Source organism: Melospiza georgiana, chromosome 1, assembly GCF_028018845.1.
Source record: "Melospiza georgiana isolate bMelGeo1 chromosome 1, bMelGeo1.pri, whole genome shotgun sequence".
Classification (NCBI taxonomy): domain Eukaryota; kingdom Metazoa; phylum Chordata; class Aves; order Passeriformes; family Passerellidae; genus Melospiza; species Melospiza georgiana.
The window spans coordinates 5,240,997-5,312,674 of record NC_080430.1 but is presented as its reverse complement, the minus strand read 5'-3'; the positions used below and the strand labels follow the sequence as shown (position 1 = coordinate 5,312,674).

At 47.2% G+C, this 71,678-nt stretch overlaps 1 protein-coding gene across 1 annotated transcript; it reads left to right on the top strand.

The window, feature by feature from the left end:
• The first annotated feature begins 34,934 nt into the window (after nt 1-34,934).
• XIRP1 (xin actin binding repeat containing 1) lies at nt 34,935-70,260 on the top strand. The gene is made up of 7 exons (XM_058034277.1): nt 34,935-35,065; nt 36,312-36,366; nt 37,657-38,070; nt 38,811-38,892; nt 59,140-59,294; nt 60,926-60,979; nt 62,572-70,260. The coding sequence occupies exons 1-7, from the start codon at nt 34,935-34,937 to the stop codon at nt 70,258-70,260; spliced, it is 8,580 nt and encodes a 2,859-aa protein (XP_057890260.1).
• The last annotated feature ends 1,418 nt before the right edge of the window (nt 70,261-71,678 follow it).

Here is a 71,678-nt window from a genome sequence, read left to right as displayed (position 1 = left end):
TTTAAACCAGCACCAGAATCTGACCCACTGCATCTATATGCAAATACACTCTCAAAAGTGCTGTGCAGAAAGTGACCTGCTTCCACTAATGCCCAGATAATGAGGAAATGAGGATTTATGCCACCAGAGACACACCCCCCCTTGGAGCACATCTTCTGAGACACTCAGTCAAGGAATCGCTGCAGCACGGCCTCCAGAGGGAAGCCTGATCATTAAAAAATGACATTTCTGCACCGTGTGATGAATGACAATTGGGCTGGCAGCTCAGCTTTCATCCAGGCTGAGGATTCATCCCACCAGAGCACTGATGTCAAGAGAAACAATCCCTTCCATTTAGAGTTTGGGCCAGGCTTCAAATGCAGGGACTGAGGGCAAGAACGTGGCTTCCTGGGAGTCCCAGGCTCTGCTGCAGCACATCCTCAAAACCCTTCCACAAACACATCCCACAGTTTAACTCCTTTTAAATCCAAATTCCAAACTACAAACCACTGTCTCTTTTCACCTGAACCAAGACTCTTGAAGGAGGACACTGGGGGTCAGGGTGCCTTGCTCAAAATATGTGTGTCCCTCACACCAGGTGTGACATATCCAGAAGGGCAGTGGTTTGATGTCACAGACATATTTTTTGAACATCTTTTTGCTAAGATTTTTCTCCTGAGAAGCCTCAGAAAAGAAATTTAAACAATAACTATCTGATGGCTGTGGAATGTGGTCTGGAGATGGTTTACCTACAGGTGCATCTTTGATTGGTCTCATGCAGTTTGTTTCTACTTGGTCACAAGATTTTATTATTCATTCTTTGCTAGCCTTCTGATGAAATCCTTTCTTCTATTCTTTTAGTATAGTTTTAGTATATCATTTTCTTTTAATATAATATATATCATAAAATAATAAATCAGCCTTCTGAAACATGGAGTCAAATTCTCATCTCTTCCCTCATCCTGGGCACTCACAAACACCACCACAGTTTGATATAGATCCCAGCTAGGAAACACAGCCATTCCCCAAACCCAGATTGCTTGGGAGATGAGGACAAGTTTATCCTTCACAAGGGAAGAATTTGGGGCACTGTTGTGTTGGTGTTTCCCCTCACTGGCAAGGCTGGAATTCCTGCAACTGATAAGCCGGGAACCAGGGTGGGACAGGTGTCACGCAGTGAAAGACATCTGGGCTGATGTTGTCTCTCTGAACACCTCACACAGGACTCCCACTGGAGACAATGGGGAAAAACAGATCCCTGCAAAGATTCCCCCACTTTCTTCTGCCTTGGTGCCCTTTTTGGATGAGAAGAGTCACACTCTGGGATGGAGTTTCACATGAAAAGGGCTGAGGGCACCAAATCCAATGCAGACCTTGTGCCTACCCCAGGGGTGACCTGCACATCCCACCTCAGGCTCTGAGCTCTAGAGGTCCTTGTCCCATTTTGGAGGCCAGTTTAAATTCCCCACCAAAACCAAGAATCAGCTCATTCTCTTCTTGTGTTTCACCACAGCTGGGGCCCACCAAACTTGCTTTTCATCCCAGCAATTCCTCTTCATGGTCCTGCACACAGAGCTGCCCCCAGACACTCCAAATGCTGAGATGTCATGACCAGCCTGGTGTCACATCCTAGGCAGGACCATTCCATCTCTCTAAAGAGAAAGACACATTAAAGTGTGAGGAAAGGGGAAAATCCAGCTGTGGTAATTCTGGAATGCCTGAAAAAAAAAAAAAAAAAAAAAAAAAAAAAAAAAAAAAAAGAAAAAACTGACACCAATGTAATTGGATTATTTAAGACATTCTTAAGCAGTATTTTCTGCTTTCCTGCCATTGCATCTGGAGGTGACAGATCCTATCACATTTGACAGTGTGCAGAGCAAGTTCTGCACTATCCCAAGAAATTTCTTTATTGTCAGTACATTGCAGGCCCCCTTGGAGATTCCTGGCATGCTTAATTCAGCCATAGAGTGATATATTGAAGAGTTCTACAGTTTTTAATTGCTGGCCAGCTGGAAAAAAAAATGCCTGTAGCCACCAAAGCTCTCAGTCACTTTGAAATGGAGAGATTTCCCCTTTGCACAATCTTCCAAGTATGGCATGTGGCCTAATTCTATAATCATAAAATAGATCTGAATTGCTTCAAAGGAGCTGTTGTGTTCCAGCAGGTACATAACAAGTTTATAGTGTCAGCTAACTGCACTGTTATGTAAGGGTTCAGAATGACTTCTGAAACCAGCAGACAGACCTTCTAGGTATCAAACATATCTTGTGTTGTTTGGGGAATTTTTTATTAATACCTCATTATGAAGGTAACCTGTGCCTTCTCCATCCATTCCAGAGAGGATCTAAATGTTAATACTGTGCAGAAAGTGATGGGCTTGATACTGAGCTGGTGCACATCATCTCTACTGACCTCAGTGGTTAATTTTAGACACCAGCAAAATCCAAATAAAGCTTGCACTCAATGGCTCAGAGTCCACATTCACCAGAGCTGTGGTGGCACCATCAAATGGGAATTACAGTGGTTTAAGCAGCTGCTGCCAGCTGTTGTCCATCTTGAGTCAGGCTGGTTTGAGCTCATGTGTTCAGCCTCTCTGGTGGGAATGATGTGGGAGCAGCCAGCTGAAGGGGACATCTGGTCTGTCACAGCAGCTCAGTCACACCCAGCTGTGACCTTACAGCCCTCACCCAAAGAGGACATGGGAATAAAGGTGGGGTTTTCCACAAAGAAGCTCTTGCTGCTCACGTCTCTCATGGGTGAGACTCTTGGGAGCTCTGGGTCTCACAGTTATGAAAGAAACTGTTTTTTATAAAGACCATCAGGGTCAGGGTCACTCAAAACATGGGCACCACTCCATCATGCAGCCTCAAGGATAAGAGGCCAGAGTGGATCAAAGCCATGCAGAAGATCCTGGGAGGAGTCACAGTACTTACTAGATGGGATGAGGGACAGCCTCCCAAATTTCTGCCTGGCTATCCACGCATAGAAAGTTCCCTATCCAGCAGGTGCCTGGGCATTACCTTCAAAGGAACTCAAATTCCTTCTTAAACCTGAATTTCTTTCCTCCCCTGTGGTCTGGTCCACCCAATGCACATCCAACCCCATCTCCTAATACCCCACAGTGTACTTCCCTGCTAGAGCTGCTGCCTGTCTTGGCAGTAAAGGAATGTGAAATCAGGAATCCCCCCATCCACCTCCTCAAAGCTGCTGTGATGTGAAGCCAGCACAAAAGGGGACACTTTTGCACTTTGTTATCAGCTATTCACCCTTCAGAGAGCAGCTGGGACTCCCCAGCTGCAATGGGATATCAGTGGAGTTACAACTTTGTAAACTCAGTTCAGCCTTTCAGGAAGAAGTTTCTAATTTTATCCAGGCCATTCATCTGCCCTTGATTTGAAGCAACCAAAAAAAAAAAAAAAAAAAGCTGTTGCAGGGTTATTATTAACTATTGGCCAAGGCAGAATGAACTCCAGGCTTGGCTGACTCCCTCTTTGGTAGAGAGCAATTGCACAGACAGCAGACATATTGCTGGTTTGCTTCCCAAGCATTTCTGCTCCTGAGTGAGGATGTCTGAAAGCCAAAGCAGAAGGAGAACCTTCATTGCACAGGTGTAGCTGTGTTGTCCAGGCTCTATTTCAGCCAACTGGGTTTGGAAACTTTGGCCAGCCTGGAAAGTTTGGCTCAGCTTTGCTCCCCTTCCACATGTTTGTAACACCTTTGCCCTGCAAAAATGAGTGGGAGAAGTCCCCACTGACCTCACTCATGCTCTGAGATCAGATCTCAGGCACAGGGAGGAGTGGATTTTTACCATCAGCTTGTGAGGATGATGTGTCCCCTCTCCCCTCTGAACACTCACTGAGAGCTAAGTACAGAAGGACAAATTCAAACTACTCCATCAAGCACACAGGATAATCCTGGCCCTTGGTATGAGGCCAAGGAAGCAATGTTTTAGTCTTCCCCAGCACTGCTTGCCAGGGCAGAGATGTGAAATTCCCAAACCTGGATAGCCAGAGCTACCCAGGAGAGGATCTCCAGCCATACCCTCAAATCCAGCCATGCCATTAGTCAGCGTGCCTGTGACAGGCTGGCAAGAGGTGATTAATGACAAGTGTTCAGCTCTGAGAAGTCTTTTTAATAAAACAGCCAAAGTAACAAATAATAGCAGAAAGAAAAGTCAAGGAAGCCACATCCTTATTAGCTGAGGTGGTAGCCCAAGGATTCAAGAAAACCTCAACAATCTTAACTAGAAATATTGCAAGGGTTGTTGCTTTTTCCCTGAAGTCTTCCCAAAAAAACTCTAGCTATTCTTATGCCCATTTTTGTGGGATTTGCCACTCGCTTCATACTTTTGACTTTGATGAGATGGAGGTTTCATCTAGATTGAGCTTTTAGAATATAATAAATACTCTGAGAGAGAGCCTTCAATATAATATTCAAAATGCATTGATGAATGGGCACAACAATTTAAAATAAAGATATTAAAGATATCTTTATTTCTTCATATATAAATAATAATAAATAATTTATAAATTATCTTCATTATGAAGAAATTCATGTAGACCTCCCTTGATTTTATGTATTTTTGTAATTCAGGGTGCTCTCAGCTGATTATCACACTTCAGGTAATTTATATCAATTTATTGTAAACATAAAACACAATATAATTATAAGTTATTCTTTCCATAAAGCTGCAAGAGTTTGTGATGAAATTTTTTTGATAGTGCTACTTTTCCCCAAATTCACCCCAGAAAAATATTCTTGGTAATCCCATTGCTCCACCTGCTCTTTTTTGCATCAAGAGGAGTATAATATTTAAAATGCACTGATACATGGGCATAACAATTTATCTTGAAGAAATTAATGTAGACCTTCCTTGATTTTATGTATTTTTGTAATTCAGCTGATCATCACGCTTTAGGTAATGTATATCTATTTATTGTAAACATAAAACCCAATACAATTATAAGTTATTCTTTCCATACAGCTGCAAGAGTTTTTGATGAATTTTTTTGGTAGTGCTATTTTTCCCCAAATTCACCCTAGAAAAATGTTCTTCTTATTATTATTATCCCATTGCTCCACCTGCTCTTGCTTGCATCAAAAGATCAACACAGCACCCAGGGAATCCTTCACCACAGACATAAATAAATCAGTTCACATCCCACATCCCATCCCAGAACTTCCAACCAAATGCTGGCCAAGTGAGAGGGGACACAAATCAGGTCCTGGAAAAAAAACATCCTGGAGATGTGAGTGTGCAAAGCTGTGGGGCCTGGGGCCTTCCATGGTAACCCTGTGTATAAACAGCACCAAACAGCTTGAAGTAGCTGCTCTCCTTGCAAGGCTGATGAACAAAGTATCTCTGTAGCTTGGCCAACACAGCAAGCCCCAGCCAAATGTAAATAGCCCGCGGGGCTTTTTGGCACTTTGCACTCTATTTTGCATACAGCTGGTAATGTTTTAAAGGCCAGGCCCAGCCAAGGGTAATGCTTCCAAGAACAGAGCAGGAAACACTTTGTGTACAGAAAAGAGTCCCAGGAGAAATCAGTGAAATCTTAAGGCCTTTTGTGTTTCTTTCTCCCTCCCTAAATCAATCAAATCATTTTTTTATGTTAAAAATTTCCAGAGTTCCAGGTAGATGCAGCCGCCTGGCTCCGCGCTCTGGGAGCTCGGTGGGAAAGGGAATATTTTGGCTTCTAAACACATAAGCACTTGCTGTGTGTAGGCAAGTCCTGCTGGGCACATCCATGACTTCTTTCAGAGCAGAATTTCTGGAGCTGGCTGGCAGGAGTGCAAATATGAGAGACAGCATCAAGGGAGGAGCAAGGTTGTGATAAACATCTGCTGACACTCCTTGAGTCTTCCACACTGACAACACCAAGGAAATGTCACAGGATTTCCAATTATCTGGATATATCACTCAGCATTTTGGTAAAAAGTAGCAAGACCTAAGACTTAGGACTTAAGACCCTCCCCAAATCAATCAAATCAATTTTTTAATGTTAAAAATTTCCAGAGCTCCAGGTAGATGCGGACGCCTGGCTCCGCGCTCTGGGAGCTCGGTGGGAAAGGGAATATTTTGGCTCCTAAACACATAAGCACTTGCTGTGTGTAGGCAAGTCCTGCTGGGCACATCCATGACTTCTTTCAGAGCAGAATTTCTGGAGCTGGCTGGCAGAAGTGCAAATATGAGAGACAGCATCAAGGGAGGAGCAAGGTTGTGATAAACATCTGGTGACACTCCTTGAGACTTCCACAGTGACAACACCAAGGAAATGTCACAGGATTTCCAATTATCTGGATATATCACTCAGCATTTTGGTAAAAAGTAGCAGGACCTAAGACTTAGGATGGGTTGGTGTGATGGAGTGAGTGAGGCAGTCACTACTAAAATGCTACTAAATCCCTGCTCTCCAAGGGCTTATCCTTGCAGGTGGGATGGGATTTTCCTCTTGACAGAACACTGAGGAACTGGGACTGCACTATTTTGTTTGTCCAGAACCACTGTATAAGGCATGGAAAGGACAAATCTTGCATGGCAAGGACAAATCTGGCATGGAAAGGATAAATCTGGCTCTCCTGTGGCTGGGAAGGGGATGCAGATGAGCTGGACAGAGCAGAACCACACTGAGCATGCAGGGCTGAAACAGGCAGTCATGAGGATTAATATTGCAGCAGAAATTTTGTTATCGTACAAAATACACATTTTGCTCACCTGGTCCTCTCCTTTTCAAGCTCTTTGTGCATGAGCACATTTGAACATCAGGACCATCATGTCCTAGAGGGAGACTGTCCTTCTGTTAGCTGTCCCAGTCACTTGATTATTCAGGGTTGAGAGATGAGTGTTGGCTGAGTTAGCAGCAGCCATCAAAGCTGGCAGCAAAAGGAAATACATGTCAATAACTCAGAAAAGGGAAGCAGAGACAACTTGGAGAAGAGTCATTGCTACACCCACATGAAGTGAAACCAAAAGCTTTGTTTATCAGAATTTAGTGTGTTTACTCTGCATCTTACAGATGTCTGTCCTTCCACAGGTAATCCATCAGTGCAAAGCCAGCCCACTGCCCTGCAGACAGGGCTGGAGCACAATGGCAGGGTCACACTGCACAGGGACCCCAGGGGACAGATGGGGGCTGTGTGCTGCTGTCAGATGGCACAAAGGGCTGAGCTTTCATGTCTTTGTGCTGCTGCTGCACATGGAGGGCCAGCCAGGCAACAGAGAATTGGGGGGGAAACAGAGCTGGGATCTATAATGAAAACCATGCATTTGACCCCTCTGGCTGGGGACATGGCCAAAATCTCATTGTTGGCTTTAAAGATGACAGAATTGTGCCCTCTTCCCTCAGTGCTTTTCCCTCTGAGCAGATTTGACACATGGGTGTTGGACCTTCCACAGGAGGCAAAAACTCTGGTACTGCCAGATCTCAAGGAACCAAACTGTCCTTGGCCATGGGGACACAATAAGGCACAAATATTCAATTAATCCCTTCCTTCCACAGCAGGGACCCTGGGCTGCACTAGTTGTGGCTCAAGATCTCATCAGGCTGCTGAGCAGGTCCTGTCCCAAACTGCTGGGAGAGGCTGGGCTCAGCCCCAGCAAGGGCCTGCAGAGCCACTTGGCTTTTTTCTAGTTCCATTTCTCTCTCAACAATATCTGTCCTATTCCCTAACATTTCTAAATCAGCATTTCTTGTCTCAAAGTTTACATATGGATGCATACTGTGCAGGCCTTCTGTCAGACCCTAAGAACTCTCTAAAAATCCATATCCCACATTGAACCTATAGGGAGCCAGCATAAAACTCAGTTGTCCCTTACTGATGCCACAAGAATTTTTGCCTGGGAGCTCCAGTGCTGCCTTGCACAAGCTGCAATATCAGAATTCATCCCTTTGCTGGTCTCGGGGAATGGAGGTGGGGTGGCCTTGCAAGACAAGCAAGCACAAACAGCTAAAAAAGCAAGATAAATATGGGACATAAATATGTGATGGTACAGGAGGCGGTGCCATAAACTTATTTTATTGCCACTTGTCTGCAAAGGCCAACATAACTCACTCCCTTTGCCTCACTCTGTCATTCCTGAATAATGAGATGGCCCAAACACCAGCCAAGAAATTCTTCCTCACACTCTGCACCTGGGTAAAGAAACAAAGGAATGGGGATTTTTAGTAATGATCAATGCCCTGCTCTCCATATCCTGCATACCTGATGTGGTTTGTGCTGATTACCAATACAACCTGGTCATTCCTGTTAGCTCCTCTCCAGCTGCCCCCTGCCTTGGCCCCTCTCTCAGGAGTCCTTCAGGGCTGATCCAAGTGCAGCAGAGCCCAGATTCTGCAGGCAGAGGGTCACAGTGCCTCATGAACAGCTCTCAGCCAGGTCTGGGCAAACAGACAGCCAGCACAGTGGCAATACCTGTCCTGGGGCTGAATTAACCCATCCTGGGGCTGAATTAATCCATCCTGGGGCTGAATTAACCTCTCCTGCCTCTCTGTGGGGCTTTTGGCTCACCACAAGCCATACAGGAGTACTCACAGAGCCAGGCTGTGCCCAGAGGTGCTAACAAGGGCTTGTTCTGCACCTCCAGCAGGAGCAGACAATCTGCCTTGTGGTTTTAGAGAATTGCAAACACTGTGCTGTGACGGTGTTCACAGGGGTTCTTGGATTGGGGAAGAGATAACAATGTTGACTCCATGTTTCAGAACGCTGATTTATTATTTTATGATATATATTGCATTAAAACTATACTAAAAGAATAGAAGAAAAGGTTTCATCAGAAGGCTAGCTAAGAATAGCAAGGAAAGAATGATAACAAAGGTTTGTGGCTCAGGCTCTGTGTCCAAGCCAGCTGGGCTGTGACTGGCCATTAATTAGAAACAACCACATGAGACCAATCACAGATGCACCTGTTGCATTCCACAGCAGCAGATAATCAATGTTTACATTTTGTTCCTGAGGCCTCTCAGCTTCTCTGGAGGGAAAATCCTAAGGAAAGGATTTTTTATAAAAATTGTCTGTGACACTGTGCTAATCACTGGCCAATGAAAAATTAATATTTACCACACTTTGGCTGAAAATCACCACCTGCCCCAGAGGACTGTGAATACAAGGGGTGTTCTCCTCCCTGCCTGCCCTGGCCAGCCACATCCCCACAGCCTTGTTATGAGTAGAAAAGCTGCCCATTTTGTTTAAAAGGTTGCAGAGTTCACAGGTCGGGCCAGTTGCTGCCAGGATGGAGTTCTGACTGTTATTGTAATCACCGTTTTCATTAACTACCTGTCGTTGATGGTTAAGAACTCCCCCTTTTGTCGAGTGACACCCTGCTGCTTCCTGAAGGGTGGCACCTGAGACGATGAAGGGGAAGGGACATTGAGTCGACATGCAAATGACATCGGATCCAGCATGCAGCATGAGGGACCCCTCACCAAACCTAGCTAAAAACCCCTAAAAACACCTAGCCAACACAAAAGTGATGAATCAAAGCAATGTCTAGACGTGAGGAACAGAATCCAGTAGCCACCAAGACCCTTTTTACCCCTCACACTAACCTAAGATGTCAGCTCGACACAGAACCTCAAATGTTACAGCAGAAAACAAGGGAATCTCCTGATGCTCTTGTGAGGTGTGAGGGTGGAACACCGGGCTCTGCCCACACACCAGTGGTCAAAGCTGCATTCTTCATCCTCCTCCTCCTCCAAGTCCCTCCTGGGAGCAGTGGCTGCATGAGTGTGGACCTGTGGGTTCTCTCCACCCGAGCTGATCGCTTTTAATAAAGGCATCAAAAAGGAGAAAGGTCTCTTGCCCGTGTTTATTTCAGCCTGCTCCAGCCCCTGCATAAACCAGCACACACCAGGAGATGTCACAGGCATGTGTGGGATCAGCTGTGCCAGAGGGGACAGAGATGGATGCAGTTTGCAGATATGCAAAGGCACAGGGAGGCTCTTGGTGCCTGCGGTGGGGCTGCCCTCCCCAGCCCATTGCTGTGCACAGGGATGTGTGGGGATGCCAGAGCCCACATCCATCCCCGGGGAATGCAGAGAGGGAGCAGCTCTGCCCTGTGCCTGCAGCCTCAAGGCAGGAGGAGGAGTCAGACGCAGAGCCAGTCACCCTCTGCCAAGGGGCGCAGCAGGAACTGGACAGGGAACAGGGTCAGCAAAGGGAGCAGGGCCTTTCTCCAGAGCCCACAGGGGAAAATGCTGTAATGCCATGCACAGGGTCGATGTGCAGGAGTCTCAGGATCTCTGCTGGTCACAGTGACTCTCACATATGTACAAGCCTCTTTTTCCCAGCCTGGCACTCAAAGAAGGAGTCGGGATTCTTCTGTTCTCATTCTCAAGGTTATTTGCTATTATCTATAACATTCTTTCTCCTAGCCTGCCAAGGTCTGTCTGGCAGGTTGGGTTGAGGCACACTGGCCACCCTCAGGGCAGTGTTATTTTTTATACTAAAAACTATGTGTACATTATTTACAATAACTTCCCAATACCTATCACCTATGTTACACAGTGAGTTTCTACCTTAAACCAATCCAAAAGTGCCAGCATCACCCAGAACATGGAGTCTAGGAAGAAGGAGAAAGGCATGCCCAAATCCCTCCATCTTGGCACCCCAAGCCTTCATTCTAAAACCCCAAAATTTTACTTTTCACCCCTGTGACAGACTAGCTATTATTCTACTTAAACTTTTGTGGCTTGTAAATCCTCATGTAAGGTTGGTAATTTTTTTGATGGGTCAAAATCAAAGGCACAGGGGGGTCTTGGGCTGTGTGCCAAGGCGTCTGAGCCCCCTGGCAGGGGCTGGAGCCATCCAGGACAGCCAGAGGAATTTCCTGGGTTCCCACACAGGAGGTGCCTGCTGGATGAGGCACAGGCAGAGAGCTGGTCCCCAGCTCCAATCCTCTCTCCTCCTGTTACAGCCCAGCCCTTCTGAGCCACAATGGTCCCAGGCACAAAGGAAAGCAGGCAATCCTTGCTGCCTTCCCAGGAGTGGGTGACAGCAGCATTTCCCCAGCTTTCTCAGGCTGCATCCCCTCCTCCGTCTGGGCTGAGAGCTGGAAGCTGTAAATCAAGGTGTCCACCGGAGGTTGTAAGGGGATAAAGCATCCTCAGTAAAATTTCTCTGACAAGTAGTCACAGCTGAGATATCACTTGATGGATGGCAGCAGAACTCCCCGTGCAAGGTGATGGATTCTCCGTGAGCAGACTGAGCCCTGGTGGGGCTGGCAGGGCTTTGGGACATCTGTCACTCCAGCAGGTGCATGTGGGGGTGTACCCAGCCATACACACCCCTGGGATGTCCCCACACCCCTCAGCAGGGGCAGCACAGCCACATTTTCTGTCCCAGTCACCCCCAGATAGGGAGAGCTGATTTTGTCATTAAGCCATCAAACACAGAATCATTAGCTTTGCTCCTATCTGGAGTACTTTTCTCTGCTCCACTTCATGGTCCATGTAGATTTAAAAAAAAAGAAATAGGTAATTGCCTCATCTGTCAAGGGTGGTTTCTCCAGAGCAGAGCCAACAAGCAGTGACAATCACAATGGGCACTTCAAAATGGTTTGATCTCTTTAGATTGGTTTATAACAGATTGAAACTGTGAAAAAGTGGAGATACATGGACCATGACATCCACACGAGGTGCCAGGACATGGGGCTCACACTTTATCAGATTATGTGCCTAGAAATGGGCCCAACACCACATCTGAACTCTGCTGTGATGGGAAGGTTCCCAGGGGTGAGTTCAAGAGATAGAGGAGAAAGTTCATGTCCTGACTAAAACCAAGAACCCCAAGGGTTATTTTCAGGATGGTGGGTCCTTGGTCTCATGGAACCAGCTCCAGCCAAATCAGGATGTGCAGCCACCCTGCAATAAATCCTCACCATTTATGACATGATTATAAATATTATAGCAGGAACTGTAACAGAGAAAATAGTCCCAGATATGGCTTGGAAAAAAATAATCAGAGCAGGGCTTTCCATTTATTTTTGCTTTCCTGGAGATAGCAGGAATTTCAATAGATGTGCTACATCTCTGAGATATTCTGATACTCTGCCTGCTGAGCAAGAGCCCTAAGAATTATTTAGGCTGTAAAGAAGGGAGATTGTCATAAGCATCTTCTCAGAACTAAAGAATCACATTTCAACTTCAAAACCACTTACAGTAGCTCAAAAATAAAATACAACTGCCTAAATTCACCCAGCTGGAGCACATTTTGGGTGGGGTTTACTTTGTCTGTCTTCTACCTTCACATTTTTTCTCTGCCAGCTTCATGTGCCTCAATGTCCTTTTTATCTTCCCTCTGGGGACATGTACCTGGCACTGCCTGCACAGAGAGGTCCCACTAAGAGCCAGCTCTCCCTAAAGAGCAATATCATCGCCCTGATCCATTCATGACACCAATATGTCCATGTTGCTCTTATCAGACCCAACAAAGAATTGCCTCATACATTGGGAAAGAAGATTTCTGAGAGGTGAGTCCCATTTTTCAGCTCGGGAGTTGTGCTTGATGGAGCAGGAGTTTAGGCAAAAACACTTACTTCTCACTAAAAGGTAAGTATTTTATTCTTGGGAAAGGTCCAATGTCATTTTGTGCCTGGCTGTGGGTGATGCATAACTCAAGCACACTGAAAAACCAGTCTGGTTTGCACCAAGGGACAAAAATGTGCATTACAGCTGAGCACTTTGCAGCCATAGTTCCTTTCTGCCAGGCCTAGCCACAGAAGCTTGTTCAGCTGAGAAGGAGAATGATAGAGCAGCTTTGATGAGTGTCTGGCATCCAGTCAGGGTCAACACAATCTAACATGCTACAGCCATGCTGCAGATACAGCCTGCACTCAGCAAAAGTCTGTAATAAACACCACTGCAAGGCAATCCCTCTAATTTCAGTGAGAGTCTTCTCAAAGACGGCAAAAAAAATTGAAATCCAGAGATGCATTAAGATGCATAAGATGCATTCACCTTAGTCCACAGACTAAGGCGAGCTTGGATCAGGTCCTGTTTTAGGTTCTATTGGATGGAGCAGAGACCAGGCTGTGTTGTGGGATGTCCAGATGTCCCAGGTGAGGCACTTCTGAAAGTCACTGAGTGCCATGAGCCGCTAAGCAGCATCTGGGAGCTACAAAAAGTTACCAAGCCTCCCAAACTCTCTTCTTTCTTCCTTCCCTGGATGATGAGAAACTTTTTGGAGGACTGTGTCGGAACTCAGTACATCCTTCTGGGTGTCCAAAGTTGCTGAGGACCCCACTGGGGGGCTCAGAGACCCTGCATGCTGCCCAGAACACCTGGGGACTTGATTTGGACCCCTGGAGCAAGTTGCCAACTTTGTATGAGGACGTGAAAGTCACAGAAGTTTGAATAGTGTAATAACAAAATGATCACAGGGTGAAAATGTAGATTTTAGGATTTTTGGTATGGGGGTTATGGGGACAAGATGGAGGAATCTGGGTGTGTCTAGCCTTTCTTCTTCTTGTTCTCCATTTTCTGCAGTGATGTTGGCACTTTGGGATTGGTCTAGAGTAGAAGTGCACTGTCTAACATAGGTGATAGGTATTGGGAATTAAGTGTAAATGTGTTATACGTAGTTTGTAGCACAAAAGGATAAAACCACCTCAGGGGAGGTCAGAGTGCCTGTGGCTGCCCTGCTGCGCAGACCTCAGCTGGGCAGAAAGAGAATTTTATAGATAAGAATTAATAAACAACCTCAAGACCAAAAAGTGAAGGGTCCAGACTCGTTCTTTAGTTGCGCGGGCCGAAGCAGAGACACCCTGCACATCTCGGGGCAGCAATTATCAACAGCAACCCAAGAGACTGAACCAACCTTGTACTTCCCTCCCTTCCACTCCCAGTGTGCCCTTCCCTGGGTTTGGTACCAATCCACAGTGACAGCACATGATTTAAGTGAGGGGAAGGGTGACATTTCCTAAGCACTGGGACTTTCTGAGGTTTGATAGAGATGACAAACTTCATCAGGATGAAGATCTGGGCTTTCTCGTGCATGACCCTAAAACAGGCAGCACAAGACACTCACATCTTTTGCAGAGGGGACACCAAGGTGATATTGTTAGTCCCCCAAATAATCCCCACAGGTGTGACCACCACCTCCTTGGTGAGCACCAGGGTCTGCTGAGGGGGCTGGGATGTGTGAACATCTCAAACAGGGGTCACACTCAGGAGGATCTCAGCTGTGCTTGCTGTCAGATGATGCTCAAGAATTACCTTCTCCTGACAGACACTGAGTTGGAGCTGTAATCCAAAATCTGTCACTGCTAAAGAAACACACAAAAAACCTCTCATGTGGCTCTCACCCTTTAGCACTTTGGCTTTATCTTCACAGTAACTTGCCTTGCTGCTAAAACGGATTAGATTAACACTGACAAGGAACATGATGGAGTGCAACCATGCCCTGCAGCTGGAGAGCTGCTCTGGTGATATTTAAACCAACCAGCACATTTTGGAGGGGATGTTGGTTTTCTTTAGTGTGGAGGACAGGGCCAACCCAAGGCAATGGGAATAAGCAGAACCTGACAATTTCCAGGCATCTTTGCCTATATCTGTATTTTTCCCAAGCATTTACGTGCCCTTAAAATCTGCAGCCAAAGTGGGAAATTCCTAGAAATGCCTCTTCTCTTTTAAGATACCCTCTGTCTCCAGGGTCACATCATCAACTGGAGCACATGGAGCCACACTGAGAAATTCTACAATGAGGGTGGGGAGACTTTGGGACAGGGTGCCCAGGGAAGCTGTGGCTGCCCCTGGATCCCTGGAAGTGCCCAAGGCCAGGCTGGATGGGGCTGGAGCACCCTGGGGTAGTGGAAGGTGTTCCTGCCCATAGCCTGATATTGGAATTCGATGATCTTTGAAGACCCTTCCCACCCAAACCATTCCATGATTCTGTGATTTCATTGCAGATGCAGCTTGGAGTCTTTGTGATGGCAGAGATTGGTGTGGAGCATTTCAGTTGTGCAGACTGGATACCAAAGAGGGAGAGCAATTATTCCTGTAGGGCATTGAAAATGTCCTGGGCTCTCTGATGGGATCTGTCTGTCCTACATCAGGTCAAAGCACCTGATGAATTTGAGCAGTTGCTGTTTTCAGAAGGGGTGACTGCAGTAACTAACCAGCCTTGCAGGCTCAGCTGCCACTTCCCAGCTGGTGGAAGAGCTTGTCAGAGATGGTCCAGAGACTTTAAGAGTCTGGGGATTTGTCTGAAGCAACATCTGAAAATCCTTCAGTGCTTTCCTTGGACTTTGGCCACCACAGGCAAGGTCCAGGCTGGCACTGCTGCACTGAATTTTGCATTGTTCTGATGTCTGACTACAGTCTGCTTTGAATGAGTGTCCATGAAAGATGCAGCCCCGGTCATATGTTGGAGTCGTTTAGGTGTTGGACAGGGGACAGAGGATTAGGATTGGCCTTGGCAGTGCCACTTTTTTATCCCTCTTACTCTCCCTGTGCCAGGTGGCCTTGCTAAACTCACTCAACACTTCTTTTGCAGCATCTCATTCACAAGAGGAGCACTGCCCTACTCCATCTTTCCAAAATTTATCCTCTTTCAGTGTTAGGCTTTATTAGTGATGATATTTTTCCTGTGTTCAGGTAAAATACTAAATTCTAAAAGGTGTGAGGAGCCTCTTCTCCTCACATTTATAACTTCTTGCATACTCAGGGATTGGTGTAATTTAAATTAAAAAGGGGGTTGGAGGAGAATTCCAGCCTAATTACACATTACAATGGTGTTGTGCTGCTTCTGGGAGAGCAGCCAGGCATTTGGAAAGAGGTCCAGCTCCCAGCAGGGGTGAACTGACAGCACAAAGGAGAGAAGGCTGGAGAGTAATCAGACATAAAATACAACCAGGGGAGGGTGGCCCAGCTTCAGCATGAGCTGGCAATGTTGCCCACACCAGGCAGCATGGACACAGCAGGCACGTGGCCAGCCTCAGGGGTAAATCTGGGTCACAGGGGTTTGAATTGAGGTGCCCTGGGCTGAGCCTTCACCTCGCTGAAATCCCAGCACCAGGAGCACCCTGGAGTCACAGCTGAGCCTCTCACCTGCCATGGGCCACCCCAGAAGTTGTTTCAGTCATCCCAACACAGTTCCTCAGAGCTCTGCTCCCCTTGGGACACCCCAGAGGTTGTTTCAAACAGTCCTAGCACAGTTTCTAAGAGTTTTGCTCCCTTCGTAGCACCCCTGAGGCTGTTTCAGTCACCCCAACACAGTTCCTAAGAGCTCTGCTCCCCTTGGGACACCTCAGAGGTTGTTTCAGTCATCCCAAGAGTTCCTAAGAGCTCTGCTCCCTTTGGAACACCTCAAATTTTGTTTCAGTCATTCCAACACAGTTCCACACAGTTCCTCAGAGCTCTGCTCCCCTTGGGACACCCCAGAGGTTGTTTCAGTCATCCCAACACAGTTCCTCAGAGCTCTGCTCCCTTTGAAACAACCCAGAGGTGGTTTCAGTCATCCAGCCTTGTTTCAGTCACCCCAACACAGTTCCTCAGAGCTCTGCTCCCCTTGGGACACCCCAGAGGTGGTTTCAGTCATCCAACACAATTTCTAAGAGCTCTGCTCCTTTTGAAACACCCTAGAGGTTGTTTCAGTCATCCCAACACAGTTCCTCAGAGCTCTGCTTCCTTTGAGACACCTCAAAGGTTGTTTCAGTCACCCCAACTGTTCCTAAGAGCTCTGCTCCCCTTGGGACACCTCAGAGGTTGTTTCAGTCATCCCAAGAGTTCCTAAGAGCTCTGCTCCCTTTGGAACACCTCAAATTTTGTTTCAGTCATTCCAACACAGTTCCACACAGTTCCTCAGAGCTCTGCTCCCTTTGGAACAACCCAGAGGTGGTTTCAGTCATCCAGCCTAGTTTCAGTCACCCCAACACAGTTCCTCAGAGCTCTGCTTCTTTTGAGACACCTCAAAGGTTGTTTCAGTCACCCCAACTGTTCCTCAGAGTTTTGCTCCCTTTGGGACACCTCAGAGGTTGTTTCACTCATCCCAAGAGTTCCTAAGAGCTCTGCTCCCTTTGGAACACCTTAAATTTTGTTTCAGTCATCCCAACACAGTTCCTCAGAGCTCTGCTGCCTTTGGAACACCCCAGAGGTTGTTTCAGTCATTCCAACACAGTGCCAAAGAGTTTTGCTCCCTCTGGAACACCTTGGAGAACCTTTCCAAATACCATCCTAACACAGTGTCCAAGACCTCTGGTTCATCTCTCATTGATGCAGCAGCTCTGCATGTTCTGGCAGAATCTCACTCACTTCCCAGATGCTGTTAAAATAATTTCCCAGATTATCCCTTATGGTGGTGTTTGCAGGGGTTTCAGGACGAGGGAAGAGATGAGAATCTTGACTCCATGTTTTAGAAGGTTGATTTATTATTTTATGATATATATTATATTAAAAGAAAATTATATACTAAAACTATACTAAAGAGTAGAAGAAAATTACTCTCTCAGAAGGCTTGATAGGAATAGAAAGGAAAGGAATGATAACAAAATTTTGTGACTGCTCACAGCTTCGATACAGGTAGCTGTCATTGGTCATCAAGTAAAAATTTCACATGCTGGGTAAACAATTCTCTAAATCACATTCTAAAGCAGCAAAACATGGAGAAGCTGAAGCTTCTCAGCTTCTCAAGAGGAAAGATCTTAGCAAAAAAGGCTTTTCATAAAATGTGTCTGTGACAATCCCTCCTGCACTAATTCCCAGGGCAGAGATAGGACTGCAGGACCACCTTCCCCACATTTTCCCCACATCCACGAGGTTTCCCTGGCTGGGACAGCTGCTGAGGATGGTTTGTAGGCACTGAACTCGTGTCCCTTGCAGGTCTAGACTTTCTGGGCATACAAAGCACAGAGGAGAGGTGTCCTGGCAGCTGTGTGCGAAATCTCTGCTTAAGTGACTGTGAAGGGCCAGAGGGATCCAGCCCTGAAGAGTTGAGTGCCCTTTTTAGTGGGGCTGCAGTGAGATCTTGTCTGCAGGCTGTCTCAGTACTCTCCAGCCCTGGTTTGGAGCACTCCATCCAGGCTGGATCTCCAGATCCATTCAGCCCAGCCAACTGCAGGAACAAGTCTGGAGAGCTGAGCAGTGAGGAGCCAGCCCATTTCACCAACCCATCAGATGGTAACAATCCTTTCCAGCCCACAAGCTCGTGAGCAGAAATGGAGAAAAACTCCAGATTTCATCCTTAATTCTCAAAGTTATTCACACTACCCTTGTTACCCAGCATTAGGAGGGACAACGTTCCCTTATATGGTGAAGAAGAATTGGGGAATATCTGCAGTGCATTGTCACATCTGTGCTCAGCTAAGCCTGGCAGCCCATCCTTGGGAGTGCAGAGGTTGGAAGAGCCAAGAGCTGAGGAGCAAAATGCCTCCACCCTGCTGTGAAAGGGGGGTGAGCAGATATGGGTGGAAACACTGCAAAATGGGTCACGGTGAGCCATGCTGCTCCCTGGCTCTGTGGTCTCTGATCTGGGATGTTTTCCTGTGCAAGTCTGGAGCCCAGTGGGAAAAGGCAACTCAATGTTCACTCACAAATGTGAAAAAAACAATAAGAAAACACTGCAGGGCCAACTCCTGGAGAAGTCACTAAAATGGGGCAAGTAGATCCTCAAAGAACCCAGAAGGAAACCAGTCCTTACTAAAACAAATAGGTGCAGGTTCCTCTAATGAAATCCTTCAACATCCTCTTGTCTGATATGAAGGTCAAGGTTTGAAATTGTGAAGGCTGAGGAGGAAGAAGGAGGGTTCAGACAACTTCTCCAGGGAAAAATGGACAGAGATCCTTCCAACAGATAGCATCAGGAATATAAAGAGGGAAATGTTGCCACATTTCTCTGCTGATGGAGAATTTTGGAGTTTTAAATACCAACACCTCATGCATAAGATACATCTGAAGGGTTGCCCAGGCAGTTTTTGCCTAATTATTGACAAAGCTCTTCCCCACATTGATTTCCTCACACGCAGATTTCCAACCCTGTTTCAGAAAGGATCAGCTACTCAGTGGAAGGGTTCAGGTTTTGCAGGACCCTTGCATGCACATTAAAGACCCCTAAGCATGGTTTTAAGTGCAGTCCATGAGTCTGAGAGTCCACTGGGGCAGCAGAGAGGAATGTCCTGTTTAGGTCACTTGTGTGGCTGAAAAAGACACATACAGTTTCAGAACCCAGCAATGCTGCTCAGAAGCTCCCTCACCACCTCTGCCCCCAAGGATCCACAGATGCTCTGGAAATCAGAGCCTGTGTCAAGCTCCATATTTGAAAAACCAAACAGAGGCACTCTGATTTTCAAAGGTGCCAAGCACTTTCAGTTCCTTTTTCTCCTAATGGCGTTTGCTGCTTTTTAAAAAGTAGAACACTTGGAAAAAACCCTTTAACATGTAACTAGTGTTTGGGGAACATCCTGTTCCAGAGCACAGCTCACACATCAGAAAATGGTCTGATTTGCAGGAAAGACCTTTCTTCCCATAGACCGGTTTTTGAAAGACATCTTAAAAGTATCTGGATTCAATAGTCTTTGAAAAAAAACTAATACCAGGCAGTAACCCATCCAATGTCACCCAGCACAAAAGCCCACCACCTCCACATCCTGGAGATTATGAAGCCCCAGGAAATCCTAAAGCTCTACTGTTGTGATGAAAAATCAGCACTCTGATTTTCTCCTGCAGGTTGTATGAGGAGATGTGTCTGGCAGCACACTCTGTGCCTTCTCCAGGTCACTTTGTCCCTCTCTGCCAGCTCTGTAGCAGAAACATCCCATTCCAAACAGCTGGAGGGAAAACTGCTTTCCCAGGGCTGGGACAAGGGTGCGGAAGGAAAGTTGGGTGCTGGCTAATTAGGCTTTATTTATGAGCCAGTAATTAGGTGCAGCTGCAGTAGTCATGGCTGCAATGAGGGATGCATTCCTATTTCATGGATATCCCTCAACTCTGATTCTCTAGGAACAGCCTTGAAGGATGATGGAGGAGGGAAAGCAGACTCCAAGCTGCAGGAGTGAGCCAGCACAGGAAGGGAATCCTGAGACTGCCTGTGTACAACCCCTGTGCTACAGCCTGGGCTTTCAGGCTCCTGTTCAGACTCCAGCTATGGAGCCCTTGGGCACAGCAGCAAAAATAAAAAGTTCCTTTCAGTGCCAATGCCATGATGTGTGTGGGGCTCAGGGGTCCTGTGCTCCCCATACCCTGAGCATGGCTGGGTACAGCCACCAGCAGGCAACAACCTTCTCAGGAAAAGAGCACTAGGAGGAAATGGATTAAATGGATTCAGGCAGGTTCCCCAGCCCCTGGCAGCTTTCTTACCTGTTCCGCCTCCTCCTCGGTGGGGGGATGTCAGATGTGTGATGTGCTCACTGCTCACCCTCTGCTGCCTCACCCAGTGGGGCTGTGAGCACAAAATCCATTCTCTCTCCCTTCAAAGGCTCCCAGCTCTTGTTTTTAAGTCAGATTTCCCCTGGATCTGTCAGTTCTGTTACAGTCAGAGAGGATGCCAGCAATGATGCCCTGACACGTCTGTGTTTCTCACAGTGAACAATCAAAACCAATGACACATCTCAGTGCTGAGATCCTCTGAGACATCCTCTGAAAATCCACCAGATCCTGAAGTGGAACAATCTGTGTTTCATACACATAAATATGATTTCATTTGCTCTGTGTGAGGCTCTGGGCATGCTGCAAGGATGGAGCTCCCCTCAGCTGAGGGCTTTGCAAACACATTTAGGGACAAGTTCCCTGCTCCAAGGACCTTCACCCAACCTTCCACAGCTGATGGGGTGAAGGCAAGAGAAAAATCCTGCTGGAGAAAAGCTCCCAAAAAATGAGGTGGAAGCGCCCTCTTGTGCTCTTGGAGGAGGCTGCGTGGGATCGTTATCCAAAAATAGGTGGATGGATGTTCTCTTCAGATCGTTTTGCAGAAGTAGGAAACACCTTGGCTACCTAAAGTTCAGAAGGTGGAGGACAGGGAGTGCTCTCAGTGTGACACAGTGTGGTGGAAGCAAAGCTCCATCTCTTACTGGAAAAGTAGTGGGAAAAAACGTGCAGAGGTAGAATGGAAATGGGTTCTGTCACAACATCAAGACAGCCAGCAAGGAGCCCACCACACTCAGGCAGAGAATGTGGGCAGGAAAGTGCCAGATGGGGGACAGCAGTGAGGGGATTTGTGAAAACAAACCGCACAGAATGTAAAAATAAACTACAATTATGTTTTCAGAGTATTTTTGCCTTCTAAATCCTTCCCAGAGTGGGATATGGTGGGAGGCTGGCTCAGGGCATCTGCCAAGGAGGATTTTACGCCCTGAACCAACCAAGCTGCTCTGGTACCTCCCACTCCCCAGTCTCTGCTTGGTGTAATGCTCCTTCAAGTGCAGGGAGAGCAGGGAGGTGTGGAACACTGATGGGCAGGGGAAAAGGCCCTGAGCAAGGCTCTGACTTGTCCCTGGATCTCCGTTCTTGGCCTGTTGTCTCTGCCCAGTTAGGCGCAGAATGGCCTTGGGAAAGCCTACGCTCAAAAGGATGAGTACACTCTTCAGATTTTTTTGTCTCCAATAGTGTTTATTAATTCTTATCTACAAAGTCATCTCCCAGCCTCACAGAGGTCTGACCAGCAAGACAGCCATGGGCACACTGACCTCCCACTGGGCGGTCATCTATTTTTATACTAAAAACTACGTGTAAGATATTTACCTTTACCTTCCAATACCTTTTACCCTTATTAACAAGTGCAGATTTAATGTGAACCAATCCCAAAGTGCCAGGCATCACCACCAAAGATGGATGACAAGAAGAAGAGAAGGACAAGACACACCCTTATTCCTCCATCTTGTCCCCTAAAAACCCCTCTGTACCAAAATCCCAAAATCTGTGTTTTCACCCTGTGAATTATCAATTCCTTCACCACTTATCCCCAAGTGATCCTCTTGTCCTCATACAGGTGGCACATCCCGTGCAGGGTCAAAATCCAACCACCAAGCACTTCTGGCAACATTCCAGGATTTTCGAGCCCCCCAAGGGTTATCTCGGCAACTCTGGACATCTGGAGCAATGTGCTGAGTTCCCACACCTGGACACCTTTGCAAGCAGGACTCTTGAGCATCAGTGGAGGAGCCATGAACTGGGCTCTGTGCCCTGTGCTCAGTGAGATGCATCAGGAGGTGCAGGTGGGTGCAGGTCTCCATGCAAAGGCAAAAGCAAATCCTGGGCAGGTGGTTCAGGACAACCTCCACAGGGAAAAATCTATTTGAAAAATACCTACCTGAAAACAACACTTTGATATCCCCTAATAAACCTAAAAACCTACCATTTTCAATTGTCTGCCTTCTTGAACAGACCAACTTTCCAAAAGCACTTTGGGGCACCCTTGGCTATTTCACAGTGGGCCCTCTGAAGTCAGGGGAGCAGTAAACAGCAGTGAACAGCAGCAGTCCCTCGAGGTGAAAAAACTGTAACAAACCAATATTGATTGTGGAAAATGTGTGCAAATCTCATTACAAATTCTCTGTTTAGAGTATTTGCCTCTGCAGGCATGAAGACAAGACAGAGAACAGGGCTGTAAAGAGAGAAACAAAGCTCAGAAATGCAAAGATGTCACAAGCAAGGAGAAGGGAGAATGAATCAGGGCTTTGAGCCTCTGCAGTTGGGGTTTTATCCACAGCCTCTGTCCACAGGTAACTATGAGTTTTCCATGCTGACAGCAGAAATATGTGGTTGAGCAGAAGGAAAACCCAACCTGTAGGAGCTCCAGGGGGTAGGATAGGATGGTGGGGATGGATGGAGATGAGAGATCTCTGATCCAGGTCGTGGAACTTGGGGTTTATTGCCAAGGGCCTGGATGCAGGGCCCTGCTGGGAGCTGCCAGCCACAGCTCGGAGCAGACCTGAGAGAAGAGAGGGGGAGAGAGGATGAGAGGGTGAGAGCAGCAAGAGAGCAAAAGCATAAGAGAGTGAAAGGGGTAAGAGAGCAAAATTCCCGTTACAATACTGTAAATCTTCTTCTGTGTTGAATATTCTATTTCTCACTAACCAATCTAGTACAGGATACAAATCCTATAGCATTTACATACAGCCTGTAAGAATCATTACATTACCATACTGTGTTACATTTTAAACCCTAAAAACGCCTCTTTGGGCCCTTCTGCCAAGCTGTAGGGTCTGCTCTGACCCTTGGGCCTGTCTGCAAGCAGAGGGTGTTGTTCCATCAAAAGGGGATCACCTTCAGCTGGCCACACCATTGTTTTCCAGTTGTTCAGTAACTGAGGTATCTCAAAGCTTGCTTTCATTTCAATCTCGCTTATAGTTTCTATATTCTCACAATCTTTTGCCAGGCAATCATATTTATAAGGCTTTCCTGTTTCATCTTCCCCAACACCAACCTTTCCCCTGCTGTGTGTGCTCTGGGCTCTCTGACCCCTCTCCATCCACAGCCCACATGGCCCAGAGGGTTATTGCCTTGTCAGAGGCACAGCAAGCTCCTGAAGGCAGAGGCTGCACAGCCTGCCAGCACACTGCTCCATGTGTCCCCACATGGCTGCAGGCAGACACTCTCTCCTGGTGGGGACAAGCCCAGGATCTATGTTTGGCAGTTGTGGGATGCACAAGAGGGCCCCCAAATCCCTCAATGCCCCATTTCCTGTAGCCAGAGAGCACTTTTTGTATTTTGAGTTAATGGTGGCACCCCGGGCTGGGTGGTTTCAGGCTTCACAAATCTATTTACAGAAAAAAATAAGAGCTGGAAGCAATCTCTTATTTTTACCTTTTTTGCCTTCCAGAGACTCGCAGAAGCATGCCACTGTTAATACTAACAATAATAATAATAATAATGCTGAATAAATCTCACTTGAAGCCTACTTTGGTATGCAAATGCTCCCTCTTTATTTGCATCTTTCCAAAGATGCATGCAGATATGAAACCAGATCTTCCTTAACAGTTGCATAAGGTTGGCATGTGAAGACCTTCAAGATAATTACATAGGATTCAGGAACACAGCTCCTCAGTGAGGACTTGCAGGCATTAAAGTGAAATAAAACTGATACGCACCCAGTTCATCTATAATCTGAAAGCCCTTGCAGTCCACTGCAAAAAAACCAAACATCTGCACCTTTCCACCTTACTGTTCCACTGATGTCTGATCTTGAAGGTCAAACTAGGCTTGATGGAAAAAGAAAAAAAAAAAAAAAGCTATAAATTTTAAATTGAGGGGCTCTCAGGCAAAAATATGGGAGCAGGAAATAACAGTTCTTTAATAGGGAAGAAAAAAAATAAAAGGATAAAATAAACAATGCAGTACACTAGAACAACACTGACAGAGTCAGAACCCAACCTGACACCCTGTGGGTCAGGGTGTTGGTGGCAGTCCCATTGGAATTGTGGCTCAGCCCTCCTGCAGTGTCAGGGTGGTTCTGCTGGAGCAGGGATCCTGTAGAGAAGGATGGATTCTTCCTCTGAAGATCCAGTGGAAGGAGAGGCAGCTGCTGTTCCTCTGGGGATCCAGTGGAGAAGCCGTGCTGGTGTCTCAAAACCCTCTGGATTATATCTGGGTAGGAATGCTTGGCCCCTCCCTCTGGATTATAATTGGGTAGCAATGCTTGGCTCCTCCCCCTGGATTGTATCTGGGTAGCAATGCTTGGCTCCTCCCTCTGGGCTCACATCTCCCAATGGGATGATGCAGTTCTTATCAGCCATGCAGTAACATTCAATAGCTGTTATCAGCAATGTCCCCTCCTGAGGGAGGAACGATTGTGGTCACTCAAAGGGAGAGATAAGGCAAACTGCCCACTTGACAAAGGTAATCCGCCATACAGATGGTAATGGAAAACATCTTGCATTGCAATCTGCAACAGGAGTGCTGCCACATCGAGGACAGATGTAATTTTGCCCCATTCCCATCCTTGGGCCCAAATCCCTTTCCTAACCAGGCAGCAGGAGGGAGCTGAGCCCGAGGAGCAGGGGAGGGAGGCAGTGGCAGCTGGAGGGACGTGAGGATGAAGCAGGGCTCTGAGCTGGGCCCTGGGGAGGTGCCCCAGCATCCCTGGCTGCTGACACAGCCCCTGTGCTCCAGATGCATCAGGGCAGAGCCCAGCTGAGAGCAGTGGAGCAGCACAATTTCCCTCCTCCTGAGACCAGGGGAGCCGCGTTTGCTGCCGGGGTTTCAGCAGCAGGGCAGTGATGCAGGGCTTGAGCTGCTCCTGGGCTCCCTGCCCACTCTGCTGAGCCTGGGGTGGGGAGCAGCTCCCTCTCACCCAGATTCCTCCTTGTTCACATTCCCCAGGCAGATCTTCACAGATTTCTCACCTCTCTCCTGCAAGGCTCGTGGTCAGGGCTGGCAGGCAGCAGCCGCTCAGCCAGATCTCCCAGAGCTGCTCCCTTTCCTCTGAGTCTGCATTTTCAGGTACGAGAGTTTGGGCTGCCAAGAGTTTCTAGTGCAAAAAATACACCAAACCTTTGCACTCTTTTCAAACAACCCAAAAATACACTGCAAACTGTGCACAAGGGTGTGTTTAGCAGGGATGCTGAGAGTCTGCTGTTGCCTTTCCCTTCCTTTAGCATCAATCAGGGCAGTGTGTGCTCCAGGCCCTTAAACAAAACAGGGATAAGCTTCATATTGTGTGGCTTTTGCCCCATATTTGCCCAGAGAGTACAAAAGCACAGGGTATGCGCACTGTGCAGTTTGCAGACACACACACACACAGAGCCCCCATGGTGTCTTAGAGGCAGTCAGGAAATATTTCCTCCTCACAAGAAATGTATTTTTGCTGGTTTTAATTTCCAGAGCTTCCCAGGGGGGAAATAAAAAAAGATACTTTTCAATGAGAAGCTGAAGCCTGAACAATCGGTGGTTTCTCATTTTGCTGGGCGGAAAGAGGGTGGAAGGAACATCCACCTCCAACCACTTTCATAAAACCATCACAGGCAATTCCCCCCCCCCCCTTTTCACAGGGAAAAAAGCCTGTGAAATAAAAACTTGATCAACCTGAAGGGACACTGCAGCCCCATACAGTCAGAGCATGATGGTTTATACACTAAAGATTGAAAAAATGAGGTTTTCCCTTGAGAGAAAGCAGTGCCTGGGATGAGCAGAGCACTCAGCATAGGAGACTCACCCAGCTTTTAGCTGTGTGGGCTTATTGCATTCAAAAATAAAGGTAGCTGTAGCTCTTCCTTCCTTCCCTTCTTTTCTTCCTCATTTCCACATTAACAGGCAGTTTCCCGGCTAAGTGGGTGAAGACCTAGGGGATGTGATCTGTGCCAATGGAAAGGTATGTGAGAAACTAAGGGGATTTTGGGGACAGTCATTTGAGTTTGAGAGCAGCTCAGGAAAGTGTGGGGAGTTGACCTGTTGTTCTTTTAGAATTCTTCTAAGTTTTCTGATGTTTATATTTTTGCAATGGAGTTTCTCGCACACTTTTCATGTAAATAATGATTGTTTTGCATTCCTTTCTGGAGGAAGAGAGTATTGATGAACTGTTAGTTTGACCAGTGTGGTTAGAAAGGTAGCAATTTAATCCTTTAACTTTTAAAATTCTATAAATATCAAGATCCAGAAATAAATGAACCTTTTTTTACCTTAGATATCTCAGCATGTGAGCTTCGTTCATTTTGTGCTGTACTGAGACATTGATCCACAGACATGGATGCAGCAGTGGATCCTGCTGTGTGGAGGAAAGCTGATGCTCCCCTTCCCAACATCAGCATGGGAGATCCATGGTCAATCAGTGGATCCAGGAGGGGAGGATTCAGCTCAGGACTCCCCCAGATGGAGACAGCCATGGAGGTGGGCACAAATCCACCTGGGAGGATGAGTTTTGGGCTTTAAAGGATGGTTAAAACCCAAAGCAGGGTCTAAGCAGCAGCATTTTGAGGAAATGAGTCATGTTCTAAGTTCTAAGTTCATGTTCTAAAAGGGGAGCTCACACCCCTGGGATTAAGTTGCACCACAGGAGGTGGTGAGCATTGAGAGGAGCCCATCGAGGTGCAGCATCTGGCCATGGTGGAGATGACTGACCTGCAACTGCCTGGAAGGAGCACCAGAGAGGTGGGGATTGGTCTCTTCTCTCAGGTAACAGGAGTAGGATGAGAGGAAACAGCCTCAGGTTGCACCTGGGGAGGTTGTGGTTGGAACAATTTCTTCACCAAAAGGGTAATCAGGATTATCCCAGGCTGCCCTGGGAAGTGGTGGAGTCACCATCCCTGGAGGGATTTAAAAGTTGTGTGGATGTGACGTTTAGGGACACATTTTAGTGATGGACTTGGCAGTTCTGGGTTAGTGACTGGACTTGATGCTCTCAAGGTCTTTTCCAACCTGAATGATTCTCTAATTCTCTTTCATTCAGAGGGGGAGGCTCTGTTGTGGCAAGGAGAGACATCATCAGGTGCTGCTCAAGGCCAGCTCTGCTCCTCTGGGAGGTGGAGGCTTTGTGAGTGCAGCCCCACACACCAAAACCATCAAACACTAAAACCATCAAATACCAAAACCATCAAACACCAAAACCATCAGACACCATAACCATCAAATACCAAAACCATCAGACACCAAAACCATCAAACAACAAAACCATCAAACACCAAACCCATCCGACACCAAAACCAACAAATACCAAAACCAACAAATAGCAAAACCATCAAATACCAAAACCAACAAATACCAAAACCAACAAATACCAAAACCATCAAACACCAAAACCATCAGACACCAAAACCATCAGACGCCAAAGCCATCAAACACCAAAACCATCAAACACCAAACAGACCTGCTGCTGTCCCACAGCTTGGTCCTGTGCACCACACAGGAGACAGTCAAATTTGGGTAGCATTTCAGGGTGTTATCTACTCAGAAACCCTGTCAGGTCCTACAGGCTATGCCAGGACTGTTCTCAAAACCAGACCCTAAAACTCTGAACTAAGAGCACCAGAAGCCTTCACTTTCAGAGTTCCATTTCTTACAGAATGAACTTTATTTCACACACCCTGTGGTGCTGAGTGGATCTATCACTGATGTTCTTAGAGCCACATCTTGGCTCCACTAAGTCCAAGATTTGCTGTATTTCACCTACAGAGACCAAGCAGGAGCTGGAGTTGGCCTGGGATGCACCCATACCCCGAGCCCTCCGTCCTTGGCCACCTCTGCAACTCAACCACCACCTGAACTTGAGAGCATGGAGTCCACAAATCTTCAAAATTTGTATCTTTTCATTTCCTTGGGGAAGCACCAGGGGCTTCTTGAAGTGGAAATTGCCACCACAAAACCCAGCAACTACAAAGTTCCTCCCCAAAAAAATCCGAGCTTTCCACCTTGCATGAAGGAAAATCAGAATAAAAACTTGGCAATCAGGGAATATTCAAAGGGAATGTGCATACATGAAGGCTCTTGCAGCAGTTTTCCTGTGCTTCCCATAGACAGGGAATTTTGTGTTCCTACATGTTGGGGTGGAACTGGAGCCCCACAGTCCCACGGGGCACAGGGTGATCACCCTGGGTCCCTCCCCATCACGTGCCAGGGTGTGAAAACTCATTCCAATGGACCAAGAAATGTGCCAGCTGCAAATGCAAAGACAGGTCCTTTCAAATAAGCCCCATTAGTTCCACATGTGCATTTGATAGATAATTTTTTTTCTGTGTTACGTAATGTGAAACCAATAATTATGGAAATGAGTGTGAGGATCCAGATAGTCTCCAGAAGAAGAAGGCAGAGACAGGGAGAGTGAACAATACTAGAGACTTTGCAGGGATTTTTCCTCCCTTAATGCAGCCATCCTCAGCAAACTGCTGGTGCCGAGCCCCACTCAGCAGAGCAAAGGAGAGGAATTGGCTCTGGGAGCTTCATCTCCCTGGAGCTGCACAGGGCCTTCAGCTGCAGGATTAAAATCTGGCTGTGCAGTCACATATCCAGCCCTGAGGCCACACAGGCAAATGGCTCTCCTCACCCCCGAAAAATGTGGAGAATGTGCTGGAAGGAGTGCAAAATCTGGTTCTTCCCTCAACTGCTTGTAGTTAGTTTGCTGTGAATTCCTTGGTTGGGGATCAGATCTGGAGGAAACAAATATCACCATCAGTATTTTTCAGAAAACCATTTATGCATCAATCTGTTTGTAACAAATAGTAGATCCCTATTCACACCCAAACTGATTTATTCTCTCATTCTTGCTCACTCTCCCCACCCCTCAGAAAAACAGAGTACAAATCTGTGCAGCAAAGCTGGGCACATGGGGAGGAAAGAAATGAACACACAGGTTTTTAGTGGGAATACAGCTATCAAAACAACATTATACAATTAAGGGGAAAAAAGTAAAAAAAAAAAAAAAAAGAAAAAGAAACAAAAATAAAAAGAAGTAGAGGTGATTATGTAAACTGCGGTCCCTGTCTGGTCAGCACAAATCTCTTGTGGGCTTAGGTCAGTGTGTTTGACACAGCTAGAAATAGTTGTCTGTGTTAACCATTAGCAGCTCCCAGTTCAAAGTTCCCTGTGAGCTGCCTCTGCTCCCTGTGTCTGCCCCAGGTGAGATGCAGGCAGCGCTGCCCAGCCCTGTCCATGTCCATGTCCATGTCCGTGTCCAGAGCTCAGCCCTCCAGCAGGGAATGAGGCACCAAACCTCCCCTTCCAGCCTGGATGCTCCCCACAGAGAATCTGACTACAGCAAACAAAACTGTTGGGAAGGATGAAAGTTTGACACGAAAGTCTCACAGATATGTGTGCTTGGCAGAAAGATTTTTGAATGTAGAGTCTGATGAAGGAATAGAGATGGAAGCAAGTTTTGATATGGAATTTTTGATATTGAAGTTTTTTGATATTGATATTTGATATTGAAGTTTTGAATTGCTGAGCCAGTTTCACTGGATAACCAAGGAGGCAAAGGGTGTGTTAGTTAGAAGGGGTTTTTAGGACTTAGAGCAAAAGATAAACCCATCCCAAACGAGAAGATGTTTTTACCAAGCAGAAAGATAGCACAGGCAAACAATTCTGACAATGTTTCAAGTAGAAAAAAGGTCTCAGAATTTTTCACTGCAAGAAAACTGAAAAACAACTTCTAGCCTAAACTGTAATGTACTAACTTTTAGTGATTGGAGAATAGTAACATGAATATGGTAATTATAGTACTTATGATAGGCTATGGATAATAGTTAAGGTATAGATTGTGACAGTGTTCACAGGGGTTTTCAGGATGAGGGAAGAGATGTAGATTTGACTCCATATTTCAGAAGGCTTAATTTACTATTTTATGATATATATATTACATTATAACTATACTAAGAGAATAGAAGGAAAAGCTTTATCTCAGAAGGCTAGCTAAGCTAAGAATAGAAAGGAAAAGAATGGTAACAAAGGCAGCTGGCTCAGACAGAGACAGAGAGCCAGCTCTGCCATGACTGGTCAATAAATCCAAACATCCACACGAGACCAATCACAGATCCACCTGTTGCATTTCAGAGCAGCAGATAACCATTGTTTACATTTTGTTCCTGGAGCCTCTCAGCTTTTCAGGAAGAAAAAAATCCTAAGAAAGGGTTTTCATAAAAAGATGTCTGCGATGATAGATTGGTTCTTCTGTATTAAGATGCTCAGCAAAGAAAAGTCTATAATGCATTGTAACCAAAACCAAAGGGTGTCCAGGCCTGCCTGCAGCTGGAGCTGACAGCTGTGGGCACAGCTCTGTCACCCACCACCCTGGACTGCTGTAACATCTTGGATATAATAAACTGCATTTGGAAGAGCAGCCTGGAGTCCTGCATCCCTCATTTTGGCTTTTACACAAAACCAAAAAGCAGAGTTTGCTCTTCTTAGTGTAGTGGTGAGGAGATGTCCTGGGCAGGCAGTGAGGCCTCAGAGTGCCTGGAATAAAACTCCAGACCCTACCCTGGAAAAGTCCTGGGATGCAACCACAGGACAAGGAAGGGTGGGTGGTTCTAACAGGTAAAGGTGTGATCCAAAGGAGGAGCATGGAACTGGCATCATCTGCTGCCTGTGGAAGCACCTGGAGGACTTTTATCACCCTTCTCATATTCTGCAGGGAAACCCCCATTGTCTGAGGGAAAAGGGTGGGATTTGGCTGTTTTGTCACTAGAGGAGAGAAAAGGAAGCTTGGATTCTTAAAACTTCTCAGCTGTCTTTTCTGTCCAGGTGTCATCAGGATAGAGACACACAGAAGTAGCGTGGTGGTTCCCACCTTTCTGTAGGAAACAGAGGAGGTATTTGAGGTTGGCTGCTCTTTCTATCTCAGCCACCAGTTTTTAATTAGAGTTAAGGACACCTGGAAAGGCAGTGTTGAACTGTTTGCTTCCCTTGGAGAACAGGAGCAGAGCAGCCAGAACACAATCTGTGTCCCAGATATGCCAAGGGTTGCTGGAAAGAGAATTTGGGGTGCACAGAGGTGCTGAATGATTCTCACAGCACCTCCCTACCCCTTGTCCTCCACCTGGGGGAACTGCTGAAGCTCAAAAATCACATCCCAGCAAAGCTTCCAGTTTCTTCAATGTGGAGAATGTATTGGAGAATCTCTTTCAACTTCTCACAAGGCAAGACACAAACCCCAGGAGTCTTCAAGAGTGATTCTTTCCCTTCTTTGGTTGTTGGAAGAAAACTTGTTCTGGGGGCTGGTGCATCCATCCCTCCACCCTCTAACTATTCCCCCATGGCCTTGATTTGCTACCTGGAGGCAATTCAGTGGGATTCAGGCCTCTCTTCCTAGTAACATCTCAGCATCAAGAATTCCTTCCCATCTTCCCAAAGATCCTTGCCAGCAGAGCAACCCAGAGCACCACTAATGGTGAAGGCTGAAATCTCTGTGGGATGAGCAAAGCTCCCAGCAGAGACAGTAGCTGAGGAATCAGCCTGGGGCTCTGTAATCCTGGCAAAAACAGCTCCAAAACACACTTTATCTCGTGAGGGTGCCTCAGAGATGTGCAGGGAATTGTTTCATGCAGGCCTTTTATGGAGAGAGGAGCTGGAGAGCAGTAGTCCCCAAAATAATTCATGAGGCTTTTAGCAGCCTCTATTACTCACTATTGGAAGGACTGAAGTGCTCATTGTTTCATTCTGGCAGCCAAATCCTCATCCACTAAAATAAATAACTATCAAGGATGCATCCCAGCTTCAGAGCTTTGGGTTGCCCACAAAATTAAAATCCTTCCATCCTCCATCAGGTTTGTCTCTTGATAATGCAGCAGCTGCCAGAGTCACTGGAATTTTCCCATTACCATGCAGGGCATCCTGCACAATCCTCCAAGAAAAATTGCCCATCAGTTCAGGGAAACCCTGGGAGAATGCCTGGCCCAAACCTGGGCTTGCACAAAGCCAGGGCTGAGCTCCAGGCTGGTCTCAGGCACTGCTGAAAGGAACAGCACTGACACCATAACCAGAGTCCACCATGTGGAACCAAACTTGTATCTACCCACAGGACAGAGAATTGAAACCATTAGTGCTTCTCAGTTGTTTCAGATGCTGAAATAAAAGCTCAGTAAGGAGGTTTGTTCCAGTAAGAGCTGAATCAGAGCAGATGGAGAAGTGCAAGCTATTATTTCCTACAGCAATGACAGGGACACTCCAGTTGTTTATCCAGATCTCTGCCTTGCCCTGACTCACTGGCTTCCCATCTCAAAGGTTTCTTGCTTAACTTAGTCATTTCTGGGTAAATTGTTTTCCAGCTTTTGATGTCAAATGTAGCTTTTCTTGTTCATTGTAAAGCAACACAGTGATTTGCTCTTATTTGTGCATTGGCTTTGCTGCTTGATCAACTTTCCCGTGTGAGCAGAATAAATCCCAGGGAGAACTTTGCAGTAACCCAGTGAAAATCAGCTCTTTTTGTGCCACAGAGCTTTTTGAGAGGAAGAGGAGGCTACTTTTGCCAGACTCTGACTTTAATCAAACTTAAACTTTGGCTAAATCAAATCTCCTCAGACAGTCCTACCCTTTGTTTCCACTAATGGTGAATTATTTCAATTCATTTCATCTGGACCCCGGCCTGCCTTTCATTTTTGCCAGGAGGAGCAGTGTGTTCAACTGCTCCTGCAGAGCCTCCCCAGCAAAGCCACAAGCTCAGGGGACTACAAATTGAACTGAGAACATTCTCTGGTTTGGAGTGTGGGTGTGTGACCTGTGCCAGAAACATCCATTTAAAAAATCCCCTTATTTCAGTGTGGCTCACTCTGAGGCAAGGTGGGAACACAGATTCCAGCACCTTCCCACCTAAATCAGACTCCAGCTTTGGGCTGTGGGTGCCCAGCCAGGTCTGAGCTTACCTGGTGATTTTAGGGGAGGAATGAGACCTCAATAATTGGCAAAAAGCTGACAGGAGGAGGGAGGAGGCTTCATCTCCTCCGCTCCTCAGTGTCAGCTCTCCAATTCAACACCATCCCCATTTGCACATCAGCTTTTAATATTTAATTGCAGCTCTGCCAAGGGACTTTGCCTCCTCTCGTGCTCAGGAGGGGGAGAGGAAGGAGGCAGCAGCGTGGTGCTGGAGAGCCCCAAGGAGAATATCGAATGGCAGATCTCAGGCAGAGGGAACAGCTCTAGCATGTAAGTGATTTTACACAAAAACCCCTCCCCGATCACAGGAGATGGAATGAATTAATATCAGAAAAATCCTGTAAACCCTTAGCAATTGAAGGGGTGCTGTGCTGGCTGTGGGAACTGTGCAGGGTGGGCTGAGAAGGGTATTTTCATCTGCTGCCTGTATTTAAGGAAAAGGAGGGATAGGGAATAATTCTCCCTAACAGGCTCATTTTGCCACAAAGTAAATCCCTGGTGGGCACTTAACCTGGAATTGTTCAATGTTAGACACCACCACAAAAATGGGAAATAACCCTTTAACTATGGGAGATGGGAGCCTGTGATCTGACAGATCTGTCTCTTCTCTGACACCATGGGGAATGACCATAGGAAAACAAAAAAAAAAAAAAAACCAAAAAATACAAAACCAAAAAACCCAAACCCAAAAACAAAAACAAAAACAAAAACAAAACAAAAAAAAGGAAAATAAATTCTTAAAGCAACTAGTGAGAGACGTATTTCCCTCCCTCTGATCTTTATTTCAGATGTCTTAACAGGCATGGGAATGGAAGCAGATATTCACAAGTTGCTGAATTACATTCTTATCCCCCCAGAAATCTGTCCCTTTTGAGTGCATCTGGAAGTAGACACCCAAACATGGGTGGGCAATGACTGGACACTGAATAAATAATATTCAGGCCAGAGCCATGGAAATTGCTGATGAAAAATTTTTTTTGCAAGCAACGTGGCTTTTATAACAAATACTTTCAAAATGTAAATACAAGTACTTAATAATCCTGTAGTTCAAATGTCTATGTCAGTAATTAAAAAGCAATTACATATAACTTGTAGGTCCCCAGAGCTGTGTCTACATTCAGAAAATGAACCCCAGATGACCTAATGTACTTCCAAGTGTCAGATCAGTCACTGCAAATACAATGCCTGAGACTTCTGCTGCACATTTTTGAAGTCTGGAAAACAAGAACATTGTTGGAAGAAGAGGCCAAGGGGTACTTAAATCTCCAGTAACTGTCTGAATCCAGAGCTGGTTCAGGTCTGTGTGACACTGGAAACATCAGAAAAATTTAACTGAAGATGCATATGCAAATTATCTTAAGCAACTTTTAAATTATTTAAAGCTAATTTTCTTCACGTCTTTTCTTCCTTCACATCTCTCACTGTCATAGAGATGAACTTGGGGATCTAAGAGAATGAGATAAGTGGTAGACAGAGTAGAAAAGACCAATTCCCTGCATTAAGTGTGATTTAATTTTACTTGTGTCTGCTTTAACCCCATTTTGTTTTTCAAAAGTGCATTTCAGTGATGAGGTTTGCAGATGAAGATGCAGATGGAGATGAAGGCAGCATTTGTTCCACAGCCCTTTGCTGATGCCCTGAGTGGAGATGGACACACCAATTTTTGGCCTCTTTTCCCTGAGCCTTCCCATCCAGCACCAACCTTTGCTCTCTTGTTCCAGTGCCAGCAGACAGAAAACATGGAAAAAGCTGAGAGGCTGCTAAGGCCAGCCCAGTCCTTCCCTTCCCTGTGCCCTTCTCCAAGGAGCAACCCAGAGCTCAGGGCAGTTCTCCTGAGGAAAGCTGTGTCTGTCTCAGAGCTGGTGGCCAGGTGGGTGCTGTTTAACCTGTGGGTGAAGTTCACCTCAAATCTGAGGGGCTCCAGGTCTGAATTCTCCTTTCCCTCTCCACCTCTGCAACAAACAAATCTCACTCAGACCTTTCCCAAGCACAGCACCCCAAATTGCCAGGTTCAAGTGAGAGCTGTGTGTTTTCTGTCACGAGGGCTCCTCTCTGTTCTATATTTCCAGTGCATTATTGTGTCATAGAAGACAAATCCTGATTTAAAACCCAGACACACTCAGCAATCTTCACTAAATAAAATGACACAGAGGAATTTGCCCTTGACCCCGAGGACTGGAGCATTCCCAGGTGGACAATTTAAGTTTTTAATCTTGGTAGTTTGTGAGGTGCCACAGGGGAAAGGAGCAAATGCTGGAGAGATGAGCTGATGGGGAGGAGAGGGGTATGGGCACTGCATCCCCTCCTGCTTTCTCTCAACTGTCTCTTACCAAAAAGCTCCAGGGAGAATCACATTTCAGCCCAAGCCTCTTAAGGGCTGATTTCTGTTCTTGTTACAACCCATAACTGAGATCAGACCAAAGCTCTGCCAAGCGTGAGACAAGATTAGGAACAGAACCCAAAGTACATCTCCCTCCATGTAAGAGTGGCAGAGCAGCTGTCAAATCTGTCTCTTGAACTTCCCCATGGGACAGTTTAGTTCAAAATATCCCAAAATTGGTTCATTTCCACTGCAAATAGCCATCTTTCTGACAGGGTCTTTAGAGAAAGCTGAGAGTGCATTCCCCAGAGCACGGAAGAGAAGGAAGGAGGTTTATTCTGCAAAGGTCTCACTCACCACTGGTGTTATAATAGGTCAGGTGCTGACTTGATAAATCCCTTTACATGAGGTTAAAGCTGAATAAATCGACCTCCTGGAAAGCCTGACTTCATCTCCAAGCTATAAATCAGCAAAGTGCAATAATACACCTCATTCAGGCAATGTAAACCCCCTACAGATCCCCCACCAGTGGGGACATGGATGCTCCAGGGACACTTCTGCAAGGAGCTTGGGAGGAGAGAGCTCACAAAGGCTCTGGCAGCACAGCCCTGAGCTAAAACCACTCCTGTCTGGGAGATTTCTCACCTCTCTCTCTCTCTTCAAACTTCCCTTTGGGATCTGTTGGCTTTGATATTTTCCAGAGGGCAGGGGAAGGCAGAACAAGCCTGTCCACAATGTGCAAAAATAAATTCAGGCTGCAAAGGGACTCAGGTGCCATCTCCTGTCTTCCCTGCAGGTACCAGCGCATCCTGAACGGTGAAAAAAGCATGACCAAGCAAGAACATCCCAAGGTGAGAGTCAAGACTCTCCTCACAACACAGAGCTGCAGTTCTTGGCAATGAGAGACAAACAAAACCCCAGAATTTTCTGCAATAACCAGTGCTGTTCTGAGAAACCCCAGAACAGGTCAGGCCCAATTGCCTCTTAGTATGTATAGAGGAACTGGCATACATATGATGCTCCAGGATGGAAATTTCATGTATGATATTCAGGTTGCTGTGGTGTGAAAAAAATTGTGGAGGTAGAGAAGACAATCAAGAAGTGAAGGACCTGGCAGAGGATTTAGTGCTGGCTTGAATGTCATGAATGCACCCAGAGAGCCACGCTGGGCTGGCAGGGATGACTCTGGGACATCTCTGCCCTCCTCCATCACCAGCTGGAGGTTTATTGATGTTGCCCTCTGCATCTCAGATTAGGTGTTAGTGTCATTTCTGCCATTCTACTCCACCATTCTAGCACTTTCTTGGTGTTTTTTTACTGTAATTGGACTTTGACACCAAGTTCATGGGTAGATTTTGCATTTAAGGGTCTGCAGTTCAGGATCTTAGATGGAATTCCCCCCAGCCAGAAGCTGTGACTGCTGTTCTCACATCATGGCCAAGGGACACCCTCCCACCTGCCAGTGTTCCTCACATTTTGATTGCAAACTCACTGGCATAATCTGCAGTTCTCAGCTCTGTGTTTGCTCATTTGACCCTGATTTGTGATAAGGGGCCCCTTACAACCCGGAATAAAAAAGATAAGATAACACACCAGAAGCCAGATATTCTGGACTTTATCTAGCTTTTGTGCTAAAAATGGGGTTGATTCCCACTGACCACAGAAAAATTAATTCCACCTAATTAAACAAAAGGCATAATCTGATTTTTTTTTATTTTGAGTCCAAGTTTTTAAGAAGAAACTGGAGATTTCTTATTAAATGATAGAGAGAGGGACTTTCTCCTGTTTGGAAACACAATTTCATAGACTAGGAGGATGGAGATGGGAATAAAGCAATGATCCAAGAGAAGAGACAACCACTGGCCATATATTTTTGACTCCAAGGCTTTCTTGCATGTTCATGGACAAGTCAGAAGGGCTCACCTGAAACAAAAGTGAAAAAACAAGCTATTGTGCCCTTCAACAACGTTTATTTCAGAGTACATAGAAAGTGGTGGGATAGTCTTTCATTCCAGAAATCAACAGATGTGATGCTTGAAGTAGAAGAGCAGGAAATAAATATTTCACATGGTTTATTATTGAAATTATATAACAATTCATTTTGATATTTTGGGTTTGGTTTTTTGCGGGTTTTTTTTTAGCTCATGGAAGCAAGATATGCATCACAGAGCAATGCCACTCCAGTGGGGAAAAACTGTACCTTACCTCGAAGCCATCCCTGTGCCATGTGCCCAAGCAAGCCCATGGAGGGTGCTCCCATCCCTAAGATTGGTGCTCCAGCAAGGAATTTCAGAGGGCTCCTGACCAGCTGTGACACCCCTAAAACCACCCCACACTGTAGGAGCTCGCCCTGTGCCCCACTGGAGGCTCCGTCTCCCAAAGGCCCTGTGAGGAAGAGGGAGGCTGATCTCACCAGCATCCTGACCACAGTCCAGCCCCTGAGCCTGGAGAGCAAAGCCCACAGAGACCCAGCCTTCCCTTCCCCTCTCCAGAGCATCCAGAGGAAGGCACGATGGAGCCCTGCCACCACCCCAGGGAAGGAGTCTGCCACAAAGGTCAGTAGGTGCTTCAAAAAGCTCTGGAAATGCATTTTATCCTTATATATCCTGGATTTCCTGGTGGTGTTTCATCACCCACTGATGTGACCCCCTATGCCCAGGTTTCCATGTGGATGTTTATTTCTAGTGCCATCTAGCCCTGGGTGATTTGATGGCACCTGGGGCAGGGGTCAGATGTTAACAAACTGTTCCTCATGGTGATCCTCTTCCTGGAAGGGGTTGGTAGGAATGGGCAGCCTGGAGAGAGATCTACACCCAGAAAACATGGGAAAGTCTATCAACCATGTTGATATCATCTGGAATATTAATTAGGGATGAGACTCTATCAGAAATTATCTTGTTCATCTCTTTGCTGTATGGTATCAGCCCACACGAGGGACTGGTCCTTCACTGGGAGAGCAGCAAAGGGCAACTCCCATCACTACTGGGTTTGAGGCACAAAAATCATTGTGGGAGCTGGTAAAGGAAATGGATGGATAATCCTGTCTCAGAAATCAAAGACAGGTAGGGAAAATACCACTTAGCTCTGAAAATGAGGGAGAGCATCAAAAAACTGAAGCACAGCCCTTGGAGAGAACAGAGCAAAGCCAAGGCTGGGTCCTGCAGGGGAAATAAAAAGCCACCTTTGTCTCTGGAAAGCCACTGGTGCTGTCATTTTCCCCACACAGGGTCTTTGTGCAGTTCTTCTCCTCTATTTCTGGGAATTTACCTGTTTCCCTGCTGTTGCTCCCACACAGGAAGGGAAGGAGTCCCGGGACAGGCAGGGGATCATCTCCGTGGTGCCGGATGCAGCTGATGACTCAGCCACGGGCAGGAGCTGTGAGTTGGATTTATTTTGGTTTCCAGGCATCACTGCTACCCTGTTTCCACCTCTAGAGATGCAGCTGGGAAGGTTCTGCTTGGTCCTCACACGGAGCTGTGTTTCCCACAGAACCCCACAGCAGACACTGAGCAGGCGATGCTGCCTGGGGACGTGGGGTCCTGCCAGGGCTGGACACTCAGGAATGTGGCCAAGGATAGGGAGCACAGGGAGCAGACAAGCCCTTGGCTGCAGCCCTGATCAGTCCCACCACACAGAGCTGGCAAATCCCAGCACAGCCGGGATCTGGGCCAGTGATGAGTCCACAGAGCCATGTTGGCTCCCCCTGTGCTGTTATCCCAGCAGTTAAAAATAGCTGCTATTAAATACCAAGGAAGAAATACATCCATGTTTAGTTTGGGATGAGTAATATGTCCCTGCACCTCAAGCCTTGAGGAGAGGAAGAGGGAGAGGTCCCTTTGTACCTAACTAAGGAGCCTTGGCCGGGCTCCTTTTTGAATTTGGCCGCAGTGATGTATGAGAGAGAGTCATCCTTGGCTTAAGATAGGGCATGTAAGTGATCCCTAATGTTATGATATCATCAGGACTAAAGCAGGTCAGGGATATTTCAAGGCAAGAGGCATTTGTCAAGAGTGAAAAATCCAAGCTTTGCATGGGAAAGAGCAGAATTTTACCAAAGTCTGCTGTTTAACTTGGTGCTGAAAAAAACAGGTCTCCAAAAAATCCCATCATGAAAAAAAAAAAAAAAACCAGGTCTCCAAAAAATCCCATAATGACTGGATTAGAGACCTCTGGGCCATCCCAGGAAATTTGGCCCTTGATCCAGGGTCCCCTTAGACCATGTATTTAGGATTTGTTCTTTTTTCTTTCCATTTCTTTCTTGCCTTTCACACAAGAGGGGGAAAAGGATCACACACTGCCTGGATTTGAGACCCTGTATTTAATTACCCAGCTGCATGGGAAAAGCAGTCTCTTACAGGAGCACACAAATGATGGAGTTTTCCTCAGCATTGCTGGGTTTCCACAGCATTGCTGGGATTTTTTTTTTTAGTATCAGAGCACATGATGTCACCAGACTATCTAGCTCAACACTATCACAGTTTTGTGTGCCTTTTCCAGCACCAGGAATGTCTTTTCCCTGGCTGACCAGGGGTGAATCATGGCCTATCTTAGAGCCTTACACCACTCCCCAGCCCCTGACTCAAAGGCCTTGTAATAGCCCTGGCTTCATTGGAAGGGCTTTGTGTGTGAGGTCCTTCTGGGGAGGCAATTCCATCCAGGGAGCTGGGAATGCCACAGCTCCCGCTGAGGTGGGTGCTGGATTTGTTTCGAGACAGGAGCTGTAATGCTTCCTAAAAAAGTCCAGGAGCCAGCTGTCCCAAATCTCTCAGGGACCAGACACATCCAAGGCTGTACCTGTGCTGTGCTCTGTCATTCCCATGGAGCCAGAGAGGTGTTGGTGCTCCACAAGCTCCAGCAGTGACCAGGGAGATCTTCCATGGGATCCTCCTCATCCCCCACAGGGGCAGCCCCACTGCCCTTCCTGAGGGGTGAGGATGTGTCTCAGTTTGGAAAGACAGGAGTCTGCTAAGGAAGGCAGGAGCCTCCCCTGAAATGGAGAATGTAAACCCTCCCCACCCCTCCAAATTGCTATAAACTTTAAATTAAGGGGCTCTCAGGCAAAAAATATGGGAGCAGGAAATAACAGTTCTTTACTAGGGAAGAAAATAAAAGGATAAAATAAACAATGCAGTACACTAGAACAACACTGACAGAGTCAGAACAGAATCTGACACCCTGTGGGTCAGGGTGTTGGCAGCAGTCCCATTGGAATTGTGGCTCAGCCCTCCTGCAGTGTCAGGGGTGGTTCTGCTGGAGCAGGGATCCTGTAGAGAAGGATGTATTCTTCCTCTGAAGATCCAGTGGAAGGAGAGGCAGCTGCTGTTCCTCTGGGGAATCCAGTGGAGAAGCCGTGCTGGTGTCTCAAAACCTCTGGATTATATCTGGGTAGGAATGCTTGGCTCCTCCCTCTGGGCTCACATCTCCCACTGGGATGCTGTAGTTCTTATCAGCCATGCAGTGACATTCAATAGCTGTTATCAGCAGATGTCCCCTCCCCAGGGAGGAGTGATTGTGGAAGAAATAAGGAAAACTGCCCACTTGACAAAAGACAACTCCATACAGATGGTCATAGGATACATCTTGCCTTGTAATCTGGAACACGAGGGGACACCCCCAACTTGGGATGGGGAAAGCAGTGCCAAGTGGTTTGAAGCCACACAATAACTCAAGCTAAGCACAGACCAAAGTTCTCAGGGGCTAGGATGTCTGATATAGAGCTTGGCAGTGTTCAAGACAGCTCTGCTGACTTGGGTTTATCAGCAAACACACATCAGTGTGGAGCTGAATAACTGCACAAAAAGTCTAAGCACCACCGGCTGCATCTCTTTCCAGGCACAGCACAGTCACACCTGAAACACTGCTGCAGGCCTGAGCATTCATTGCTCCAGGGGATGGCTTTTATACCCCTTAGAAAAGTACATTCCCAGGCAGCCAAACCAGCTGGGCTGTGTGCCCCTGGTCACGCTGGTGATATCAGATGATCTGGAGGAAGCTGCCACCAAGGACATCACCAAGTCACTGATTAAAGAGGTCCAAGTGGCTGTAGTCTGCAGTAATGAGATTAAACTGGGCAGACTTGCACAGCAGAACAAAATTCTTCCTACGAAGGAAGATGGCAAATCAAGGAACCATTTTTCCCAAAGGGAAATAGTTGAAAGCTTGAGTCCTTTAATATTCAAAAGGAGAAGGCACCAGCAAATTTATTGCAGGTGGAGTCTTCTGAGTACTCTGGATTTAAAAATCAACAACTTCTAGATGAATTTGGGCAATCAGAGAGAGGGAATTGTGGCCAAGAAAGAGGGAAGAGGGACATGCACACAGGTTTGAGTGTGTGTGTGTATTAACACTGCTCCATTATCCAGGGCTTCCAGCTGAAGGGCCCACAGGGATGTTACCTCAGTGCAAAGATGAAACAGGAGCCTGAGGCGACTGCAAATTACAGAGCATCCAGGCAGCCTCAAACCCACCTGCAAACCCCTCCTCCCCCTTTCTATTCTATTCTATTCTATTCTATTCTATTCTATTCTATTCTATTCTATTCTATTCTATTCTATTCTATTCATGTTCATTTCGACCTCTGCACAAGGGGAATTTTCAAAGCAAGGAGAGGAGGTGAAGGAGAGGGCAGGAAACAGTGGGATCCCCATACTGCAGGCAGGGAGACTGGGGTTTGGTTCAAGGGTTTGCTTGACAGAATCACAGAATCACAGAATGATGAGGTTGGAAGAGACATCTGAGATCATCGAGTCCAACCTATGCCCTAACACCTCAACTAGCACCAAGTGCCATGCCCAGTCCTTATTTTAAACACAGCCAGAGATGGTGATTGTACCACCTGCCTGGGAAGAGCATTCCAGTACTTTATTATTCTTTCGGTGAACAATTTCTTCCTAATATCCAACCTGTACCTTCCCTGACATAGCTGGAGGCTGTGTGCTCTGGTTCTGTCAGTGCTGCCTCATGGAAGAGACCAACCCCACTTGTCTACAACCTCCATTCAGGAAGTTGTAGAGAGCAATAAGGTCACCCTCAGGACTCTGCTGGTCAGAGTGACCCCAAGATAAGTTAGAAAGTCTCTTTTCCCAGCCCAGTGGTCGAAGAAGGAGTCAGAACTCCTCAGTTCTCAGTCTCAAGGTTGTTTATTGTTTTTTATCTATAAAATTCTTTCTCCTGGCCTGCAGAGATCTGCTCAGCAGGTCAGACAGAAACACTCTGCCTGCTTCCAGGCAGTGTTATCTTTTTATACTAAAAACTACATGTACAATATTCACAATTATTTTCCAATACCTATCACCTATGTTAGACAGCGAGCTTCTACTCTAAACCAATCCAGAAGTGCCAACATCACAGCAGAAGATGGAGGCCAAGAAGAAGAGGAGAAAGGCTGGACATGCCCAGATTCCTCCATCTTGCCCCCTGAACCCCCATTCCAAAAACCCCAAAAATCTATTTTTTCACCCTGTGATAAACTAATTATTATTCTACTTATACTTTTGTGGCTTGCAGATCTTCATATAAGGTTGGCAACTTGCTCCATGGGTTGTAATCAAACTCACAGGGGCATCTTGGGCTCTGTGCCAGCATCTCTGAGCCCCCTGGCTGGGGTCCTGGCAATCCAGGACAGCCAGAGGGATGTCCTGAATTCCTTCAGGTCACCTCTAAGCCTTCTCTCCTCCAGGCTAAACAACCCCAGCTCCCAAACGGGGAGGCTCCATCCCCTGCTGGCTGCAGCCCCGCTCGTTCCCTGCGAGGGGGTGCGGTGCCATCTAGCGACAGCGGCACCGGCTCTCCTCCATCCCAAACCCGGGCTCCGCAAGGATGCTCCGGGCTACGCGAGGACACTCTGGGCTCCGCAAGGATGCTCCGGGCTCCATAAGGATGCTCTGGGCTCCACAAGGATGCTCCGGGCTCTACAAGGATGCTCCGGGCTCCTCAAGGATGCTCTGGGCACCACAAGGATGCTCGGGGCTCCACAAGGATTCTCCGGGCTCCACAAGGATGCTCCGGGCTCCTTAAGGATGTTCCGGGCTCTACAAGGATGCTCTGGGCTCCTTAAGGATGCTGCGGGCTCCACAAGGATGCTCTAGGCTCCACAAGGATGCTCTGGGCTCCACAAGGATGTTGCGGGCTCCACAAGGATGCTCGGGGCTCCACAGGGATTCTCCGGGCTCCTTAAGGATGCTGCGGGCTCCACAAGGATGCTCTGGGCTCCACAAGGATGCTGCGGGCTCCTCAAGGATGCTCCGGGCTCCACAAGGATGCTCCGGGCTCCACAAGGATGCTCCGGGCTCTGTAAGGATGCTCGGGGCTCCACAGGGATTCTCTGGGCTCCTTAAGGATGCTCCGGGCTCCACAAGGATGCTGCGGGCTCCACAAGGATGCTCTGGGCTCCACAAGGATGCTCTGAGATCCACAAGGATGCTCCGGGCTCCACAAGGATGCTCGGGGCTCCACAAGGATGCTCTGGGCTCCACAAGGATGCTGCGGGCTCCTCAAGGATGCTCCGGGCTCCACAAGGATGCTCGGGGCTCCACAGGGATTCTCTGGGCTCCTTAAGGATGCTCCGGGCTCCACAAGGATGCTGCGGGCTCCACAAGGATGCTCCGGGCTCCACAAGGATTCTGCGGGCTCCACAAGGATGCTCTGGGCTCCACAAGGATGCTCTGGGCTCCACAAGGATGCTCCGGGCACCACAAGGATGCTGCGGGCTCCACGTCCCAGCAGCGCCGCCCTCCCTGTCACGGTGACTGACCCGGGGCTCTGCAGCCCTCATTCCGCCCTCTGCACCGTGCTGCTCAGCAGATGGGCTCGGGAGAACATGGCCAGTGAACTGGAAAGGTCTGAAATGCTCCCTGAAAGGCGGGGGGAAATGCTGATTTAAGATAAAAGGCTGTGCTCACGCCAGAGTTTCAGGAAGCTCCGGCACTTGATAGATATGACATGATAGAGGCTGGTACAATCAAAATAATCCTTAAAAGCTCATTTCCCTTCCAGCAGTTGCTTTTCATGGGCACAACAAGCTGGAGCTGAATGTCAGGGCTCATGTAAATGGCCAATCTGTCCAGGCCTCACTGCTTTGTGCCTCTGCAACTCAGGCAGGAGGGAAACTTGGGGTTCAAGCACGAGATCCATCTTGTGCCCCATCACAGAAAGGAGGGGCAGCAGGACATGCCACCCATCCCTGTCACCTCTCTCAGCCCCTGTGACCCATTAGGGGAGCTGGGATCATAGGCATTTTTTGGGGAGGCTGCCATGGGAGCACACAGTAGTTCCCAGGGATTCCTGGAGGGCAGGGGAGGGATCAGCCTCTGCTACTCAGCCTGGCTGAGATCTGCCAACAATCAAAGCAGACAGGCCTGTGCCTCCTAATTGGCTTTTCCTGCAAGCCCCAGGCTCTGCTTTCACTCAATCTAACCTAAAGAGCCTTTTCCTTGCTGAGACCCTCATGCCCTCTTCCCTGGGCTTCCAGCAGGAGCCACCCCATGGCCAAGGGCTCAGGGCTGCCCTCTGCTCCAGACCCTGGGGCTGCTCATCTCTCCCCTCACACTCTCTGTGCCTCTCAGAACACCCCAGTGCCTCTGGGATTTATTTTTTCTCCTTTCCTGCCTTCTAATTAGTTGCTGTCTTTCAGACAGGAGGACCAAACCCTTTCCCCTGGAGCTGTGCAGAGCTGCCAGGGAGCTCAGATCTCTCAGCGCTGCAGGGGCACTGAGGGGACACACATGGAGGTGACAGCCCAGAGCAGAGCAGGTCCTTCACCTGGGGATGGAGAGGGACAGCAGGAGTGTGACAGCCAGCCTTGTGTGCGGACACAGCACACAGATGTGGCAGATGAGAACAGAACTCCACACAAATACACACACACACCCCCTGTGTGCTCCTGCCAGGCACAGGCAGCCCATGGCACACAAATACCCACTGCCAGCTGCTGACTGAGCTGATCTGCTCTGCCATTTGCCTCCTGCATTCATGTCCCTCCATGCACATGGAATAAATAAGATATTGTAAAATCCATGTATCCCGGGGCTGTTATTATATATATATATATATATATACACACATATATTATACATATCTATATATCTATATCTATACTATATATATGCATATATATATATATATATATATATGTGTTGTTGTATTAGTGCAATACAACAAGATATCTCAGCTCCCACTGTGCTGTGGTGTTTGCAGGCACCACTGCCACCCACTTGGTGCTACGTGAGCAGGTGTGTGCTTGCTGACAGCCCCTGCCATCCCCAGCCCTCTGCCCCAAAACCTGGCTGGCCATCCAGAACCTGCTATGACCCTCCTGGCAGCTCCTTTTCTGACCCTCATTATGGAGGGAAGCAACAAAGAATGCAGAGACCGCTTCAGAAGGAGGGGTGATGATCTCCGGAGGCACAGACAGAGGGGAACAGCAGCTCATGGCCCTGCAGGATGGTGAAAGAAGCTGGACAATGGCAGACAGGAGCTGGGCCCTTCCAGGAGCCTCATGAATACAGATGTTCATCCGCAGCTGGACAGGTTGTGATGGAGGTGATGCCACATGATATTGGCAAGGAAACCACGCCTCATGCTGAGTTGCAGTCTGGGTGATGTGTGGTGTTCCCTCCTGATCCCTGCAGACCCACAGAAAAGAGAGGGGCAGCAGCCCCTCCAAACACCCCTGGAAAAGGAAAAGTCCAACAGAACTACTCAGGAGAAGTGCATGAAAAGCCTTAAACCTCTCAGTGCTTAAAATGGGCTTGTAAAATGAGGGAAAGGAACTTTTTATGTGGGGCATAGTGAGAGGACAAGGGGGAATTATTTAAAACGAAAAGAGGAGAGATTAATATTAGATGTTATGGGGAAAAAGCCTTTACTCAGAGGGTAGTGAGGCATTGAAATGGGTTGCCCAAGAAGTTGTAGATGCCCCATCCCTGGAAGTGCTCATGGCCAGGTTGGATGGGGCCTTGAGCAACGTGGTCTAGTGGAAGGAGTCTCTGTCCATGGCAGGGGGTTGGGAACTGGGTGATTTTTAATGTCCCTTCCAACCCAAGCCACTCTGGGATTCTGTGAAAGTGGAAAATCAGTATCAGTTGCTTGGCCCTTTGCAACAAAGAGCATGGATATTTATCTCAGGTGATGGGGCCTTGTGGCACTGGCACAGCCAACCCACATCTTCCATTGCCATGGGGTAATGTTCTCAAACATAAACTCTCTAAAGGTGTCAGAAAAGCAAACCAAGGAGAGAACAGCTGGGCCTGATTCAATATTACTGGGTACATCAGTCAGATTGTATCTCAGCCTGCTAAAGCTCTGAAAACCACCCCCAGAGTGTTTGGTTATGTTTGTATTTGTGAATCAGCTTGGCCAGGCAGCATCACCAGCTCTGGCACACCATTAACAAGCTAAAATAGTACCCTTTGCCCATCTGGACTTTGAGGGCATCAAGAGTCCTCCAGGTCTAAGTGCTTTTATTATTATTATCCCTCTCCAAACACTTCCCAGAGCAGCCACCTGTGACCCCACAACAGGAGCAATTCCCAGCTTACCATAAAGCAGGTAGAATGGTTGCCCTTCTTTAGTCACTTTCCCAAAGAAATTTTTTTTCATTCTTGCTTCTAAAATGCTGTAACTGATGAGGAAACAGGGAACCAGAAATTGTAGGTAATACCTCTCACCTTCCCAGCATTTCTCTTCAAACTTTGGCTGTGGCCAGAGGTGGCAGGGGGCCTGGCTGTGAGGATCACAGCCTGAGGACATGACAGTGAGTCAGGGAAATGCCTCTTCCCCATTGCAGCACTGCCTGGCTGCATCCCCGTCTCCTACCAGGTTACACCAGGGGTATTTTGAATGAATAAATTCTGAAAATAAGCCAGGGCCCCAGCCTTTCCCAAACCCCTGCTCAGAATTGCTGGGACTCATGATTGACTCAGCCTGGTGGAAGAGCCATTTCACTGTTCCCTAAAAATAGCCCAAGTAGTTCATCCTCTCAACATAGCCCAGCTCCCCGAGATAAAACCAGCTGCCAGAGACCACTGGGAGGCAGTGAACAGGACTGAGGGTGTGGAGTGTGGAGCTGGGCTCCTTTTGGGATACACAAAGGGCTGCCTGGCCCTGGGCTTCACACAGAATTTCCACTGGGGCTGTCTGAGACACCACTCAGCTGCTGGGACTGCAGAGACCTCCCTGTAAGTAATCGTGGGGTAGATTAGAATGGGGTGAAGTGTTGCATGAATATGAACCTCAGACTGATCCTAAAAAGCAGGGGAAAGGAGGATGCTTAGTGCTTCGTGCTATGAAAGTGGTCTTGGAGCTCATGGAAAGCCTGGATTTTATTCTGCTGGCCTGGATTTTGGTAAATCCTGCTCTGTGCTGCAGGTGTGCTCCATGTAGGGTGGCTTTGGTTTGGTTCATGACCATGGTTTAGGGCACCTGGGTGTGTTCTAGACAGAAACAGAGCATTGTAACTGTGTGCTTTTCTTATAAATGCTGAAATTTTTTCTTAAAATACTGAAAATCTCAGCTTTGAAGCTTAAATTCATGGGGACAGATCTTAGTGTCTACTCTCTCCCAGACAAAAATACTGTAATTTATGATCACCTTGAGCACAAATAGGGGAAAGAATCTGTATGGGATCCAGATGCTGGAGGTGAAGGGGACACCTTGCAGACCCAAATCCTGCTCAGGGCTGGTAGTAGGTAGGAAGCAAAATGTGAAGTGTTCAGAAGGAAATGAGCTTTGCTTCATCTTACATCCCTGGAGAACAGGAGATAGGGAGGATTAGTTAAGGGGGGAATTTCTTTCTTTCTTTCCTCAATCTCTGTCTCCAGAGAGGGTGGAAAAATGTGTTTGTGCCCCTAAACCAAACAAAGGGCTTCAGGAGGGGGTCAGCAGCACTAATGTGGCCATACCTCACTCCCTGTTTGTGCTCACATTTGTGGAAGGACACTCCAAAAAGCTGTGTCACTCTAAGGTGGAGCAGAAATGTGCCCCTGTGTGCGCATATGTGTGCCTCCCACCTGATCATCCATCTGCCTTTTTGGCTCTAAGGGCTGTCTCGTGGTCACCAGGAGAGCCAGGACTTCAGGTCCAGCCCTGGGGATGCCCCTCAGTCACCATGGGAAGGGCCTGACCTCAGCTGAAAGTTGTATTTTTTTCAGCTCATGTATTCATCAATGGCCAATATTTCTTTCTGAGATTATTGTCCAGATGATGGCTGTGAGAATAACAGAAATTCAGTAATTCAGTGTAAAACTGTAATTCTGTGATTTTTCAGAGAAATTCTATAGCTTTCCCCAGTTCCCTCCAGGTCTCCAATCTTTGAATCAAAAAAAAAAAACAAAAACCAACCATGAAGTATCTTCAGACTTTTGTTAGAAAAAATGGATTTAGGGAAAGAAAGGTGGAGTTGTCTTCCTTTCCCTATGCCTCAGATACAGGTATCATTTTGTGAGAAGAGGCAAAATATTAAAAATCCACACTCTTGTTCAGGCAAAGTGGTAAATTATTCACTAGAGGCAATTAAGGGATTCAGCATGGGTGGAAATTTGTAGGAACATCTTGCAAAAGTTGTTTTCAGCCCTTGAATAGACTCAGTATTTTACAGGATACAAAAGCTTCCTTTTGGGGGGAAACCTGGCAAGGATGCCCTAAACCTGTAGTAACAGGGAGGGAGAAAATCCTTCTTTAGCACTGGTGAAAATCTCAGGACTGGGTCTGAAGAGAGTAATAGGAATCTTTCCTTGAAGTACTGTGCCTTACTGGTATCCTACACTTCCGAGCCAACCATTTCTCTCCTCTTCCACATTCTCACTGGCAATTTGCCTCACTCAGAAACAAACGGAAATCCCTGGGAAATCTCAGTAGCTACGAGTGGGTTTGGGGTTTTCTCTTTAAAGAATACTGCCAAACTGGTTTGGGGTGTGACTCCTTCATCCAAAACAGCTTTAAGTTTTCTTGGCTGCCAGCAACGCCGAGCTGCCAGCAGCATGGAAACACCAGGACAGGAATAGAAAGGCAAAGCAGGGCCCTGCAGCTCCTCAGGGCACGTGGCATCCCTGCAATGCCCCCACGTAAACACCGTGGCACGGCAGAGAGGTGCTGAGAGACGCAGAGCCCTGATCCCAGCTGGGCCCTGCATCCCAGGCAGGACGTGGGGCTGGGGATGCTCACGGATGCCTGCACACACATTCCCAAGGGATCTTTCCACAGGGGTGAGAGAGGGCTTCCCTTAAAAGGCCTGGTATGTGTGGCATGCCAAGAAGCCCTCTCCCCAGGCTGAGGCTGTTCCAGTGGGAGCTGGGAGCTGCTTTTCCTGGGGAAGGGGGGTTTAGAGGGAGGGGAGCTGCTGTCATGGATGGGCATCCTGAACTCCAGGCTGTAGGGGCTGAGATGCTGGGATGATGAGGGAACAGATCCTGGGAGAGGGGTTAGGGATAAAAGTAGTGTGTTACTGTTGGTTTGGGCATGATATGCACACCTGTGATCAGAGTCTAAGAAGAAAAAAGGTTTTATTTTGTTCTCCAGCTTTCTTTCTTAACAAAGAGCATGATCTTAAGTCATTAACTACTTCACAACAACATATTTATTGGTGCAAAGCAATTAGCGTCAATATCATCAGTAAAAGTTTTACAGAAATTTACTAAAGCATCTACTTATTCATCTACACATCTACTTATATAATTACTTTATATTATATTTTATATTTTATATGTTATGTTTATATTTATATGTTATATTTTCATTATATTATATTTTATATAATAACATTATATTATGTAACAACTTCAGATCACGGTCTTAACAAAGAGCATGATCTTAAGTCATTAAATACATCACAATAATTTATTATATTTATTGGTGCAAAGCAATTAGCATCAATATAATCAGTAAAAGTTTTACAGAAATTTAATAAAGAATCTACTTATTAATCTACACATCTACTTATCTACTATTTAATGTACACATCTACATATGCAGGTAGTCTAGCTTACAAAAATTTTCCTGTATCTTTTCTAATCTATTTCTATGCTAACAGCCTTTTCTCCTTTGCAATACATACGCTGGAAAATCATCAATTGTTATTTCTTCTATTAACTCAGCTTTGCTTGCATGCCAAGCCCCTCCATACCAGTGCTGATGGTGGGATAGAGGAGACAGAGAAGTGGGGAAATGGATGTTGAGCAGGGGTGTTTGTCATGACTGCAGTGAAAAACCCCTCTGTGAATGGCAGATAAAGAATCACTGGAGGGTACGAGAACGAGCAGGGCGTGACCCACGATGTGTCAGGGGCAGTGACACACAGGGGACAGTCACTAAACATCCCTCGGCCTTGATTAACCCTTTATCGAGTCAGCAGAGTGTGGCGGTGCTCACAGGGGTCCCAGGACAAGAGAAGAGATGAAAATTTTGACTCCATGTTACAAAAGGCTGATTTATTATTTTATGATATACATTATGTTAAAAGAAAATTATATATTAAAACTATACTAAAGAATAGAAGAAAGGATTTCATCAGAAACCTTGAAAGGAAAAGGAAAGGAATTATGATAAAATATTGTGACTGCTCACAGCCTTGACACAGGTGACTGTCATTGGTCATCAAGTAAAAACAATTTCACATGCTGGGTAAACAGTTCTCCAGATCACATTCCAAGTCAGCAAAACATGGAGAAGCTGAAGCTTCTCAGCTTCTCAGGAGAAAAGATCCTAATGAAAGGATTTTTCATAAAATATGTCTGTGGCAGCAGAGGGACACAGAGAACGAGGTGATTCCCAGGGCACAGGGCAATTTGTGCCCAGGGCACAGTCAGGGCTGCGCCCACCTCCCCCAGGCCCTTGGTACCAGACCTTGGGGTGATGCTGGAACCTCCCTGAGGAAGGACAAGCCCGCAGCAGTTGGCCCACGCGGGAAGGCCACGTCCCCAAACGCCAATGCCACTCGCAGCTGTCTCTCAGCAGAGCTTCTTGGCATTTTTTTGGTGCCCAGAATAGAGTCCTCCACATTCCTGGATTTTTGCAATGCCCAGAAATAGCCCCAAGCCGCCCTGGGGCAGATACTCAGCTCTGCCTGAGGCTAAATTTTCCCAGCTCTGGTCAGAAGCTCTCTAAATTACCTGGGGGGTCATGATGCTGCTCCTGCAAAGGACATTCCAGCTGATACCAAAGAGCCAAAAACATTTGCAGGAGTGACCAAAGATCATGAGCCTTCAGTTTGGAGGTGCTGGAAATTGCAAAGAGATCTGATTTTGAAAATCAAGGGCAGGAAACAAGATGCTTCTCAATAACTGGTTTTTTTCCTTCACCCCTTTCCACCCTCTCAGATTTGCAAATGCAACTTTACATGTGTGCAAAACATTAATTATTTTACTATAATTAGTGGACAATGCCTAAAAGCATGAAATGATAATTTAAATCTTATTTCCTCTTCAACACAGTTGGTCTTTAGTTACATTATTTTATTTTACCTCTTTGTCTAGCACCTTCCTCTGTTTCTGGTGCTTTTCTTTTCAGCCCATTTCCCACCCCAGAAATCACCTTTTAATTCTGTGTACCAGAGCTCCTCTAATAATTGCAAGATATGGCTTGCAAACAGGGCAAAATCTCTCTTAAACCCTTTCAAAAGGGAATAATTTCTATTTATTTGATATGTGTTAGTCATTACATTTATGTTCTATAGCAGCAGAATTCCCCACCTCCAAATCAGGGATCTATTGTAAGTGATGCTGGACAAATTTATTTGAAAGGACAAGGTGTGCTCATGAAAGTTTGGAATCAGAAAAAAAAAGCCTCGTTAGGTTGTATGATTTTTATTAATCATCCAGCTCTAATCAGTGCTGTTCTTATATCTGAGTTGGTAGGTGAGCATGAGGAAATCTCAGTACTTACTTTTGAAGGTCAATTCCTAGAATGTATAGCTGTAACAGGTACTCTTGGACCAAACCACATGAATTCTATGTAAAAAAAGCACATGAATTCTATGTAAAAGAACATGTTTACAATTGCCACTCTGGCACATAATGGGCTGATCAATGGAAGAAAGAAAAAGCTTGAATTTCAAACACCCACGGTCCTTTGTAGGACTGAAAATGAGAGAAAGTACTGTGGTTTGAAAAGAGAACAAAGTGTGATCACAGGGGGGAGCACCCGTGAGGGTGAGCAGGGTGTTTTAGAGCATGACTTGTCCTCAGTCTCTGCTAGATTCTAAAATCCCATCCATGCTTCCTGTTGCATCTTTGTCCTACCTCTTTTTCCCCTTCCTTTAGAAAAAAAAAAAAAGGTGCTATTTTAACATTCTCTAAGCCTCATGAGTGGGTCATGAGGACAATGAGGAGCAGATAGAGATACTCTCCTGCCCAAATGCTTTCTGTCCCAGGACCACCCTTCCCTGCCCACCCATCACTGAAGCCTCCCAGAACCACTTACCTTTTCAGCAGCCTCCAAACTGGGGCAGCAGCGAGCCTGCCCTGCTTCCCACACCTCCCTCAGAATGTGTCCCCTCTGGCAGAGCTTCCCTGTAGACCAGGGCTGCTGGCAGAGGGGTTAGGGCAGGGATTTAAACCTTTCCCTGCTGGCTGAGCAGCCCCAATGGGCTGCCTGGCTCCTGGATTAAGCAGCAGCACTGGTTTCCCAGCCAGCTTTTATGGGTGCTCACCCAACTGTGCAAATTCCCCCAGCTCAGCCATGGAGCTGTGCTGGTATTTAGGAGTCACTTTGGTCAGGAAATTGATTCTCTGGGGAGAAGAACTGGGAGGAGGATGGGACAGATGTGATTCTGCACATGCAGCCGCCACCTCCAAGGGCAGAGGCACTCAGAAATGGGGTCCCCATCTGTAGGGATGTGCTTCCAGCTTTGGGACAGGTCAGTGGGGTGCTAATGTTTCACTGGAATGAACAGCAGGGACAAGCAGTTAGGGACATGTCCAGTCACACAGGGACATGTCCAGTCACACACTCCTGGGTCAGGAGGCTGAGCTGGTAGTGATGGTGTGATGGAGGTAACCCATGGCTGATCCCAGACAGGGGGGAATACCAGCCCCAAATTCCCAGGAAACAACCAGCCTAGAGAGACACAAAGCAACACTTCCTTGTTAATTCACCTCTATCCTCTTGGAATAGAAAGTTGCTTTCACAATCTGAGGTTTCACTTGTTTTCCTGCCCTGACTGCCCCAGTGCTGAGAAGCTCCAGGACAGGAGTCCCTTTGCTCCTACTGGCCCCTGAGAACTGGGTTTGGGTCCTGTACCATGGGATATGCACCAAATGTCCTGTGGTACTGGAGGCATGGCATAGCCAAGGCATGAAACCACAACACATCTGTGCTCCTTGGCAAGGACAGGCCAGGCCCAGCAGCCAAAACAGCAAACCCAAAATTGACCTGCAGAGCAACAAATTAGCAGACACTGAGCAGGGGGTAGAGGATGCTGGATTCGGAAGGAGATGCTCTCTGCAGCACTGCTCCCATCAGTGAGCGATGGAAAAAGACAGAACCCTGGCAGAACTTGCCCCACAGGCCCATCCCTGACTTTTACAAGCCCTGTGCAAGCCCCCATCTGCTCCCAGGCCCCGTTACACAAGCCCAGCTCCCGCAGCGCCGTGGGGCGCGCGCGGCGGCGGCACAAAGGGCTTTGCTTAGCAGCTGTGTTTGCTCAGGGTGGCTGATTTTGGGAGCACAGCTGATGACATGTGGTTGGCCAGGCGACCCAGGGGACTGGTGCTGAGCTTGCAGCTTCCTTTTTTAATAGGTGACTCAGGCGCTCGGTAGCTCACTGGGGTTGGTGGTGGGAGCCGGGCTGTGAAGGATTGCCAGCAGCAGAGGTGGTGGACACCAACAGGTGGGTAGCGTTGTTTGTTCATTGGATAAAGTGGTTTAAATAGAAAATAGAGTGATTCAGAGCTGCCCTGCTACTGCTGAGATGGGGTTTTCTTGGGGGAGGGAGGGGGCAGAGGTTTTGTTGGTGATTTTTTTCCACTTGTTAGGAGTTGGCTGCCAGGTGTAAGATGATTCTGGTTCAAGAGATCTGCAATATTATCTCCAGCAGGAGACAAAGCAGTTGAGAGATTTATGGGCAATAATTGGAGAGGAAGTGAGTGAACTTTCAGATGAATATTTATGAATCTTTTCTCCCCCATTGCCTTGCCTACTGTGTTTAGAAATATCAGTGAGTACAAAGGAATACAAGGAATTATTTTCCCCTGTTGCAAGTTTCCTCCCTGCCTGCCTGGAGTGTGACTTACAGGGCAGAGAGGCTGTAAACCAAGCCCGACCTGCACATACACTGTGCATGGGAAGAGCTCAAGAAACCCACAGCTGCTCCTTATGAGCAGTCCAAACATTGCAGCCCCTGACACAAAATGTGCAGATTCATCCGGCGCCAGACAGTGACACGAAGGACATTTTGCCGACAAACACCAGCAGGGAGGAGCATTCCCTGTATCCTTCATTTGGACAGCAGCACAGTGCCAGCCGCCGTGTGGGACAGGAGGAGGGGGGATTCAGGAGATCTTTTCCTCCTATTTTAGCTCACAGGGGATGCTTTAATGCCTGAGGTATCGTGTTTAACACCTCTGGGGCCCCAGTGGCGCAGTCAATCAGCGCGGCGCGGGATGCAGCGCTCAGCGCTGGGGCGGATGCCGAGCGCGCCAGCGGAGCCCTTTGCTCAGCAGGGCAGAAATGTGGAGCCCAGCCCTGGTTTCAGAGCTGGCTTGTAGGAGTGACAGGGGGTAGGATGGTCAGGATGGAAGGAGATCAGAGATCTCTGAAGCCAGGTCGTGGAACTTGGGGTTTATTGGCAAGGGCCTGGGTGCAGGGCCCTGCTGGGAGCTGCCAGCCACAGCTCAGAGCCGGCCTGAGAGAGGGAGAGAGAGATAAAGAGAGTGGTAAAGAGGATGAGAGAGCCAGGTTCCCGTTACAATACAATAAATCTTCTGGTTTTGGAACTTTTGGTTTATTGCAAAGGGCCTGGGTGCAGGGGCCTGCTGGGAGCTGCCAGACACAGCTCAGAGCGGGCCTGAGAGAAGAGAGGAGGAGAGAGGATGAGAGGGTAAGAGAGTAAAGGAGTAAAAAAGGTAAGAGAGCGAGGTTCCCGTTACAATACAATAAATCTTCTTCTGTGTTGAATATTCTAATTCTCATAACCAATCTACTACAAGATACAAATCCTATAGCATTTAGATACAGCGTATAAGAATCATTACATTACCATACAGTGTTACATTTTAAACCCTAAAAACTCCTCTTTGGGCCCCTTCTGCCAAGCTAGTAGGGTCTGCTCTGACCCTTGGGCCTGTCTGCAAGCAGAGGGTAAAGTTTTATCAAAAGGGGATCACATTCAGCTGGCCACACCATTGTTTTCCTGTTGTTCAGTAACTGAGGGATCTCAAAGCTTGCTTTGATTTCAATCTCACTTACAGTTTCTATATTCTCAAAATCTTTTGCCAGACAATCATATTTATAAAGCTGTCCTGTTTCATCTTCCCCAACACTATCTTCCACCTCATACACAATAAATATCACCCTAAGCCTGGGTGCACAGCGACCTTTAGTTGTGCTTCAGCATCTCTGGCCGGGGAGCTCCCTGCTCCCTCCCGGGGGATGCTGTGGAGCCACACCTTGCTCTGGTGTGTCCTCGGTGCCTCTGGGATGTCACTATCCGGGCACACATGACAGATCAGCCCTCTCATTAGCAGAACAAACCGTTGTTCTTCGGCTCTTATCTATAATTAGCGATTTAGAGGGAGGCAGCAGCCTGTTTCGTCAGGCAGAGACCAGATTTTTGTGCAAGCGCAGAGCCGGCACAGAGGGTTGGAGCAGCTCTTCTCCAAGGCAGGAGGCTTTGTGAGAAGTGATAAGCAAACACAGGGCTGTGCACAGCCTGTGCACTGAAATAAAAAAATCAAAAAGGAGAAGGGAAGAAGAAAAAAAAAAAAAGGAAGCAATAAGGGGATGCCTTCAACAAAAGCCTTGTATCTAATTTTATCTGTCATTAAAACAAGCCCTGTGGCTTATCATCCATCCAAGCTAAGGGGTGAAGGAACGGGCAACACTGACACTGTGCTATTTCCCTCTGCCTGAACTGCAAATCTTCCTTCAGCTGCACTATTTGTTCATGGCTGGAGGGGCATGTTGCTTTTCTTTGTGCAGTATGCGAACCTACAGGCCTATAGGTCAGTACAAATTAAATCATCTCAGCAGTAATGCCCACAGCCTGGTGTGGGAGGAGGCCATCAAACACCACCAGCCCAGCTCATGGACACAGGGATGCTTTTGCTAAGCACTCCTCACCAAAATGCTCAAACACAGGAACAATTCTGTCAGCCCTGCCTTGCCATGAGGTGCTCCCACCTCCTAGATGTGGTTTTCAAGACAGTCAAGGGCTTGTGTTCATTTTCCCAGACAGAAAGGCTGAAAATGTGTGCTTAGTTTCCTTTCTACCTTGAAGGCTCACTGTGCCCAGTTCTCCCCATTGCTCTTACTGCAGGACTTAGCCAAATCTCATTACCATGCAAAGAAGAAACTTGCTCTTTGCCAGACTGATTGGACTGTTTTTTGCCTTTCCAGTAGGTAATTCAACAATGTAGGATGAAAGAAAGACATTCCCAGACAAGATTTTTCAAATTCCTCAAAAAGGAGTTTTTTCTGATTACCTAAAGCTTTCTGCAGTCAGTTCAGTACCTGCTGCAAGGACCCTCTTGATGTCCCTAGGACAAAGGGGAACAGTTTTAGACTAAAAGAGGAGAGATTGAGATTAGATATCAGGAAGAAATTCTTTACTGTGAGGGTAGTGAGAATGGGTTGCCCAAAGCAGTTATGGATGTCCCATTCCTGGAATTGTTCAAGGCCACTTGGGCAGGGCTCAGAGCAGCCTGATTTAGTGAGTGGCATCCCCGCCCATGGCAGGGGGGTTGGAATGAAGTGTTCTCCAAAGTCCCTTCCAACACAAACCAATCTATAATTTCCTGGATGCTGTTCATCTCAAAAATCCAGGATTTAGTCCCAGTTTGGGGTGTCTTGAGCAGACTAGGGGCAAATGGTGCAACCAGAGGGTGGTTGCAAACTCACAGCCTATCTCAGGATGCACCAGGTTTGCCCCAGCCTTGCACTGCCTGCAGTGGCTGTAGACAGATAATTCCCTTTAATTCAGTGTTTAAGCTGTGGATAGCAGAAATCAGGGAGAGAGGTGACATATTTAGATGGAGATTAAAAAAAAAAAACATTAAGAAAATACCTTCTATTTCCTCCTCTGGTGTCCTAGTGACCTCCAGCAGCTAAATCTGTATTGCATCCTGCTGCTTCCCCATGTATCTAGCCTTGGTTCTGCATCAAAATGCCTGCACACCTGCAGGGGCAGCTGGAATAAAAGACAACAGAAATCTTGAGGTTTGAACCTTCCAGCAGCACAGCTGGCAGGGTCTCTGACAACTCATTGAGGTCCCTCTGGTGTTATCATCATGGCTTTTTGGGGCATGTTTGTGCCTATAGGAACTAGTATTTAATTTGAAGCACATTTTTAGTGCATGGAGTTGCTTCCTGTCAAATTAAAATAAAACCAGAGTAAGTTTCTTTCAGTATTTTAGAGAAAAAATTCCAAAATCTGTACTTAAAATTCAGAGAACAGAGAAGAGGAGTCATTAGGTTTGTTGTTTTCATGATCTGGGGGCTGAGGTTTTAGGGCAAAGAATGCTGGAATGGCTGCAGTGCTTCTAGTGTGCACATATTAAAAAGTACATCAGCCCTTTCCTGCCTGTGCAATAGCTGGATTTGTGGAGAGAGAGCCCATTGTTCAAAGCAAAAGCATTGCAAATACCTCACTAAATCCGAATGCAGCAGCACAAGCCCTGCAGAGAACAGGAGAACCTTCTGGTGTTTTTACAGTGGGAACAGAGAAATTACAGCCCTGACTAACCTGGAGGGCTGAGAGGCACCCTAGAGGTGTAAAGTTCTATATATTGTGTATGTCTGTGATGGGAGGTGGAGATAACCATCCTCACACCTGGCAGATTAATGCAAAAAGAAAGTTCTTGGCTCTATTTTGGAGTTGCTTCTTTCTTTGAAAACTGAAAGAACTCGGTTTTCAAAGGGGGCACCCCATGGAAACTGGTGCAGCTCAAAATATCAGATCTCTAAATTCAGAGCAGGGTTTGAAGGCTCTACCAAGGGCTCCCTGGTACAGCCTGTGGCAGGTCTCACCCTTTTCATCTCTCCTGAAATGAGCTCCAGGAGAGAGGCAAAAAATAAGTGGATGTATCGGCTTGTGAGGCACATCCATAGGAAAGTGGTGTGGCCATGGAGCAAAAATGTAGGAATTGGCTCAAGTTGGATATGTGTAGCTCCTCCATGTCCTCTGACTGGCTCGTGTTTGGTGATGGCCTTGCCTAGGGAAGCAGGAATGGGGCCATCAGCTCACTGCCAAATGTCACTCTCATCCAGGTTCAGCAATCCACCTCAGCCACCAAGGAGATGGGAATGTCCATGTTTTCTCCCCGAGCTAGAAGAGAGTGACATTAAGTTTTGGGGACCAGGGAGGGGGCTGTGGGGTACCTTGCTGTGCAGTGCCAGGAGCCCAGCAGAGCCCAGGGGAAGCTGCTGGCCCTGCCCTCCTGCCCGTGGCTCACCGCACACCTCTGTCCCTGTTCCAGATGATCGGGCACGGTCGCTTTTAGACCCGTCGGGCAGCGCCAGCCTCACACTTCAGCAAGGACGAGGGAGGTGTTCTACACTCTCCGTGAAGGAGCTGTCGGCTCTGTATCTCTCGCAGACAGCTGCTGCTGCCGGCGCCAGCCCCGCACAGCCGGTAAGGACCGGGTCCTCCCCTCCCTGCCGTCAGCGGCATCCCAGCAATGTCCCCTCCGCAAGTGGCTGTCAGAGGGTGACACACAATGTGTCTGCTTCTGTACATCTGAGGAAACACCACGTTTGGTTTCCCAAAAGTGACCATTTTCCCCTTGCTGCTTGCAAATGTAAAAGATGTGTACAAACATATCCATATATCACATACTTATTAAATTACACACACAGCCCTACATCCACTAGCCTGTACAGTTTACTGATATTAAGATTTCCCCTTTATTTGCACATTTATATTCACATACATCCATGGAGGAAATAATCAGTACAGAGTAACACATATGTGTCCATGCTATCCCCATTCCCATGCACAAACATATTGTATTTGCTGGGAATGTCCTGATGAAGGCAGGAATGATGAATTTGATTTTATGCTTTTAGAAGGCTAATTTATTACTTGACGATATTACATTACATTATAGAATACTAGAATACTAAACTATATTATACTAAAGAATACAGAAAGAATACAGAAAGGATGCTTTCTAAATGCTGAAAAGATAATAATTAAAACTCATGACTCTCTCCAGAGTCCCAATACAGCTTGGCCCCAATTGGCCAAAGAGTGAAAACAACTCACACCAGAATTTAATGAAACAATCACCTGTGGGTAAACAATCTCCAAACATATTCCACATGAGCACAACACAGGAGAAGCAAATAAGATAAGAATTGTTTTCCTTTTCTCTGAGGCTTCTCAGCTTCCCAGGAAAAAATTCCTGGGTGAAGGGATTTTGTCAGAGAATGTGAATGCCACACACAGAGAGACATATATACATATGACCATATATGCCACATTCAAGCATAACTTTGCAGTGCAACCTGTGCTTCTCTGTTTAGATCCTTTAGTCTGGGATACAGGGATTTAATCCCCCACTCCAGGCTGATCATTGGGCCACAGGATAATACAGGTTATAAGGGTTATGAGGCATATTTTCCCCATTTTCCCAGTTCCACTGGTGATCCAGGAGTGACATGGGATGGGATTTCATATCTGGACCCTTCCTGCTGGCACGTTCAAGTTTCCCCACACTCTGAACCTTTTATATGCCCTCCGTTCAGAGATGCAGTCTCTTGAGTGTTTTCAGGGAGAGGTCCAGATGAAGCAGAATCAGTTGAAAATAAATAAGCGGAGACTGCATTTGAAAATTATAGCTGGTTAGAGAACCAAGAAAATTTTTTAAAATTTCAAAGCAATAAATTACACAATTCACAATGCAACTACAAATTAGTAGATCAGTTTCATTTTTTAATATTTAAGTATAAGGAAAAATATAGGCTAAATCAAACCGTGGAGAAATCAGTGCTAGTTTTATTTTCCCCCTAACTTAAAAAAAATATGTTTGGGGTTTTGCTTGTTGACTGAGACATTAGGAAACATATATATTACCAATTTGGAATAAGACTTCTTTCTCAACTGTACAGAACTGCCAATGAACCAATGAACTGAAACCTGCATGGTTTTCAGTTCTCTGTAATTGGTATACACATTAGTACACATAAGTATATAAATATATATATGAAGATAATGTGTCTTGCTGTGTAGTTTAATGGCATTTCTCCTCATATCTTTTCCAGAGTACTGTGAAGGACAACTCCATTAACTCTCCCCACAGACAGAAAAAAAGCAAGGTAGGAAATGTTTAAGATAAGCACTGTTATCTAACCAAATATTTGTGGCTTGTGAGTGTGATCTAAATACCCACACAAGGCAGCCAGGAGCAGTTACATACTGAATATAGCTATCAGCTGCTCAGCTGCCCTTCCCCACATTCAGAAGTTCTTCACAGATTAAAAAAAAACAGACAAACCCCTTATTTTAAAAAGTGCATTCCAAGTACATTGGCTCATGCAAAAGATTTGCATTTTTCACTCGCTGCAAAATATGCTGATTTTGGTGTTCTGAGTGTGGGTTTCTTTTACTAATGTTCAAAACTTATTTTTAGCCAGAACAATCTGTGTGTAACAGAGTGAAATAACACCGTGCACCATTGCTTTGAGCAACAACTAATAATATTCCAGGCATAACTCTGCAGACGTAACTGCACAGGCATGCCAAGGGTCAACAGATCTGTTTACTGAAAGGAAAGCCACCAGGACTGCAGTCTCTTTTAGACAATGATTAAAGGCTTCAGCTACCTTCCCTGTGGATAAATGCCCAGGCAGTGCAGGTTGCAGGCATTTAGTTCAGTGCTCAGTGGTCAGGATGCACAAAGTGAGGAGAAAAATTGCAGAAATGGAGGCTCAGAGGGAGACTGGACAAGCGCAGCCCATTCTGTTCACTTCTGTACCAACACTGCTGTGAATTTGAGATGAGATCAGTCTGACTGAGCATAAACAGGTCTAACTTTCGTGGCCCCTAGCTATAGGTGTTACCCCAACCTCTGATCCCTCAGCCTTGCTTTTCCTCCTCAGGCAGCACAGATCATGAGGCCTGCTGATTCCAGCAGTTTGCAAACCTTAGTTAGCCTCATGCCTGTGCAAGTCTGTAAGTTAGAAGAGCTTTATTTAAATCTCCAACTGTGTAAATGTGCATCTACTCTTGTGCAAATGGGGCACACTTCTGAGTGCAACAGAAGAAATCATTAATGAGATGAACATCCTTCCCCAAGCCCTCCCTCCTGAGCAGTGAGGAGGGGCATCCCACAGTGCTACCAAAAGCTCATCATGTTACCTCACCAGCCAACTTCCGCAGCTCAGTTTGGCACTTTAGTTCCTTCTCCCCATTTTCTTCCTGAGACCTCTTCACAAATAGCTCCCTGGCTTTCTCCTGCTCCCAGATTTTTTGTTCCCTGCAGGTCCTCAGTTGGGGACACAACAGTTCTGGACACTGGGACACTGGGCAGCAGAAGGGAGAGGTTAACTTTTCCCTGACTTTTCTAAGTCAGCCTTATCCTTCTTGTGGTCACTCTCTCTTGGTCACATAGCCCAAACTGGGCATCTCTGTTGTGCTCTAGCTGGAGTGAATCCTGGGAATTGTAGACTAACCACATCACCTGGATTAGAGACCTCGCTTGCTGTGGAACCAGGGCTAACAGCAAGCCTGGAGCGTGTGCAGTGATGTGATGGTTTGGAGTGCTGTGTGCTACTGAACCAAAGGTATGGAGCTAACTGGGAGCATGGATTTCCCCTGTTGGCTTTTCCCTTTGCCATTCACTCCATTAACAGCCACGGGGATGGGGGGGTGAGAGGTGATGCTGACGTTTAAAACTGTTTCCCCAAAGATGTCAGAGGCTCAGAAATCATCTAAAGTTGCCATCCAGAAAATGGAAGATGACCTGCCTCCCCCTCCAGCCGTTGGCTCGGTCCAGGTTGTCGCTCCAGGGGCTCAGGATCTCAGTGCCCTCCCTGTGCCTCCTCCAAAGCAAGCCTTCTCCAAGTTCTACCAGCAGCGCCAGGTGAACGAGCTGAAGAGGCTCTACAGGCACATGCACCCCGAGCTCAGGAAGAACCTGGAAGAAGCTGTGACTGAGGACCTGGCAGAAATGCTTAACACCGAGGATCCCAATGCTCAGGGCTCCGTGAACCTGGATAAAGTTCTCCCGGGGGAGGTTCAGTCCATGCGCTGGATTTTTGAGAACTGGGCACTTGACTCCATTGGGGACCATCAAGCCACAAAGAAGTTGACAGAAGAAGAGATCATTCCCAGTGGGGATGTGAAAAGCACTTCCCTGAGGTTTGAAAGCCAGTCCATAAATGGGTACAACCTGTCAACATCAGCCAAGGTGTCGGAAACAGACCTTGCCAGAGGGGATGTCCGCACTGCCCGGTGGCTCTTTGAAACTCAACCACTGGACACATTAAATAAACTGTATTCAGATGAAACTGAGGTGCAGGAGGCAGTTCTCAGGGAGCCTGTCCAGGGAGGTGATGTGAAAGGGGCCAAACAGCTCTTTGAAGCACAGTCCTTGGATGCCATAGGACGCTGCTCCTCAGTGGAGGAGAAGAGCATCCTACAACTCAAGTCAGAAATCCAGGAGCTGAAAGGCGATGTCAAGAAGACTGTCAGGCTCTTCCAAACAGAGCCCCTCTGTGCCATCAGAGACAAAAGTGGGACTATCCATGAAATCAAGTCCGTCTGCCGAGAAGAAATTCAGACCAATGCGGTCAGGACGGCTCGCTGGCTCTTTGAGACCCAGCCCCTGGACACCATCAACAAAGACACTTCCAAAGTGCAGATAATCCGTGGGATTTCACTGGAAGAAATTGGAAGGCCGGATGTCAGTGGAGCAAGGTGGATATTTGAAACTCAGCCTCTGGATGCCATCAGAGAAATCACAGTTGAGGAACAGGACTTCCAGGCTTCGACAGATTTTGTCACAGGGGCAGATGTCACTAAACAACGATTGCTCTTTGAGACCCAGACTCTTGACTCCCTGAAAGGAGAAGCTTCAGAAAGTGTTGTAGCCAAAGAACAAGTCATTGGAGGTGATGTGAAATCCACACTCTGGCTCTTCGAAACGCAGCCAATGGAAACCCTGAAAGACAATTTTGAGGTGGGACGTTTGAAGAAAGTAGAGCTTTCAGCAGAGGAGAAGGGAGATGTGAAGCAAAGAAAACATGTCTTTGAGACCTGTCCCCTTGGCAGCATCTCCAAGGCATTTGAGGAAGAAATTCCAGCCACCAGCATGGAAGAGGTAGTGAAAGGGGATGTGAAATCTTTCAAGACCCTGTTTGAGACTCTCCCCTTAGACAGCATTAAGCAGGCTGATGCAGAGCCTGCCACCAAAGAAGAGGAGGAGAAGATTCCAGCTGGCAACGTCAAAGCCAACCAAATCCTGTTTGAGACAACACCCCTGTATGCCATCAAGGATAGCTTTGGCAATTTCCATGAAGTCACCTCTGTAAGCAGAGAGCAGATCATCAGCGGTGACGTCAAGAACTACAAGTGGATGTTTGAAACCAGGCCTCTGGACCAGTTTGATGAAAGCATCAAGAAAGTGGACATAATCCGGGGGATCACCAAGCAAGAGGTGGTAGCTGGTGATGTCAGGACAGCCAAGTGGCTCTTTGAAACTCAGCCCATGGATGTCATTCATCTCCAAGCCACAGAAGGGGAGAAGCACCCCTCAGTGAAGAGGGAGATCTCCCAGAAGGGAGATGTGAAGACCTGCCGGTGGCTGTTTGAGACCCAGCCCATGCACACGCTGTACGAGAAGGCTGAGAGGAAGCAGGAGGAGAATGGCAGCGTGCCCCAAGCCGATGTGAAGTCCTACACGTGGATGTTTGAGACTCAGCCCCTGGACTCCCTGAAAGGCCAGGAGGAGCAGTATTTGCAAGTCAGCAAGGCCTACAGTCAGGAGGAATTGCAGGGAGTGGATGTCAAAACTGTCCGGCACCTCTTTGAGACTGAACCCTTGGGCAGCAGCGCTGTCAGTGAAGCTGACAGGAAAAAAACCATGCGGTACTCCAGCCGTGTGGAGTTCCAGTCTGGGGAAGTGTCCAGAGTGAAAGAGTTCTTTGAGGCCAAGCCCTTGGACACAGCCACCAAACCAAAATCCCAGAAGGATGCTGGAACAATTGAGGCTGGGTCTGTGCACAAGTTCACATGGCTCTTTGAGAACTACCCCATGGACACCCTGAAGGACAACTCTGAGGGCATCCAGGAAATACCTCCTGAAAAGGATGCCAAGGGGGGAGATGTTGGAGGAAAAAGGTTTGTATTTGAGACCTATTCCCTCGACCAAATCCATGACAAAGTGGATGAGACAGAACTCCAAAAGATCCAGAAAGACACCATGAGCAAAGCTAACGTCAAGTCCTGCACAATGCTCTTTGAAAGCCAACCTTTATACGCTATCCAGGACAAAGAGGGGGGATACCATGAGGTCACTTCAGTGCAGAAAGAAGAAATCATGAAAGGTGACATGAAAGGTGCCCGGTGGTTGTTTGAAACTAAGCCGCTGGATCAGATCAAGAAGGAAGAAGAGGTGTTTGTGATTAGGGCTGTCACCCAAGAGGACATCAAGAAGGGAGATGTCCAGACTGCACGGTGGAGGTTCGAGACAGAGCCTCTCGACTCCTTCTCAGGGGGAAGGCTGTCTGTGCCCAGAACAGTGGATGATGTGCAGAAGGGAGACGTTCAGTCCAACAAGCAGCTCTTTGAGTCCCAGCAAGTGGGCCAGAAGAAGTACGTGAGGATGGTGAGCGTCAGTGACGTGCAGCGGGGTGACGTGAGGACATCCACCTGGCTCTTTGAGAACTACCCTGTGGACTCCCTGTATGGGGACGCAGAGAGGAGCTCATCCATGAGCACAGTGCAGAGAGAGGACAGCCAGAAAGGGGATGTAAAACGCTGCACCTGGCTGTTTGAAACCCAGCCCATGGACACCCTTAAGGACACAGAGGTGACGGCCAGCACTGGGGCCCAAGAAGAGATCCCTCGTGCAGATGTGAAAAGCACGACGTGGCTGTTTGAGAGCACGCCCCTAGATAAATTTGGTGCTTCTGAAGGTGGCATAGAAGTAGAACTGAAAGAAAGAACCATGAAGGAGACTTTAGAGACTCTCTGCACTTGCCAGGCTATCCAGCATGATGGAATCCTCATTGAAGCTAATGATATGGAGAGTGTGAAGATGGTGAAGTATCAGCTCAGCAGCCCAGGAGCTCCAGAGATCCTGAAAGAGGAGATTGTGGGAGGCCACTTGCAAAGGATTATGCTGCAGCTCCTGCACAGGACCAATGTGGAAGCACAGAGCATGCTGGTGGAGGAGGACAGAGAGGGCAAGATCAAAGTAAGCCCACTGCAGCTGCTGGACCAGAGTGAAGCTGTTAAAGGCAAAGAGGACTTGAGTGGAGATGTAGCCAAGGCCTTGCAGGGTCTCCTCAGTCAAGATGCTTCCATCAAAAAGGGGATGGTCCTACAAGAGACAAAGTCAGGATCACTGAAGATGACTCTCTATTCCCTCCTGTTCCATTCTGTCCAGCAGAAAGTCGTCAAGGGGGATGTGAAGTCAACAATTGGGAACTTGTTGGCTTCTTCTCAGGAGCAGAAAGCAGCAGCCACTATCAAGCGTGAGGACAACGAGAAGGGAAATGTTCAACTTTTTGCGAGCTGCATTGAGAAGGGAGACCTCAGCTACCTGAAGAATCTCCAGCAGGAGTCAGAGATACAATCGCTCATCTCTTCCCAAGCAGAGGAGGAGGGGGCAGATGAGAGTGGCCCACGGGTTGTGCAGGGGGCTAACATACATGTCTTGACAAATAAAGAACAAATGGAGAAAGTAATTGCAGGAGGCGAGCCAGGGGCTGTGGAGGGAGCAAAAAAGGGATTTGTATGTGAAGGCGTGGGCAGAGAGGGTGTGTTAGAGAGAGAGGCTGTGCATGCAGCAGGTGTGGCAGGCACCACTGTGCAATGTCTTGGGAAGCCCCTGCCCACAGCGATGGGAAAGGAAGAAGTTCTGTCCGGAGGGCTTAAGGTGACTACAAAGTCAATCCAAAGGGTTGCAGATGCCAGCAAGAAGGCAGAGAAAGAAGAAGCCACCACTGCCCATTTGAAGGAACCAAAATCTATGATACAAGGCACATTTCCAACACAAGTGACAGCTCAGAGGTCAGAAGTGGATGGCAAACAGCAGACTGTGGTGGCTGGCGAAGCCAGCCAGACTCAGACAGAAGAAAAGGCTCTGGGGACTGATCTCCAGGCTGCAATGCAAAGCCTGAGGCTGGCAACAGCAGAAGCAAAAAACATTCAGCACCACGTCCAGAGCAAGTTCCAGAGGAACAGGGAGGAGGTCCACACAGCCTGCAGGCAGCAGACAGTCAGCTCACAGGGGACCATGACCCTGCAATCGACCGTACACCAGCAGGACTCCTCATCCACCAAGCAGGAGAGCAGCAGCACTGCCATCAGGACCACCACCACCAGAGTCCAGGAGGCATCCAAGACCCACACAAGCGTGTCCCAGAAGAGCATAGCATCACACAAAAAGGTCAGTGCTTCTGAGGAAGTACAGGGACGACAACTATTGAGCCAGGAAATCCAAGTTGTGCCCAGTAGAGATTTTAGCATTAAGGATGGCCTTTATACTGCCACACCCGTGAAAACCTATGTAAACCCTTGTGTTGAGTCTGATTCCAAAGAGCAATCAGAGCAAGAAGAAAGAGATGTTGGTGTCAGAGGGGATGTGCAGACAGCTATCAGAGCACTGCAAAGTGCCGCCACAGAACAGCGCCTGGTAGAAAAGGAGGACGTTGTCCGAGGTAATTTAAAAGCCACACTTCAGTCGCTGGAAAAGTCTAATGTTAATGTCTCCAGAGGGGATTTTAAAGCTGCTATGATATACAGAAATGCAGGGCAGTCCTATTCTGTGTGTAAAAAGAAAAATGAGACTCAACTCGCTAGTAAGGAGCCTGCTGTAGTGGCTTCAGGGTCACAGGCTGATAATGACTTTCCTCCTCCTCCCTCAGTTGCTGTGATGAAAGCAGAGCATTGCCCACCCTCAACTAAAGCGGCAAGAGAAGGTGCCCTTCCATTACCAACCAGCAAAGATGAAGCCCCAGGACGTTCTGCACTACTCCAGACCCTTCTTCCTTCTCTCCCTTCTATGTCCTGTAAACCCAGTGACCAGAGTCCTGCAGAGAAGCCCAGGACTCCTCCAAAACCAGAAACTACTGTCTCACCCAAGAAAAAACCTGTTCCCCCTCCAAAACCTGAGCACCTCTTACATGAGGCCCATTCTGCCTCTGCAAATTACAGCACAAGCAGATCAACAAAACCCATCCCTCCACCCCTGCCTCCAAAACCTTCAGGCTTTAAGGATTTCAACAAGCCAAGGCCTTCCCCCACAGAGATGGGATTAAGCTGCATGGAAGTTCATGAACAATCAGCCTATGAGGAGGTTCAAACAAAATGCTGCAATTCAGAGACATCTGTGAAGAAGTCTGTCACAGTTCAGGGGATAAACCCTGAGAGAAAGATGCCAAAATACACTGCTAAAACCCCTCTCCAAATAGCAGAAGAAAGGTACAAGGCCAGCAAAGCAGGACAAGGAAAAGTAGAACCAGACAGTGCTAAGGCCTCAAAACCAATGAAAAATGGAGTGGTTGGTTTTGAAGTCAAGCAGGGAGTGATGAGTGATAAAGCAGCTGCTCCAAGGAGATGCCCAGGTCAGGTGTATCAAAGGCAGACAGAGATATGCCAAGAGGAGAAGGGGTGCTCCTCACTGTCACCTCCAGCCTGCCCTGGCAGAACACAGGCACAGGATGTGCCCTGCCAAACTGAGCCAAGCACCTCCCCTGTGGGTCACAACAGCCCTCCAAAAAGAGGAGATGGCACTGCACAAAATGCCTCATCCAAGGTGGAAAGGGAAAGTGTGTCTAATTCTTATGGATCGTGGGATAGCCAGAGAGTCGTGCAGCAGGTGCATGAGAGGAGGCAAACGTCTCATTCAATGTCCTTCCATCAGCAGTCAATGAACTCCTCCTTTGAGGAGCACCAGCAGGCAAACAGCAGGCAACAGAAATGTCCTGAGAGGGAGGCAGAGACACCTGCCCAGGAGAAGCCAGTGGTTGTTATGAGAGAAAAAAAAATGAGAGAAACGGAAGATGAGCGTCGGAAGAGGTTGTCAGTACACAAGGAGGAGATCATGAAAGGCAATGTCAAGGAGGCTATGGAGATCTTTGAGAACCTCAGGAGACAGGAGCAGCTGCAAGAGATCTTGACCCGAGTGAGGGAGTTTGAGGAGGAGACAAGCAAAGTGGATGTGAAAGCTCTCAAGAGCTTCTTTGAGAAGGTCCCCGAGTGGGTTGTGCAGCAGAAGGCCAAGCACCAGGACAAGGCAGGGGCAAAGGGGGATGCTGACAGTGTCTCCTCAGTGGATCTGGTTTTTGAGGACCTGGAGCGAGCAAGTGCTGAGATTCTGCACCTGAAGGAGCAGACACTGGCCCGCATCCAGGACATCGAGGAGGCCATCAAGAAAGCTATTTATTCCGTTTCCAATCTCAAGTCTGAGTCAGACATTGCTGGGCTCTCAGGGTTGTTCAAGGAGTCTCTGGGGAGTGCCCAAAGCTCCGTGAGCAGCAGCAACATCCGTAAGATCAGCATTGTTTCAAGCAAAGCCAGGCAAGAGGAAGTCATGCTGGAGACAGGGGAAGCAGCATCTGTGGAAAGTGCAAAGGTGGCAGAAAAGACAGAGGCAGCCAAGGCAGAGCTAGGGGTACCCCGTCTTGTTCAGTCCCGAGTCAGCTCTCCCTCCTCACCTTCCTACATCTCCATTGAGTCTGCTGCCAGGAAACCAGCAGAATCACCCAGGACAGCTCATTCCCCCCAGGATGGCCCCTCACCAGACTGTGTTGACTCTCCAGGAAAGAGGGAGGCTTCTGCTCAGAACAGCTTTAGCTCCTATAACCACCCCTCAGCAGGGTCTGCTGGGCACGATACGAAACCCTCAGAGAAGAGATCAGACCCTGTCCAAACAAAAGCTGGGCTGAGCTCCATGAAACAGCACACACTTGGCAATGCCAGCCATCCAACCAGTGACAAAGAGAAGGGTTCTCTAGACTCCTCCAAGGACAGCTGCCACTGTGGGATGAAAGGCAGCTTTTCGGAATACCGCTCCCTGAACACCCCCAGCCCACAAAATCCACGGAGGCAGAAAAGCATTCTGGAGCTGCAGACAGGGCCTGATGGGTCCAAGCTCTACGGAGCCACCCGGACTGTCATGGAGCAGTATGAGGAGATGGACCAGTTTGGAAACAAAATCATCACTTCCTCCACCACGGTCACCAAGCAGTCCGAGACACAAACGTCCTCCACGCGCGATGTGGGCTCTCACCCCCAGTATGAGGTCTCTGCCTCACCTGTGTTTCGCAGGTACTTGAAGAGCCCAGGTGAAGAGTTCCACACCAATGGGAGTTTTCAGGAGCCAGGAGTGGTCTTTGTCACCTTTGGCAACTCCAAGCCAAAGAAATAGGAGGTTCTGCAGAACAAGAGAGGACTGTGTAAGACAAAAGAGAAAGGCCACGATAAACATTTCTCCTGTTTTATCCACATTACATACAGGGATTTACCTGCACCCTAAGGACTTCTCAGGGTCATCGTCTTGGTGTTTGCACACAGACAGGACAAGTGCAGCCTGCCTTGGCACTGGAGAACAGCCCTCACCTGGCCAACCCAACAGACTTGGTGCTGCACCACAACCCAGAGTCCTGGCACTGTTAGAAGCACAAGGGGAAAATCCATCCATGGGGACCTTAGGGTAGTTCCCCCTAGAATGTTTGGTGGGTGTGGTTGGAGGTGTTGGATCGGGCTTCTCTGAACTACTCTTGAAGGAAGGATCAATTAAAGAACAGTCAATCTGGTCATTGGCAAACAAACACCTTTATGGCACCTTCTTTTTCTAAGAAGGCATCCTACACACACACGTATACATATTTATATACATATATATACACACAAGTTCATATTGATGGGTGGGTTGGATAGGTTTTCTCTTAGCCAGTAAGAAAAGAAAAGAAAAGGAAAAAATAAATCTTGAGTTGTTGTCACTCTTGGACTTGGGGGAGTTATTTATCAGTTTGTTTTTCAGTTCCTGGAAAGTGTTTGATGATAGTGGAAATTGTAAAGCTAAGACCTACAGCTACTATCAATGCCATTCCCCCAAAGAAAGATGCTATAAAAGATTCTCGAGTCAGAATGGTTACTGCTTTCTTTTCTTTATTTCTAGAATTGTAATTTATTATTCACTATACACAAACCCTTTAGTTTAGATTTTCCATGCTTTCCTACATGTTTACTGTTTAAATTCATTTTGAGACTTTGTAAAGCAATTTTTTTCTTATTATGACTTTGTTTTATACATTCTCAACACAAGATTTTAGATCTTTTGTGGCTTTCTTTTTTTTTAACTTCTATTGCTGCGTTCTGACGGTAAACTTTACCTCTAAAAATACTTTGGTCTGGTTGAGTTTCTTTTGTTCAGTGCTTCTTTCCTCTGAAAATACCTAGAAATCATCTCTCGATGGACGAGTTGAATCACATATTGAGAGCACTCTGAGTCACTGGAGTGATTTGGTCTACATCTGCTTTATGCTGTTGGGTGGGTCATCAGTCCTGCAGTAAAGAGCTCATACTGTGATATGAAAAATGAGTCCAGGGTGGTACAGACCCTCCCAGTCCAGGGCTCTGGGTAGGATGGGTACACCAGGAAAGGCCTGGACATTTGTGTGCATCCATTTCCCCCATGGAGAAGGCAGCTGAGGTGTTGGATCCCCACCAGCCTTACGAGGAGGATCAGCCCTTCCTCACTGCTGTGCCTCAGCTCACCCCACACTGAGCTCAGGGGTGGGAGGGTGGCAAGGAGCTCACTCCAGGTGTGGGGGAATGTGAGGA

Coding starts and splice junctions, on each gene's coding strand:
- XIRP1 (XM_058034277.1), top strand. CDS start 34,935: ATGGAAAAAGCTGAGAGGCTGCTAAGGCCAGCCCAGTCCTTCCCTTCC. Junction 35,066..36,311: donor GTCTCAGAGCTGGTGGCCAG/GTGGGTGCTGTT, acceptor TCTTCCCTGCAG/GTACCAGCGCATCCTGAACG. Junction 36,367..37,656: donor CCAAGCAAGAACATCCCAAG/GTGAGAGTCAAG, acceptor GTTTTTTTTTAG/CTCATGGAAGCAAGATATGC.